This window comes from Trichosurus vulpecula, chromosome 6 (assembly GCF_011100635.1).
Source record: "Trichosurus vulpecula isolate mTriVul1 chromosome 6, mTriVul1.pri, whole genome shotgun sequence".
NCBI lineage: Eukaryota > Metazoa > Chordata > Mammalia > Diprotodontia > Phalangeridae > Trichosurus > Trichosurus vulpecula.
In genome coordinates, this window is record NC_050578.1 from 245,794,826 (window position 1) to 245,866,914 (window position 72,089).

General features: G+C 43.9%; 1 protein-coding gene across 2 annotated transcripts; it reads right to left on the reverse strand.

Annotated features, from left to right (window-relative positions):
- Window positions 1–4,505: 4,505 nt before the first annotated feature.
- ELF5 (E74 like ETS transcription factor 5) lies at window positions 4,506–47,970 on the reverse strand. Of its 2 annotated transcripts, XM_036762246.1 has the most exons (6): window positions 47,850–47,970; window positions 30,574–30,807; window positions 24,454–24,504; window positions 8,414–8,482; window positions 6,894–7,089; window positions 4,506–6,419 (listed from the first exon to the last, which is right to left on the reverse strand). In XM_036762246.1, the coding sequence occupies exons 1-6, from the start codon at window positions 47,968–47,970 to the stop codon at window positions 6,323–6,325; spliced, it is 768 nt and encodes a 255-aa protein (XP_036618141.1). In that variant the 3' UTR covers window positions 4,506–6,322. The 2 variants fall into 2 exon arrangements, with proteins under 2 accessions (XP_036618141.1, XP_036618142.1); XM_036762247.1 differs by lacking the exons at window positions 24,454–24,504; window positions 30,574–30,807.
- Between the last annotated feature and the right edge of the window lie 24,119 nt (window positions 47,971–72,089).

Below are 72,089 nucleotides of genomic sequence, written 5' to 3' on the forward strand. Positions count from 1 at the left end.
CATTGTTCCTCAGTCTTAGAAGCATCAGCTCCTAAAAAAAGCCATGATAGAAGAAGAAACTTTCGTATGTCCCTGATTACAAAGTCCAGTTCTGCCCCTTGCCCTTCCCTGTGGTCACTGGTTCAATAAAGTTATCACGTTCTTACTCTGTGCTAGGCCCTGTGCTAAGCCCTGGGGAGATAAAGAAAGATGAAAGACAGTCCTTGCCCTTGAAGAGCTCATGATCCAGTGGGGGAGACAACGAGCAGCAATAAACAAGATATAGACAGGACAAATTAAAAATAAGGGGGAAGGCACTAGAATTAAGGGGTTGGAGAAGGCTTCCTGTAGAAGGTGCTAGTTTAGTTGGACTTGAAGGAAGCGGGAGAGGTCAGGAGGCAGAGATGAGGAGAGAGAGCCTTGCAGGCATGGGGAGACAGCTAAGGAAAATCCTGGAGTTTGGAAATAAGAATATTGTCTGACGAACAGCAAAAGAGGCCAGCCTCACTGGTTGGAAGAGTGTGTGAGAGGAGAAGGGATGTAAGAAGATAGGAAATGTGGGGTGGGGCAGTTGTTAGGGCCTTGAATATCAAACAGGATTTTGCATTTGATCCTGGAGGTGATAAAATTCTGATTTTTCTCTTGAATCATTTGGTTCATACTCTCTTGAGAGTCGACATTGTCCTCTATCTCATCAGATATTGGTTCAATTTCCTTTGTCTTGCAATATTTATTTAGTGACCTTCCTGTCTTTTGTTTTATTATCTTTCCTATTGACTTTTTCTGCTTGAGCTCTAGGTTCTTGACTGAATTTTCCTTCTCATGAGATCTTTAGTACTTTTTGACTCCTCCCCAGGGGCTGAGCTTCAAAGCTGTCTCATCTGCCCTTAGTGAATTTTTTTAATAAGCATTTACCAGGCCCATCCTGGTTGGATGCCACCCACATCCTAGGACAGAGGTCCTAGTTCAGGCTGTTGTCTAGTTGTCTGGCTGAATGTTGCTTCCTCAGGCAGAGTATGCTCCTACTTCCCTATACCTCCCCCTCTTCAGGTAACTGGACAGAATTGAGATCGGCAGCTTGTTGCCTCAAAACAGTGGGATGAGGGCAGGGGGCAGAGACTTTAGTAGCAGCAAGGAAATTGCTGGGTGAACGCCAGAACACAAACTTTTCAATTAGGTTGGGTTTGGTACCCCAGATTTGCTTTGGTGCCCAAATACTGACTCCTGTTGTGTCCCAAGTCAAGATATACAGGTCCAAATGGGGATTCTTGTGATATACCTGACCTAAGAGGTCAGTTCTTTTAAGGATTTTCAGCAATGGCTTGGCCTCAGGATTGGTAGTCATATGCTGAGGCTAGAATAGTGTCATCCAGTTCCATTTGTAGTTTCACCAAACACCAGCATACTCCTGGTCTGGCTTTCATCCACTTTGACAGGACCATTCTAACACATAATGACAGCAGATTGTGTCTCCTTGTATATTCACAAATAATGCCTCACAGAAGAAATGATTCAGGATCCTGTAGTTGGAGGCAACCTCAAAGGACATCTGTACATGAACAAGACTCCCCTCTCATGCATCCGTAATTAGCATCCATGGTTGTCTTGCCTTCGTTGAGGACAGTTAATAAAACTTCAGTGGAAGGCTTTATTCATACACAATATTTTTCATTATAATCTGCTTTAGCATTAGTTTTTTGGGTTGCCATATTACTCCACTCACTTGTTTTGATTTTAAAATTTACGAAGATTCCCAGATCCTTTCCACTGTTTTCCAGCCATACTTTGCCATCTCGTACTTCTGATACTGACCTGCTGTTGTCTTTATAATTCACTTTAACTTGCTTAAAGTGATGCTTGACATTTTTACCAATGGCTTAGATAAAGGTGTGAATGGCATACTTATCAAATTTATAGATAACAAAGCTAGGAAGGATGGCCAACACAGCGGATGATGTCTGGGATCCAAAGAGATCTTGAAAGGTGTATAGATTGTGCCATTTTGAATAAGCTGAAATGACAGATAAATGTAGTCTCATATTCAGATTTTAAAAATGAAGTGCATCAGAAGGGATTTAGTGGATATATCAATATTAGTCAATGTTGGGATTTGGCCTTTGAGAAAGGTGACGAAATTTTGAAAGATGGGTAGCATCCAGGACTAGGGACTCTGCCCTCCACAGACTACATAGGTACTGTGTTCATTTCTGACACCACCATTTTAGAGGGCCATTAGAGAGCTTCCACACATGGGCGTCCAGAATTGTAATGGGCCATAGGGTTATTCTACGGGAAGAATGTTTGAAGGAACTAAGAATATTTAGCCTGAGGAAGTCTCAGAGGGAAGAGGAAGGAAGGAAGGAAACAAGCCTACTATGTGCCAGGTACTATGCTAAATGCTTTTTCAAATATCTCATTTGATCCCCACAGCAACCGTGTGAAGTAGGTGCTCTTATGATCCCCATTTTACAGGTGAGGAAACTGAGGCAAAAAGAGATTAAGTGACTTGCCCAGGGTCACACAGCCAGTAAATGTCTGAGTCCAGATTTGAACTCAGGTGTTCCTGACTCTAAGCTTAGAGCTCCATTTACTGTAGCACCTAGGTAGTGGGTTCCCGGTCAATGGTAGGATGGGTCAATTGGGTATGAAATGCTATAGGGGGGCTTTTTGTTTAGAATTTTTGAACAAGATTATTAAGGGGTTTTTAACCATGGGCTCATGAACACATTTTAAAAAATATCTTAACTGCGTTTCAATATAATTGGTTTCCCTTATAATCCTCTATTTTTTATCTTATGAATTTAAAAACATTCTTCTGAGGAAGGGTCCATAGGCTTCTGTAGCCTGCCAGAGGGGTCCAGGACACAGTGAAGGTTAAGAACCAATGGACTAGACAGCCCTTGAAGCCCTTCCCCCCTCAGCTGCTGTCACTCTCCTAAATGTTCCGTTGGGTTAATTCACTCATTCATTCCACTGGTAGCAGGCACACACGAGAGCCTACAAATGCTGGGCATTTCTTCCTCTCCCCTTTCTCAACGCCCCTTGGAGAGGGGCCGAGCAGGAATGCAAGAGGGCACCCACAGTGTGCCAGTAGACATATATTGTTGGTACCCATAGGAGAGAATCTTACTCTTCAAAATGCCACAGTTGGCATTCTCTGGCACGCCAGAGAACACCGAGCAAAGGCCTCTGGGAAGGAGGAAGAAAGAAGGCAGGCCTTGCGCATGGAGGTTGTATTAGGTCCAGAGATCATGGTGCCAAGTGGGGTGGTGAAGGAGCTTCCGCAGGAGGTGGAGAGCTGAGTTAAGAGACAGAGGCTGCTGGGCAGACAAAGGGTGGGCACCTCGCAGGGCATCTGGGGGCTAACTTGCCTATTGGGCAGCATGAGCATGATATAATATATGAAATATATATTGCATATTACAGATGATAATCGTATTGTAATATTATATTACATAGTGCTGTTATAATATATATAGATGATATAACATGGGGTATGTATCCTATATCCTATAATATATAATTATGTGTGTGTATCTACTGCGACATGATTGCTTTCCCTTGTGATCCTGTGCATTTTATCCAATCCACCTGACAGCTTTGTTCCGAGAAGGGCTCCATAGTCTTTGGCAGACTGCCGACGGGGGTAGAGTAGGGTTCCTATAACACACAGAAGGCTCGGGACCCCGAGGCAGTCCCTTCATTTTTCAGATGAGGTCACTGAGCCCAGAGAGGTGACAGGAGCATGGACCCAGAGCTGGAAGGAACCTCAGAGGTCATCTAATCCAACCTCCTAATTTTACATTTGAGGAAACTGAGGCAAGCGTAAGGAGAGTAACATCCACCCGCCGTGTACCCAGAACTTCCCAAAAATTAGAGCTGTCTTCAGGTGGAGCAGGTTGCCTTGGGGTTTCTCCTCACTAAAGGTCTCCAAGCAAAGGCTGGAGGGTCATTGGGTGAATCCACTGAAGCAAGTCAGCCAGTGAACTAACATTGAGTAAATGCCTACCAGGCATGATGCCAGGTCTCCTGTGCTAAGTGTTGTAGAGGGCATCATAGTTTAAGTGTGGGTTGGATTAGCTAGATCTGAGCCTCTGGGGTCCTTCCCAAACCTGACGCACTATGATCCAATGATTCACCCATTCATTCCGTAAGGCCTGTTCTTTAGTATGAAAAGAATGTAGAGGTGGTCATAACAAATACTTCTGATGCCACTTTCCTCTCATCTCATGTTCTCTATGAAATATTTAATTCTCTAGGACTCTGAGCTAGGGAACAGTTAGATGAAGTTCTTCATTTGGCCCTTTGAATGTGGATGAAATCTCAGGTTAGAATCAAAGAAAAAGAAGAAAAATCCCTAACAACTGTTAGATTCAGTATTTCAACACAAAACGATAGCAAACTATAGTCCTTGAAAAGTTTTCAAAATCCATCATAACCTTGCCATGTTACTTTTGAGAGTAACTCGCAGAAACATTTTTTTCACATTAAATATTTTATTCACATTGTTTACAAACGGTATCCATCTGGAAAAAAAAACATGAATCCAAAAATAGATTATTTTACAGTTATTCACATTTTTCTTTTAGACATATTAGTTTTTGATGCTAACCTTTTGACCACTGTGGTTTTCGACATACATCACGGCTCTGAGACGCCTCCCTCCTTGGGCTCCATAACCAGAAGATGTAACAAACCACTGAATTGTGGGTCACTGATGATGAGTAAGAAACCGTCAGTGCAGACTTGATCTCACTGAAGTTTGTTGAGAGAGTATTCCTTCACTTTCACTATTTTTGATATAGCAATCTGGACTTTTAAGATGGTGGGGGAGGGGGCGAATCAGGTAGTTAAAAAGAATAAAACTAGTTCATCCTTTAATTGCCTATTAATTGATAGGATTTTTCCAGTTTTGTCAAGGTTTGGTGTTTTTGCCACAAAAACTTCCAAAGAGAGAGAATTTTCCCTTTTGGCACTTGAGATCTCCCAGTTTGATTGTTGCAGGAACAACAGTGATATTTGGCAGTGGGGAGGAAGGGAAAGAAGTGTTTTTCAGTTCATTAACCCCTTGCATACCCTAGTTCCACTCCTAGTCAAAATTGGGGAGGAGAAGGAGAAATCTCAGCAACCAATATTAATAAAACAAATTGTAAAGGTCTAATATGTTTAGAAAGATGCTTAAAAGTTTACTCGATGGCTGGAAGGATAGTTGAGAACCCTACTGACCATCCATGCTAAATTTAGTTTGTGTCCTGGATTCATAGCTAAAGCTGAATTTTTGTAAAATTTATTTTTCCAATAGGACAATTATCTGACAATAATAATAGCTGGTGTTCACATAGCCCTTTGAGGTGACAAAGTACTTTACACAAATGCACGGGGTCCTCACAACAACCCTGTGAGGTAGGCAGGCAAGGTCTGATAATCCACATTTTACAGATGAGGAAACTGAGGCTCAGAGAAGTAGGACAGGGCAGATGTCTCACAGATTAGAAGTGGTCAGGTCTTCTGACTTGTCTTTCCATCAAGTCATGCTGATTTAGAGCGATGCCTAACTGACTTCAATCATTGGGAATTTAAACTAAATCGTTCTCACCTGTGGCTCACCGTCACTGAACTAGACTGTCAGTACTTGGTTCTTTGGGATCTGCCCGGGTGCTGACAGTAAAAGCCTCCTGAAGAGGAACAGTAAGGGGCCAGGGGCTAACTCTAACTAGGAATTTTTATAACGGGGTGGGGTGGAGGAAAGAGCTCCCTTGGGGTACAACTGCCAGGAGGGAAGGAGTGTGCATCGCTAAAAGACTGGCCATTGCTAAGGAGATAAGGGTGATGAGGAAGATGGGAATGGGGTGTGGAAGCTCAGGGAGTAAACGTTTCAGGATGAGGCCACTATTGAGGCTGGGGGAGTGGGGAGGAGCCTGCCAGGGGTATGGCCAACTGGTGAGAGTGGTGAGGTTAGCACTAGAAATTTTAGCATCCTGGGTAAAAACCCTGGCTACCCCCACCCTAAATCATGGCTTTGAGCCAGAAATTCCGGTTGTCTTTGTTGCTCTCAAGTTTTGATGAGTTAAAAATGATGCTTGAGCCACAAGGAGCCAACTCTTGCAAAATAAAAGTATGCTCCTCCCAAATCATCCCTCCCCTTCAAATTAGATTTCAAATAGCCCAGTGGCTACAACTCAAAACAGTCAGTAACCCGTCGATCCAGATGGAAACTGTGATATGGAGAAATTTCACCAGAATGTATTCAGGAAAAAAAAGAGAGAGACTTTAAGATGTCTGTCATAAGATGATTTTTTAAAGGGGGGAAAATCCGTAAAGTGAGATGGATGAATGAAGCTGGTCATAGCTTGTCTTCCTGCCAACCGTGTGCATTTTTCCCAAATTTGTACACTAACCTTCTGTCTACCCGTTCCAAAATTCCTGTTTTGTAGTAGTATCTGAAAAAAAAAAACAGAAGGGTAACTGGGGAGAGAGTCACACCAGAGGGAAAAAACAACCCAGCTCATTACCTGTCTGGCAACATTCCCAAGGTCAGGGACTCTCTGATGGGGCAACTTTATTTAGATTTCATCAATGTTTTCTTACCCTGTACTTGGCTTACACAGAAAACTTTCCCAGATCCCTGTGGGATTGAACTGCCTTCTCCTTAGTCACAAATGTGTGTGTATGTATTTTCATTTGTGTGTTTGCAAGTCGGTCTCCATTCAAAGAGATCTCTTCCCTACAGGCTCCCAAAAATTAGAAGCCAGGAGTGTCCTTTTATAAGCACCTAATCTATGTGCCACCAAAAGAGCCAGAAGCTGGGTCTCATGACCTTTCTATTTCTGAGTGAAAATGCCAGGAAAACAAAGTTATTCCCAGCTTATATAACCGTGCCCAGAGGCGAGTGATGGGGCAGGATATTAACTTACCTCAGGGCTCTGCTCAGCTTTTCATAGGTCATCCTATCATTTTTCTTCCTTTGTCCCCACATCTTGGCCAGGGCTTCTGATTTCACCACTCGAAAAATACCCTGTTCTCGATCCTCCCATTCCAAAATGCCACAATTCTCTTCAGGAGACAAGAGGAGGTCTCTCACAAATTCCCACAGGTGAGAACTCTGGAGGCCTTCAGGAGAGGGGAAAGGCAAAAAAGTTAGATCTCAATACTCCAGGGGATATGTGAGCTTGTGGATTCGGGAGTTCCCTCCCAAGAGGCCCATCCACAGCCCGTCCATCCCTTCCCATCCTGCACCATGCTTGTCCACGGCTTCCCATAAATTCAACACCACGGGCCCCCCCAAGGCTACAGGCCTTCCTTGATGTCTCCCAACATTGCTTTTAATCTCTCCCTCCAGTCCATTGTCCAATCAGCTGCCAAAGTGATTTTCCCAAAGCTCAGGTCTGACCATGTCACCCCCTACTCAATAAATTCCAGTGGCTTCTTTTCTGTTTGTCATTTCAAGGCTGTCAGAAGTTGGCCCCTCATTACCTTCCTAACACTCTACTGCCCCACCCCCACCCCCTATATTCTATGATGCAGAAACGCTGACCTTCCTGCTGCTTCTCCAGCCCAGTGCTTCCTCCTCCAATGTGAGGCTTTTCCACTGGCTGTGACCCTCAATGGTCTCTCTCCTTACTTCCTGCCTCTAGGCTTTCCCAGCTTCCTTCAAGGTTCCATTCTAATCCTACCCATTCTAAGGAAGGCCTTTTTGGGTCCTTATCGCTATTAGTGTCTTCCTTCTGAGAGTACTTTCCACACATTTTGTGTGGTGTGTAGGTACGCGGTTATTTGTACGCTGTCTCCTCTTTAAGAATTCGAGCTGCTTGAGGGTAGGAACTGGCTCTTTGCCTTTCTTTGTATCTCAGGCTCTTAGCACAGGGCCTGGCATATACTAAGTGCCTAATAAATGCTTTAGTGGTGTGCTCTATCCGCCTTTCATCTCTCGCCCGTGATACCAGCCCATCTTTTCTTATCATACAATTCCCGGATGACCTATATGTGCCAAAGACATGGGTACTTGTACTGGAGAAAGAGGAGGGATGTGCTTTTAAATTTGATTGGGGAACTCCCCCGAGGAATCCCCTTTAGAAAGAGTTGACCTTCAGAGTTCTCTGTAACCGGCACTACTTTGGGGAGCCAGCACCTTGGACCATAAAGAGCACAGGCTAGATTATAGAAAGATGACTTGGTTTTGTATGCTGACCAATTGTGTGGCTGTGGATAAGTCATTCATCTCAGGAGCATGGATTTAGATCTGGAAGGGACCTTAGGGGGCACCTAGTCCAACCCCCTCACTTTTTCAAATGAGGAAACTGAGGCCCAGAAATTTGAAGTGACTTCCAATCATCTCTACCCAATGCCGGCCAACTGCCATGCAAAGGTCCAGAGGATTTGAGGATATTCACCTTCCTTAGGAAGCTGCTGTTCAGGGGGAATTTCTGACACTTACTTGATCTGCCGTGGTTATGGCTCTCTTGATTTTTTATGCTTCCTGCTTTCAAACACGATGAGTCAGCGGCTGAAACAAAAGCCAAGAGGTGAGAGTTAGGAAACATTATCGAGAGAAAGGCCCTACGGGATCATTTTCCCCATCCAAACTAAGGTTGCACCGAGGCAGCAGTGGATTGAGCAGGCCTGCACAGGTTTTAGCTCTTTTCCCCGATCTGCAATCTAGTTGTCTGTAGAAGGTTGGGACTAAGAACCAAGGGTGGGAGGAGCAGAAGAAAGAATGAAAAAGGAGGATATTGGGGGAGGTTTGTTTCTATTTCTTACAGTGTTGAAGAAGGACCTTTGGAAAACTTTTCTACTAAGGAGCTGGGGAATTTCTAAGGAATGGTAAAAATTTTTCTATAGTTCAGTGCTGGTCCTTGGTGGGGCCAAGTATTTTGCTAGGTTCTGTGGGGTGGGAGGGCTCAGAGGACTGCAAAGAAGACACAATCCCTTGCCCTCAAGAAGCTTAGGGCCTTTGAGGAGGTCTGACATAAAAGCATGAGATGCTTGATATCTCTTCTGAACAGTAATAATAGAGTGGGTCTCGAGGTGTGGAGTCCTCAATTCCTCACTATCTCTCACCCCCCATATCTAACCTGCAGTCAACGTCTATTGATTTCACCTTTGCAACATGTCTCCAATACACCCCCTTCCCTTCTCTGACACCACCATCACCTGGGTGCCTCATCACCTCAAGCCTGGATTACTGCAATACCCCCATGTGGGTCTGCCTGCCTCAAGTCTTTCCCCGCTCCAGTCCATCCTGTAACTGGCAGATCTGACCATGGCACCCCCTACTCAATAAACTACTGGCTCCCTATCACCTTCAGGATCAAATACGAAATCCTCTGTTTGGCATCCAGAGCCCTTTATAACCAGCCCCCTCCTACCTTTCCAGTCTTCTTTCACTATGCTTCCCCAAATGAGAACTCTTCAATCCAGTGACACTGGCCTCCTGGTTATTCCTTGAATGAGACACTCCATCTCTCATCTCTGGGCATTTTCTCTGGCTGACCCCAGGCCTGGAACCCTCTCCCTGCTCATTCTCCTCCTTTCTTCTCTGACTTCTTTCAAGGCCCAACTAAAATTCCACCTTCAACACGAAGCCTCTTAACTATTTCTTATTTCCCCCCTGTACATAGCTTGTTTGTACATATTTGCCTCCAGCCCCCCCTTACATCCTCATTGAGGGCAGGGACTGACTTTTGCCTTTCTCTGTAGCCACAGTTGTCTGTAGGCACTTAACAGATGTTTATTAACTGACTGACAGGAGATGATTCATTGCCAAATGATTGATAAAGAAAATAAGAGTTAGAACATGAACTAAGAGAGGGGGTGGGGATGGGACCTGATGTTTTACTGGTGTGGGAAATTCCAAGTGAGAAAATACTCTTTACCAATGCAGATCAGGGGAAAGGGCCCTACTATGTGCCAGGCACTGAGCTAAGCACTTTACAGATATCATCTCATCTGATCCCCCAACAGCCCTGGGAGGTAGGTGCTGTTGTTATCCACCTTTTACAGTTGAGGAGACTGAGGCAATGATTAAATCACTTGCTCAGGATCACAGAGATAGTAAGTGTCTGAAGCTGGATTTGAACTCAGGTCTTCCAGGCCCAGGGCTCTATTCATTAAGTGATTTTTTTTCCCCCAGAGTCATACAGCTATTGCATCAGCAGCAGAACTTGAACCCAGATTTCCCTGGGTTCCAGGCTGGCTCTCTGACCACTCACTATTCCACATTGTTCCCTAATGGGAATTTTAGGAAGCTCTACTCAAGTTTTTCGTACAACCGTGTTCTCTTCCCCCCCCCCCCACCCCTACCCCACACCCCCTGCAGGGTGTTACTGGAAGTAGACCATAGTGTGGGGGGACACAGGGAGAAAGCCATAGAGAACTAATGAACCCTCATGATACTACTTGGGTACTTAAAGGACCCCTGGTTCCCTAATAGGGAATAAATAAATGATATACAAATTATATAAAAATTAATAAAAAGATTTGTCCTGTGAAGTTTGGATTCAGTCAAAGGGCCGCACTTGAGGCCCTAGAGGGCCACTTATGGCCTTGAGGCCATAGGTTTCCCACCCCTGGAGTCCTTGCTCCAGTGACAAAGATCTTAACTTTTCTATGCTTAGGAGACAGATGGTCATTAAGAGTTATGGTGGATGATAAAGTCCTCACCCTAGAACCCCAACTGCCTCCCTTAAATCCAATTCAGGCACAAGTCAAGGCATCACCCTGTGATTCCATCGATCTTCTTTGGAAAAACAAAAGACAAACAGCAACAACCTTAGAGCCAAGTAACCTGGTGATAAGATAAGAGGAGCTTGACCTTTTGTCTTGGTCAACCCAGTGATCAACACAGCGCTTGGCACAGAGTGGCTGCAGAATAATTACTTGCTGAATTGTCTAGTCTTCAGAAAACAGGCATACAGACTACTGGTTAGGTTAGTTATAGACTGAAACAACAGTAAAAACTCACATTTATATATGGCTTTATAGTCACAAGCCTGAAATTACGAGGGGGAAATGGAATAAAAGATATTATGATATGTGTATATATGTATGTGTATTATATATTAATATATATAAAAAAGATGGGTTGGTTGTAAGGCAAGAACCAGGGATGACTGATGGGTACTCCATCAGATGTGTGTGTGTGTGTGTGTGTGTGTGTACACACATATATAAAAGAAGATGGGTTGGTTGTAAGGCAAGAGCCAGGGATGATTGATGGGTACTCCATCAGATATGTGTGTGTGTGTGTGTGTGTGTGTGTGTGTGTGTGTGTGTACACACACATATATATAAAAGAAGATGGGTTGGTTGTAAGGCAAGAGCCAGGGATGACCGATGGGTACTCCATCAGATTTGTGTGTGTGTGTGTGTGTGTGTGTGTGTGTGTGTGTGTGTGTGTACACACACATATATATAAAAGAAGATGGGTTGGTTGTAAGGCAAGAGCCAGGGATGACCGATGGGCACTCCATGCCCATGCACTCCATTGGTATTTTCATGGAAGCTAGGTGGTGCAGTAGGTAGAGTACCGTACCTGGAGTTCAAATCTAGTCTTAGGCTTGTCCTAATTGTGTGAGCCTGGGTCATAAGTCACTTAACTTGTTTGCCTCAGTTTCCTCAACTGAAATGAGGACAGAAACAACACCTACCTCCCAGGGTTGTGACGATCAAACGTAAAGCCCTCAGCACAGTGCCTGGCACATAGTAAGTCTATGCGAATGTTTGCTATTACCAATACTGCCACTGTTATGATGATTTCAAGAGAGAGCAGGAAAGGCCTCCAGCCCCTTCTCTGTGGTCTGACCTGTAAGGAAGATCAGAGCTCCTTGAGAATAACCTCTCCCCGCCTTCTACAGATGAAGAAAGAAGACCCTCTGCAATAACCTCTAATTTACCCTGTATGTAGCATGTCTGTACATAACAAGCCGCATTAGACGGTAAGCTCCTTGAAGACCAGGACTGTTTCCTTCCTTCTTCCTCCTCCCAATCACTTAGTACATATAGTAAGATGACTGCACATATATAATCGATAGCAAATTGCTTGCCTTCTCAAGTGAGGGAGGGAGAGAGAATTTAGAACTCTCAAAGAATATTAAAAGAATTAATAGCACATATAGTAAGTACTTGATATATGCTTGTTGGCTGACCAACAGACCCAGGGAAGTTGGACATGCTGAGGGTCATAGAGGTAGGATGCATCAGGGGTGGGTGCTCTTTCCCCTGTTCTGAGGTGCTCCCTAAAATGGCCCACAGGATGAGCCAGTAGGGAAGGGCTGCGATCTGCATCGCTGCAGGGAGCTCTCACTCCCCATTAGAAAGTAGAAGGTATTAGAAATATAGAGAGTGGTCATCAAACCCCTGGGAGTGGATAAAATTGTCAGAGGAATAAAGTGTAGACAGAGAAGAGAAGAGAAGAGGAGGGCCCAGGACAGAGCTTTGGCTATATGGGTTTAGGGGAAATCAGGCGATGGAAGGGAGGGAACTGGGGACTCAAAGTTTTAAAAATGAATATTTAAAATTGGTTTTACATATAAATAGGGAAAAATAAAATAGCAAATAAAAGCTAAAAAAAAAGCAGGTGGTGGGCACAGAGGGCAAGTGCCCAAAGGCTGGCAGTCCTCGGATCCAAAGTCCTGCCCCTTTGCCTGATCCAAAGTCACATGTCATCAGACCAGAGCCAAGCTGACCTATCTGTTGTTTGATCCTTTAATAAGAGAGAAAAATAGCTCATCCATAAAGATAAACAAAGGTGAATGATTAACCTGTTGTGCTGAATTGCCAGAAGGGCAACATGCTTTGAAAAACTTCAAACACTTCCATTATTTTCTCAAAGATGAATATATATATATATATATGTATGTACACGTATATATACATATATCCATACATGTATACACACATAGGCGAGTATGTATATACATATATAAAATATATAAATGCGGCAATGACCATTTATTAAATACCTACTATGTATCAGGGGCTGTGCTAAGTGCTTTAAAAATATTATTTCATGTGATACTCACAAAAACTCTGGGAGGTTGGTGCTATTATGATCCCCATTTCAGATGAGGAAACTGAGGCAAACAAGGTTAAGTGACTTGCCCAGGGTCACACAGCCAGTAAGTATCTGAGCCTAGATTTGAACTCAGGAAGATGAGTCTTCCTGGCTCCAGGCCCAGCACTATACCTACTGTGTCACCTCTGTATGCATATATACACTCATATATACAATGCATCCCTAAAGCACGGACCTAAAGACAACTTTTATCATCACTGCAACTGTTTTTTGGTTGGAAAAGTGCTTTCTTCACAACAACCTCTGGGGAGGTCATGTTAATTGGGAGCATTTTCACAGCACTTTAAAGGGCTTTACATGTATTATCTCATTCTACCCCTTACAAAGCCCCTAAGCTATTACGATTCCTATTTTTTTATCCTGTCTATATCTTGCTTGTCCTTAGCTGCCTTCAAGTTGTCTCTCCCATTAGACTGTAAGTTCCTTGAGGGCAGAGACCATCTTTTGTCTTTCTTTGTATCCCCAGCACTTAGCACAGTGTCTGGCACATAAGTAGGTGCTTAATAAATGCTTATTCCTTCATATATATTTATCTATGTACACTTATCTACAGACATACATATAGCACATATATATGCTTATGGACTATTGACTATTTTAGAAAGGAGGACACTGAGGCACAGAGGTTAAGTAGTTTGACTAACGTCCCATAGCTAGTAGGCATTGAAGGTAGGATTTGAAGTCAGATCTTCCTGACTTCAAATCCACTATTTGGTACTCAATCCATCTGCTTATTTTTAGACAATGAAAGAATTCTCATCCCAATTTGATAGATGAGGAACCTGAGGCTTTTAGAGAGGGGGTGTTTTGTTTAAATTCCCACAGCTAAGGAAGTGTTGGAGCGGGGAGGTGAACCCAGTCCAGTCCCTTTTCTTTCCACTAGACCACAGTGGCTCCATCACCTGGGCTGGTGTTTTCCTCTTGTGGTCCTAGCTTAAGCTAATCTACTATGAATTCTAGAGTGGTGGTTTGGGGGAAAATGTGGGGTCTGTTTTAGAACCACTGCCTCACTTGGTGATAGAAAGATGTCTGCATTGGCCTGAGACTGTTTGAAAGCAGTCAAGGTGACCCAAATCCAATCTAGCGCTTAACACAGTGCCTGACACATAGTAGGTGCTTAGTAAATATTTGTTGATTGATCTTGTGCTCTCCTGGTTAGAGCCTTCCCCAGTCCCAGCATGCTACCCATCCCTGCCACTCCAGGCCAATCTAGAGCCTAGTCTAGACACGCCATTCTCCAACCTGTGATGTGATGGGCTTTCCTATTTGGAAAGGCCCTCAGAGGTCATCTAGCACAACCCATGCCCAGGCAAGGCTCCTCTCTACAACATTCCACTAATTGGCATCCAGCCTCTGCTTGAAGACTTCCATGACCTCTGGCCCATTCCATTTTGGACAGCTCCAATGGTTAGCAAGTTTATCTTTCTTACTCTGAGCCAATATCAACCTCTCTATAACTTCAAACAGAACACATCTGACCTCTCTTCCATAGAATGGCCTTTCCGATATAAGAAGACAGGTATTGCTTTTTCTCTGAATCTTCCTTCTCTAGGCTTAAAAACTCCCCAGCTGCTTCAACCAATCCAAAGTCTCTGGTCCCCTGACTCCCCCAGCTGCCCTCTCCTGGGCACAATCCATTTTTGTCAGTATCCTTCCTAAATTTACTGCTGAGCATTAAGCACAACACTCCAGAAGTGGTCAGACCAGTATAGAGCACAGTCACATGATCACCTCCCTCATTCTGGACCTACTTTCCTCTCTTAATGTAGCCCGAGACCAGGCTTGCTGTTCCGGCTTTCATGGCCCACTGTACACACATATTGAGCGTGAAGCCCACTAAGACCTCCAGATCTTTATCGTTTGAGCTGAGCTCTAGCCATCTTGCCCCGCCTCCATTTCCATTCTGCCCCCAAGCAATATCTTCAACTGGATCCACTGGTGAAGCTAAACTGTAACTAGAATATGGAGTTATATGGCTAGGGGTTTGTGTGTGTGTGTGTGTGTGTGTGTGAGAGAGAGAGAGAGAGAGAGAGAGAGAGAGAGAGAGAGAGACAGATAGAGACAGAGGAGAGAGAGACAGAGAGACAGAGACAGAGAGAGACAAATAGGAAAGGGAAAGAGGGGGGAGATTTGGGGAGGGGGTTTGGGGGAGAAGAAGAGAGAGAGGGTTCATACAAGGTTGGTGAGAAATTTCCCTTACAAGCATCTTACAATATCCCTACCTCTATGAGGAATAAATAGATGTATAAGATACTGCCATGGGTTCTAAAACAGGTTTGTTCAGCATCGCTTTATATGCTGTGCTCAAAGCCCCCAGAAGCAGGGAGAAGAGAGGGCAGTTCTTTCATTGCTAAACAGACAGGTTCTGCTTACTTGGCCACCTGAGGACAGAAACAGTCATCGGAGACTGTCTGGCTGCAGCCTCATGTCTTAGCTCTTTGCTGACATCCCCTTCTTTTCTGTATGTGGTTTGGAATGGATATAATACACAACCCCCGCCTCCTACCCTACAGGTTGAGGTAACCTCCCTCAGATGCTCCTCTGAGACCCTTTTGGTCCCAAGGCAGACTCTTGCAGGGCCTGCTTAAGGAGGTCTCAAGTATGTTCAGTTTGATGGCAGTGTAGATGGGCTTGATGTTGACCACAGACCACACCAGTTCAGGTGTGGGGCTAGAGGAAGCTGCTGCTGATACTGACACAGTCTCTGCCCTATGCTCTGCCCCTGGCTTTCTAAGGACTCTAAGGCTGTTTGAAGTCAGGTGGCCACAAGCTACCAGCTAGGAAACAGCAGTGTTGGGGGACCTAGGAGACAGCCGGATGATACCTCACACTAGGAAGTATCACTCATCTGATGGCTCAGTCCCAAAGGTTTTTGACCCGCCACATCCTGGGCACTGAGATCAAGCCCATTGTGTTAAAAACTGAATTTAAAGGCATGAAGTTGACCCATGGCCTGCTCAATGGGTGGAGTGCTCCCAGGGTTCCCAGAGACCTTTGGCTGCTGTCAGAGTGAGGATGGAAGTTGGAGAATATAGATCTGATTTGTTGTCATCACTGTTCATCCTTCCTTCTCGACGGGGACCAATGACATCACAAGGCTGATGTCCTGACTCGTGTGAATTGGATTTTAGTGAGGCAGAGCTATGCATCATCATCCTCACTCTCTCCTCCAGAGTTGTCCAAGTGCAGTGGCAAGACAAAAGTCCATGACTGGCGAAGGCCTGGGATGCAGTGAGTGACTTGGTCTTTCCAAGGTCTCAGTTTATCTGAGGCAACACCCATTCAATGACTAAGGGTTAGGTAAGAATTTTGACAAAAGATAGTCTAATTTACCATCACAAAAATATTAATCTAGAAGGGGAAGGCCCTGAGAGTTTCTGGCCAGAACAGAAAATGATAGCTATTTACACACATTCTGAGCCATCAAAGTGGAAACAATGAGCTTTGAGATTGGGGCTATTATTCAACGAAAGCTAGAGTGATTTGGGTTTGAAGGCTAGTCAAGTAGCTCCATTTGAAACACGATGGGCTTTTTAAAAGCCTGTTTTTTCAGAGCTGTTTTTCAAGAAATAATTTTTAAACACTAGGCAAGAAAATCACCAGGAGCCTTAGGATAATGTCAATCCTCAGTCGAAGGAATCAGTCTTTGACATTCAGCTATCCTATGTGGATAATGAACTCAGGTACCTTGGGGAATGTCTCCTTTGGGACATCCCATTGGCTGTCTCAAACTTAATAGTGCAACTAGCATCTGCCAGCAATAAAGTTTGCCCCAGGCTTATTCATCAGAGTGTACTGTTCAATTCAACTCCATTTCACTTAATACATTTATTGAGTGCCTACCCTCTGCTAGGCCGTCAGTGTAGGAAACTGTGGCTGAAAAACTTCACTCTATTGGTAAATATTCCTAGAGCATATGAGCCCTTTCTTGATTCTTTCAGAACGAGGGCCTTCTTGTGAAATTACTCTGTGTGTGTGTGTGTGTGTGTGTGTGTGTGTGTGTATGTATGTATGTGTGTGTGGGGGGGTGCAGGGTATATAATGATAGCACTTACCTCCCGGGGATATTGTGAGGACCAAATGAGATAATTTTTGTAAAACGTTTAGCGCAGTGCCTGGCAAAAAGTAGGCACTATATAAATGCTGCTTCTTCTTTTTCAGGCATGTCTGACTCTTGGTGATCCTGTATGGGGTTTTCTTGGCAAAGGTACTGGAGAGGTTTGCCAGTTCCTTCTCCAGTAGATTAAGACAAACAGAGGGTGAGGGACTTGTCCAGGGTCACACAGCTAGTGAGCGTCTGAGGCCGAATTTTAACTCAGGCCTTCCTGATTACAGGCCCAGAGCTCTATCCACTGAGCCAAGTATCTGCCTCCAAATATAAACGCTACTATTCTTAACTTTTATATAGTTTGTAAATGTATATATCTGTGTATATGTGTGTGTGTCCGTGCTATTTCCTTCCATCAAATGGAAACTCCTTGAGGCCAAGCATAGTTCCATTTTTTCATCTTTGTACTCCAAGCCTGGGAAAGACTTTAGTTTTAAAAAGCCGAGGTCTCCCATCACATCCTGGGCCATCTCCAGTTCTTCTGATCTATGTCTGGCCACTGGACCCAGATGGCTCTGAAGGAGAGAGTGAGGCTGGTGACTCTTCACAACCCTCCCTCACTTCAATCCAATTCACTCGCATGTCATGGTATCACCTTCCCAATGTCACGGTCCTCTTGGAGAATGAAGGACAAACCACAACAACATCTGCAAGCACCTGCACAATGCCTGGCACCTACGATGGAAGGTACTTAATAAATACTTGGTGACAGATGGCCCTCTGCTTGGCTGCCACTGCTGCCGACCTTGTCTTGTACTTTGGTGTGTGCGTGTTGGATCTCCCTGAGGAGAAGGGAACCTCTTTGAGGGTGTTTCTTATTTTTGTGTCCCCAGTAACTTGCACAGAGCCTTCCACGTTCCAAGGGCTTAATAAATACTTGTTGAATTGAAAGACAGCATTTCTAGGTCAGGGATGATCTTAAGGACTGATGTCAGATGGTGGGATGCCTGGAAGCCACAAGCTACCGTGCAGAAAGCAACTGTATCAGGGTCCCATCATCTGTTTGGGAAATATGCCCAAGACTGTACTATTGGGTCAAATAGGTGGACAGAGTGTTGAACTCGGAGTCTAGAAGACTTGAGTTCAAATCACTTACTAGCCATGTGACCCTGGGCAAGTCACTTTAACCTCTGTTTGCCTCAGTTTCCTCATCTGTATAATGAGGTTAATAACCTACTTTCCAGGTTTATAGTGAGGATCAAATGAAATAATAAATGTAAAATGCTTTGCAAACATTAAAAAGTGCTATATAAATCCTGTTATTGTTACTATTAGTACTGCAGATGAGAAGCCATCTCTCTCTCCTCTGAGATCCTTTCATGCTTTGGGCCCAAGTTCTGGCCCTTCCTGTCCTGCCTGGTCCAGTGCTCATTTATTTACATTTCTTGTCTTGTCCAGAACCAAATCTCCCTCTCCTCCTCAGACATGTACTGCTTCCATTCCAGCCAGAGTTCTTTTTCCCGAGCTTACCTAATCTTGTCACTTCCTGGCTGTCTACACTCCCCTCTCTCTATGTGTTTCCCTCCTCCTTTTCCAACTCCTCTTTATGCTTTGTCTTACTCATTTAGAATATAAGATCCTTGAGGGCAGGTACTGTCTTGCTTACTTGTATTTGTATCCCTATCCTTAGCACTTAATTCCTGTGTTTAATATATAGTAAAGGGCTTAATAAGTGCGCTCTCTCTCTCTCTCTCTCTCTCACACACACACACACACACACATACACACACACTTATACCTATCTATCCATCCATACATCCATGTATCTATCATCTATCTATATCTATCAGTCTATTGATTGATCACGTAACTACCTAATCTCCCCTCCTCGTGGCCATCTGTGTGAGGACCAAACCTGTGGTCTCTCTCTCCCCTTGCTCCCCACAGCCTGACATCTCACTCAGAAGAGGTGGCCAATGAATGAACAGGTGACTGAAGGGAAGGAGGAAGGAGAAGAGCAATAATGAGGCAGCACAGTGCAGTGTGAAGAGTAAGGCTGTGTCATGGAGCTGGGCACCGCGGGCTCAGGCACCATGGGGGGTCTAGAACCTGACCTTGTTGGCCAGTCACTGGCTATTTCAGTTTGAGCAAAATACATTACCTCTCTGAACTTCAGTATCTTCATCTGTGAAATAAGGAGCTTGGACTAGGTGGTCGCTAAGGTCCCTTCCAGTTCTAACATTCTGCGAGTCTGTGGGGACATGCAAACGTTGACCTTGATATGCGGCATCTAGGTATGTGAATAGCGTGTGCTTCCAGAGTGCTTGAGAGAGAGAGCGCCTGACTGGTTACCAGCCCATTCCTAGAGGAAGGTGGGGCGGACACTGATACGACCATTTTACAGGTGAGAAAACCAAGACCTATAAAAAGGGTAAGCTCAGGCTTCTCAGTGGGTTGAGGATAAAGCTTCATTCTCCTGGCCCAGGGTCCCGGGGCTCTCAACACCAAGGTAGGTCTAGCAGCCCAGTCTAGGCTGAGAGGAGTCTGGGTCCAGGGGCCCTGCTAACTCCTTAACTTCCCGAGGGGCTCAGCTTAAGGGCTGCCTTCCTCAGGAGGCCTCTCCTTTGTTTCCTCTGATACATCCTACCACCCCCCTTTCCCTTCTCATTAGAATTCAAGTTCATATATATGTATATATATATGTATGTATGTATATGTATGTGTGTGTGTGTGTGTGTGTGTGTGTGTGTGTGTTGGTCTGGGCCTGTGATTTCATCAGTGTAGGGAGCTTCCCTGCAAGGAAAATCCCTCTCAAGATACAGATTGGCAACTCTTTGTGTCTTATAGTCTCAGAATGATTCTGCAGGCACAAAGTAAATGACTTGGCCAAGGTCACACAACCAGTCTGTGTCAGAGGTGGGATCTGACACCCAATAGGCTGTGAGCTCATTCAGGGTAGGAATTTTTTGTTTGTCTTTTTCTGGCAGGGAGGAGTGGGGAGATCTCTAGCACTCAGCACAGTCCCTGACACATAGAAGCCCAATCCAATAGTAAGTATTTAATAGATAAATGCATGATGAATTGACTTGTTTCTCCTAGGCTATGCTTCCTCCTACCTGGCACATAGTGGGCACCTAATAAATGCCGGATCGATCGACCAATCAGCATTTCTTCAGCACCTCCTAAGAGCCAAGCACCATGCTATTGATTGATCGATGTAGTTGTGTATATGGATGACAGAGTTACAGTGTGAAGCCAGGACTAGCCCAGCTTTCAGGCTCCCCTTGCCTCCTCCTTCATTAGAAGGCTCTCACCTCAGTCTTGGCTGCAGTAAGGAGCTTGCCTCCTGACCCGAGCCTATGGTATGGGCAATGCTGGGAGGACATAGAGTCACTTTTCCAAAGGGAAACGGGTATATATGGGATGTAGCTCTTTTGGAAATCATTTGGGAAGCACCATTCCAGGGTTTTGATGGTACTGTGTTACATCTGAGGATAGTAAAACCCTACTTAACCAGAACTTGATAGTGATAACTAGAACCTTCAATTATTTTTTTAAAAAGGCATTCTATTAATGGAATCTGTTTTATAAGATAAATGTTTAAATTAGCTCCTCTTCCTCCTCCTCCTTCACATGGAGTCAGGGTTCAAGTCCCACCTCTGACACCTTTTGGCTCTATGACCCTGAGCCAATCACTTGACCTCTTCATACCTAGAGCACCTATAGTCTTAGAGAATTATAGGCTGCGTGGGTAATAGATGTTTCCTTGAGTTACAGATGCACCGCTGATCTCATCCATGTTGGGAGTTCCCATACAAAGGAATTTCCTACGCTGGTGAAATCACAGGACTGGCCCAAAAGAGAGAGATTATTACTATTATCCGATTTCTAATATTTCTGCTGCAGCTATCATTATCTGATACCATATCATCACATGGGGGTCTTGAAAACTACTCCAGCAGAGCCCAATCTACAGCAGGTCTTGCCAAGCTGGAAAGACTTTGAATCTACCTGTCACTGGAGACCCAGCTAAATTAAGAGAAGGAAGCTGACCACCAGAGGACTGGCCATGAGGTGACTTTTTTTTAAGAGGGGAGGACACAGCAATTCCTTCCTTCCTCCCTTCTTCCCTCCTTCCCCCCTCCCTTCTTCTTTCCCTTATTCTTTCCTTCTTTTCTTCCTCATTTTCTTCCTTCCTCCCTTCCTTATTTCCTTCCTTCCTCCCTTCCTCCATTCCCCCTTCCTCCCTTCCTCCCTTCTTCCTTCCTTCTTTCCTTCCTTCCTTCTTTCCTCCTTTTTTCCCTCCTTCCCTCCTTTTCTTCTTTCCTTCCTCCCGTCTTCCATCCTTCCCTCTTTCTTCCTTCCTTCCTCCCTCTCTCCTTCCCTCCTTCCTTCCTTCTTTCCTTCCTTCCTCCCTCCTTTCCTCCTTCCTTCCTTCCTCTCTCCTTCCCCCTTCCTCTTTCCTTCCTTCCCTCCTCCCTCCCTCCCTTCCTCCCTTTCCTCCCTCCCTTCCTTCTTTTCTTCCTCCCTCCCTCCTTCCTTCCCCCTTCATTCTTTCTTTCTTTCCTTCCTTCTTTCCTCCCTCCCTCCTTCCCTCCTTCCTTCCTTCCTTCCTCCCTCCCTCCTTCCCTCCTTCCTCCCTCCTCCCTCCCTTCCTTTTTCTTTCCTTCCTTCCTTTCCTCCTTTTTCCTTCCTTCCCTCCTTTTCTTCCTTCCTCCCTTCTTCCATCCTTCCCTCTTCCTTCCTTTCTTCCTTCCTTCCTCCCTCCTTCCTTCTTCTCTCCTTCCTCCCTTCCTCTCTCCTTCCTTCCTTCTTTCCTTTCTTCCTCCCTCCTTCCCCTTCATTCTTTCTTTCTTTCCTTCCTTCTTTCTTCCCTCCCTCCTTCCTCTCTCCTCCCTCCTCCCTCCCTCCCTCCCTCCCTCCCTTCCTTCCTTCCTTTTGTCCCATCTATTTAGGCACAGAGGAGGTTGCATCAGAGGAGATCCATACAGATGAGCCCACTGAGTTTGTGGAACTGGAACAATGGTCCCTGATGTTCATCGAGGTATCAGGTCATAGGAAAGAACAGTGGCCTTGAATTCCAAAGACCCTTTTCTACCACTTACTACTATGTGACTTAGGACAAGTCCCTTTACTTCTCAGACCTTCAGTTTCCTAATGGGTAAAATGGGGCTGACAATATTCCCTACCTCACACCATTGTTGTGAAAGAAGGGCTTTGTCAGCCCTAAAGCACTATGCAAATGTGAGTTATTATAGAATCAGAGAATCTCTGAGTTGGATGGGACCTCAGGGACCACCTAGTCCAACCTGATGCCGAGTAAGAATCCACTCTGGGATATACCCAATGAATGGTCATCCGGCCTCTGTTTGAAGACCTCCGGTAAAGGCAAACCTACTCCCTTCCAAGTAAGTCTGCTGACTACACTTCAGGAAAGCTTTACTTGTTAGGAACCTTCCTCTTGATATCAGGTCTAAAGTGATAACTTTTACTCATCGTCTGCTCTCTGGGACCAAGTTTAAGTCTGATCCATCTTTCACATGATGTCCTTTAAAATGGTTGTAGACAGCTATCCCATCATACTCTGGGGCTTCTCTGAGCCAACCATCCCATTTCCTTCCATACATCCTCAGACGGCACGAGCCCAATATTCTTTACCATCCTGGTTGCCTTCTAGCTTGCTGATTTCTAGCTTACCAGTGTTCCTTCTTGAAATGAGTTACTTGGAATTGAACTAAATATTCTGGGAATATTCTATTAAAAATTAATCCCCTCCCCCATCTAAAAATACATCACTTCTCTTAATGCTTCCCTAACACCACTAATGCTTTCCTGGGTGCCGTATTTTAATGTTGTTGCTGTTATCGCTGGCATCATGGGAGTGCTGTTTGGATAGAATGTGGCCAACTTCTAAGTAGGCTGAGGGAAAAGAGACCCACCAAAGCAATTCAGAATGATGCCCTAAAAGTCATTAAACTGTCTATGTCCTCTGACCTAACTATGGCAATGAGGCCTAGCTCCCAAAGAGACCAAAGAAAGAGGGAAAAGGACCTATGTATGTATAAACATATTTACAGCAGCTCTTTTCATAGTAACCCCCCACACTAAGGGGGTTTCCCTCTCTTGGGGAATGGCTGAATGAACTGTTGTGTGTGGATGTAATATAATATTACCGGGCCACAAGAAATAATGAAACTGATGATTTTAGAGGAGGCCGAGATTACCTCTGTGAACTGATACAGAGTGAAGAGAGCAGAACCAGGAGAACAAGTCATACAGTGACAACAGCATTATAGAGAAAAATAACTTTGGAATGCTGAAGAACTCTGATCATTGCAACGATAAGACAAAACTGCGAAAGACTGGAGATGAAACACGCCTCTGATCTCCTGCCTGAGAGGTGACAGACTTAAAATACAGACAGGGACATATATTTCTGGACATGGCCAATGTGGGAATTCATTTAACTCAACTATACAGGTTTAGGATAAGAATTTTCCCTTCCTTCCTTCCTTCTTTCTCTTTTCTTCCCTCCTCCCTTCCTTTCTCTCCTTTCTTCCTTCCTTTCCTCCTTTCCTCCCTCTTTCTTTCCCTCCTTCCTTCTTTTCCTTCTTCCTTCCTTCCCTTCTTCCTTCCTTTCCCTCCTTACTTCCTTCCTTTCTCTCTTCCTTCCTTCCTTCTCTCTTTCCTTCCTTCTTTCTTTCCCTTCTCCCTCCTTCCTTCCTTCCTTCTCTCTTTCCTTCCTTCTTTCTTTCCCTTCTCCCTCCTTCCTTCTTTCCCTCCTTACTTCCTTCCTTTCCTTCTTCCTTCCTTCCTTCCTTCCTTCCTTCCTTCCTTCCTTCCTTCCTTCCTTCCTTCCTTCCTTCCTTCCTTCCTGTCATCCCAGGCTCTTAGGGTTGGAAGAGGCATCTAGTTTAACCCCTTCCTGGATAAGCCTAACATACCCTCTATAACAACCGTCCCAAATGGTCCTCTGCTGACTTAACTGATGATCTTTAGAGAGATTCTCTCTCTCTCTCCAACTCCCAAGGTGGCCTGTTCTATTTTGGTGTGAGCTCTAATTCCTAGATAGTATTTAGGATATGGGTTCTGAAGTCCTGAATGACCTTTGGGCATTATACACATATTAAATTAAGCAGCCTTCATTTATTAAGGCAAGGAAATAAACTTCAGCATTGTTTAGATTTTCAGCAAACAGGGTTGAAAAAACAAAAGGGAATTTTTGTTCAAGCTTTAGTTAACTAGAGAATGAATCTTTTCTTCCCCTCCTCACCCCCGCCCCCAGCCCTTCTTGCACACATATATTACAATCCACTTAGCCTAGATCTAGGCAGTTTAGAACATGTTTACTTACAGTCTTTGATTGAGGCCTTGGTTTCATCAGCATCATTGAAAAAGGAATAGCCTAGGGAACAAAAAACAAACAACACAAAACCACAAGAAACAACAAAAAAATTCAGGCTTATTTGGCAAGGACTCTAGGGCTATGAAGGACTAGGCATTATTGTAGGGGGAGAGGAGAGAGAGAGACAGGATCAAGATAGACATCTCCATTGATGACACTTTATATAAGCTAGAGGAGGTCACTCGGTCCTAATAGGTCTATTTTTAAACCATCCTATACACGTGACAATAAGTCAAATGTCTGTGATTTTCTGGGTGGGAATTCCTTCCACCAAAGCAGACGGCAACCTCTCTATAGCTTGGTAGAGAGTTTCCTGAAACTCAGAGAATTTAAATGACTTGCCCGTGGCCACTCAGAAAATTTCAGTGTCAGGATAGTCTTCCTGGTTCCAGGTCCGGTACACTACTCACTATGCCATACTGCTTCTCTAGATAGATGACAATGTGCTCATTTTCAAAAACTGCTGGAACAAGGTTCCCTAAAAGCCATGGCTGCACAACAATCTAAGAACAGCCTCAGTGTGAGGTATTGGTGCTTAGTAATGTTGGTTCAATTAGTTTAGGCTGAATATATTGGCTCAGGAATCTGGAGACTGGACCCAGATCAACCATTAATTAACCATGGGTCACTTAAGCTTGCTGCATCTCAGTTTACACAAGATATCCAGGAAAGGGTTAAACTAGATGGCCCTTACAACTCTAAAAGTCTGGGATGAAAGGAAGGAAGGAAGGAAGGAAGGAAGGAAGGAAGGAAGGAAGGAAGGAAGGAAGGAGGGAGGGAAGGAAGGAAAGGAGTATACTTTAGCTATAAAATTATCTCTGCGTTTCCTTTGGCCCATAAAGCCACTTTTAAATAACTACAGCAGGTGGAAGGTGAGTGGCATAAACCTCAAATATTAGGGACAGCAAGGTATTGTGGAAAAGACACTCAACTGGGAAGTAGAAAACTTGGGTTCTCATTCCAGCCCTGCACTTACTATGTGTGAGATCTGAGAGCAAGTCCCTTCTCCTCTCTTGGCCTCAATTTTTCAATCTATAAAGTGAGGCACTTGGGCTAGAAAATCTCTTCATTCCCCTTTTGGCTCTAAACCCCATGACCTAGGAAAATGTGAGCTTACAAAATGGCAGGGAACATGTTTGTTCCAGATGTTACATAACTAGATTGCATCATCTGAACACTATGGTTTATTCCATCTAGACTTTGACTAACCAACCAGCAACATTTGCTTTTGTGCAATTCTGGGTTTCAAAGTACAAGGAAAATGTGATAGGCAGACATGATTACTTTCAAGTTATCTCTGTCAAAAAAATTGCCAATGGAGAGTCATTTACAGGGTGTCCCCAAAAACTTTTGGAACACCTTGTGTTAAAAAGAGATATGATCTGGTTGCATGACACAGTGGAAAGAACATGGATTTGGAATTAGAATACCTGAGTTCAAATCCTACCCCTTGTCATTTACTACCTCTGTGACTTTGGGCAAGTCACTTAACTGAGGCTTACTTTTCCTATCTGTAAAATAAGGAGGTTGAACTAGAAGCAGAGGTGTCAAACTGAGGGCCATGGGACTTTTGTGGCAAAACTCCTAAACTAGATTAAAGTGTAATTGGGAAATGTAACAAAATAAATAAAAATACAATAAAACATAGATAGTGTCAATCTGTGGTTTTCTGAGTCAATATGTGTCGGCAGGAATCCAGTTTCTACTTAGGTTTGATGTCACTGGCTGGATGACTCCCAAGATTCCTTCCATCTCTATGATCCCAGAAAGATCTAGATTCCTTTCCTGAGCTGTGTGAGCCTGGACAGCACACACACAGCCTCCACGGGCCTCAGTTGCCTCGTCTGTCAAAGGTGGCTAATAAAACCAATTCCATCAGCTTAGATTCAAGGGACTCCTAGTGTGCGAAGTGCCTCCACCAAAGTCGGTGACTTACCATGGAGAGTCCTAGGGAGTTGCCTGAATTACATATAGATTCAGTGACTTGGCCAAGGTCACACACCTAGTAAACGTCCTGTTTTTCTGACTCTAAACCCAGCCTTCTATCCATTATGCTGAACTGCCTGTGTGATTGTGCTTGAACTCAGTAGCTCCCAAAGATGTTGGGAAAGTGTGGGGAAATGAGAGATGAGATATGAGAGTGCTTTGGAAAGGGGAAAGCGATAATTAGATGACAAAAATAAGGTTGGTTGTTCACTGAACAAACACTTCCCATTTGTACAAATCTTATAATATTTCTGATCTGGTAGAATATAAGCTCTTTGAGGGCAGGGGCTAGTTTTCATTTTATTTTTGTAACCCCAGCACCCAGTACTGTGCTTTGCACATAGTGGTACTTAATAAGTGATGGCAGAATTGAATGGAATGCAACATTGACAAAAAGGACCCTACAATGTAACTTCTGAGTGGCAGCTAGTTGGCCTAGTGGATAGAGTACTGGACGTGGAATCAGGAAGACCTGAGTCTGAATCCCATGTAACCCTGGGCAAATCTCTCTGTGTTTCAGTTTCCTATCTGTAAAATGAGGTTAATATAGCCCCTTCCTCCAAAGGTCATTGAGAAGATTGAGTAAGATAATAGATGTAAAATGCATCGCAAACCTTAAAGCTCTATACAAATCCTATTACTATTTTAAAAATAATTTGAGATAGCTTTAGCTTTTCATTCATTTATTTATTTCTAAGTCTTAAGACTCAGAACCTAGGGCTTACTTTCCTGGTTCTTAAAGACACAGGGTTGAGGACCTTTCTCAGACTTCAAGGTGATATTAGCCACATTCCTTTCCTTCTGACATTGAGGAGGGGAGATCTGTTACTTGACACATTTCTCATCAATTTGGACTTGGAAGCCTTGGGTCTGAGTCCTAACTTGGTGTAACTGTCAGCTATGTGACCTTGGACAAATAATTTCCTTCTCTGTTTCTGTGTTTCCCCAGCTGTAAAATGAAGCTGTTTTAATAGAGAGAGGAGGTCAGGCACTTGATGGTCTTAAACGTCCTTTCTAGCTCTGATTCTATAACTTCTCCCTCTCCAATGATCTGCCTCACCTGGGAGATGGCCACCAGGTGATGGATTTTGGCGGCCATAGTAACCAAGGGCTTCATCCCTCATACCAATCACTTACTCAGATCAGTATCTTTTGTAGGAAGGAGGTCCCTGGTGAGAAAAGGTCTTTAAGCCTTTGTTGGTACCTTCAGGCCACAGGAAGCTAAACTGACTGCAGGTGAATCTTGCACTTTTGGACTTAGGGCTATGAGGGCCCAGAGAGATCCTTTAGTCCCTTCCAGAAATATGACCCTAGGATCTAGTCCAGTTATGAAGAATGTTGGCATCTCCCGTCCTGACCAGACCACACCTACAATATCATGTTCAGTTTCAGATGCTCCATTTTAAGAAGGCCACTTGACAAATTGGACAGTATCTGGTAGAGGGCAATCAGAGAGGATGGAGGGAAGGTGGAGGACTTTGGGGTCATGCCATGTTGGGATCAGCATTCAAAGGAATAGTTGTGGTTAGCCTAGGGAAGAGAAGTCGTGAGTGCCAGGGTGAGGAATGACTGTCACCTGGAAAAGGGATTAGACTTTCCCTGTTTGGACTCAGAGGATGGAAATAAGGTTGCAATGGGGCAAAATCCCTAACAATCTGAGCTCTCTAACACCGGTCCTATAAAGGAGTCAGGTTCCCTCTCATTGGAAGCCTTCAAGCAAAAGTTGGATGGCCATTTGTCCACAGCGCCAGAGGGAATATTTTTTCAGGCACTCATTGGATTAGATGGCTGCTGAGGTCCCATTCAGTTTTGAGTCCATCTTCATTATGAATACTACTGTCAATGACTTTCTTTTTTCTCATATTGTATTTTTATTTATTTTGTTAAGCATTTCCCAGTTGGTTCAGGCTATGCGCTGAGAGTTTGATACCTCTGACCTAAATCCTTAGGTAAACAGAGGCAGGATTGTAATTTCCTTTCAATCAACTTGGCATAAAGTAAACGATCATAAAATCATGGGAGGCAAGTCAGGGACCATCTGTCAAGTCTCTCACCCAGGACAGGAATCTCTTTTGCAGCATTCTTGATAGATGGCCATAGAGTGTGTGCTAATTCTATCTGGGCAGGTCCCATGGTCTCTCAACCTCAGGGTCCTCATCTATAAAATGGGGGTCATCATTTTTACTCTCTCTGCCCCACAGGGTTGATGTAGGGAAGGACTCTATAAATAATCAAATACTATATAAATGGGAATTATTACACAGAGGAAAGAATGCTGGTTTTGGTATCAGAGGGTCTGGGTATAATTCTTAACTCTTTCCATTAGTAATTGTGCGAAAGTTCACTTCATCTCTCTATGACTCAGTTCTTTATCTGTAAAAATGAGGGGGGGGGGGGTTGGGCTACATGGCCTCTGAGGTTCTTTCTAGGCCAAACCTATCTGCCTGTGATCACCATTATCTCCACTTACTGCCAGCCAGGAAGACTCAGGTTCACTCCCATCTTTGAGACTCCATGAGCTATCTACAGAGTGGAGGGTTTGGACTTAATGATGTCCAAGGTCCCTTACGGCTCTAAATCTATGATCCACTGAGCACTTAGTCTAGTGTTTGGGCACGGTAAGTAGATGCTTCATAGATGTTTATTGATCGATTTATCTAAGAAACAATTCATTCCCCTAAAGGTCAAGAGCTGCTGGGGTAGTTGAGATTTAGTCATGCTCTTGGCGCCACCTTCTGGCAGTTTGGTATATGACCGCATTGGAAGGGCTCTACCATGAAACCTCATTGATCGGAATACTAGGGCATAAGAACAGGGTCCGGGTTTATTGAATGCTTTGGTTAACGAAGATAGGAGAAACCCGTTTTGTTCTGGCTTTGTTGTTGTGAATTTCTATCAAATATCTATTGTGGGGAGCAGAATCTTTCTTTGGTATTTGCCCATCTCCAAAGCCCTGGAGTGATTATTCTAAACATGAATTCTCCTTGCCCAGTCCTATCACTAAAGATGAAGAAAACGATTTGGCTGCATCCGGTCTGGTTCCAGGAAAGCCCCTGGAAGAATTATTTTCTTTTCATGCTAAATCTGAAAAATATGCTTATTTTGTCACGATTTGCCCACTTCTCTGAGAAGCCGAGTACTGCCAAAAGATTTCTGAGATTTGAGTTTTTTCTGCATTGGAATCCTGATGGGCTAGAATTTCAGGAGGCTATCTAGCCCATTCCCCTGTTTCTGGATAGGGAGGGAAAGCATTCAAGACTCAGGATGATACAATAATAACTCGCATTTATACAATGCTTTAAAGTAGGCAAAACACTTTACAAATATCTCACTTTATCCACGTAGCAACCCTGGAAAGTCCGTAAAGTCCCCATATGGAGGTTAAGTGACTTACCCAAAGTCATACAGCTAAGAAGTGTCTGAGATCACTTTTGAACTTGTCTTCCCGATTCTAGGTTTAGCTACCACCCAGCTGCCCCTGGAGTTACCTGCCTTAGGAAAACTAGGGTTAGGGTTGATCTGAAGTCAAGATTCCCTGAGTTGAAATCCTGCCTCAGATACTCACTAGTTTTTACCCTGAGTAACCTCTCTCAGGCTCAGTTTCTTCATCTGGAAAATGGGGATAAAAATCACGCCTATCTTTCAAGGTTATGGTGAGGATCAAATGAGTTAATATTTATAATTGCTTTGCAGACCTTAAAGTGTGATATAAATGCTAATTATTATTATTATTATTATTATTAGGTGTAGAAGCATAGACCTTCATCATCGTCCTTTGCAATTGAAGAAGACCAAAGTGACATGATGTCAAGGTCAGTGTATGGTGTGTCCGACCATGGCTGATTAAACCAATGCAAGCTTGGAAGGTTTTAGCACAGGTTGGGTACAACTAGTCCTTATAAACATTTGGGAAGGAATATTATCATTTTTAAGCAAAGGACCATGGTCCTAGAGGTAGGAGGGTCTCCGAGCCCATCTGGCCCAACCCCTTCATTTTATGAACAAGGAAACTGAGACTGAAACCCAAGTGACTTGCCCAAGGTCACGCAGCGAGGTGGTGGCCTCACGCCCCTCAACACTGACCTTGTGCACGGATGTTTTGTAGGATGAAGTACAGGTATTCCCCGCAGATCCCAGCTGCATCCACAAACTCCTCCTGGGTCATGCTGCACAGCTGAAGTCCGCTGATGTTGAAATGGCAGAAAGAGATGGAATTGGCGTCCAACTTGTACTGGTCACAGCAGAACTGGAGCCACTCCCAGACGTGGCGCTTTGTCCAGTACTCTGGGGGGACAGACGTCCAGTAGGAGTCACAGGCTAGAGGACAGAAAAGGGAGATTCAGAGGACAGCTCTTCCTGAAGGTCGTCTGGAAAGGGCTGTCCTCTACTAGCTTGTCCCACTAGCGGGATAAGCTAAAAGTCCTATCTCCCTCTTACCATTCCCACCTCCTGCCTTCCCAGACCCCTCACCGCAATAAGTTGCTCAGTTATGCAGCTAGGTCCAAAACAGCCCTTCAAAGGAAGGCGGAAAACAAGAGAGGACTGGGAGATATGAAGAGAAAATCCAAACTTTGGGGAGTCGCCATCATATCAAAGAAATACTTCCTAAGGATTGTGTCCTGGGTACAACTGTAAACACTCTCTCACACCCCAAAATATTTTTTCACCTAATAAAATGTGCCCATTAGGGACAAGTGCCAAGAAAAAGTCCTTCAAATCAACTGTTTAAGGATAATTCAGTTAAGCTAGGTAAAAGGATGGGATGGACAAAGGCTCTCTCCTGGGTGGAGAGAGCTCACCTGGAGGAAGGAAGCATGTGTCCTCTGGTATCTGCCTATTTTAATTCATTATTCTAGCTAACTAGGTGCTAGGCTCCATAGTTACTGCTCTAAGATTCATTTCTTCTCTAAATTTCAGTGCTTTGGGTCAATACACAGACTGCCCTGTCCTAGTTATAACTCTCAGAATGGAAGTGAAGTCAGGGGAATGGATTTGTGGGCAATGGAATCCTGCCATGGGCTCAGAATCCTGAGGCCCATCTCTAGTGTAAAGTACAGAGTGAATACTTTAGGAGGAAAAAAATAAAAGGAAGAAAAAAAGGTACTTTATTTTGCTTTAGATGTTCTCAGGGTCTATTCTGGGAGATTACTTAATATTGGCAAGCTCTTCTTGGGCCTCTCCTGCCAATTTCTGCCTTCCCTTACCACAGAGTCATTCTCTGCTGTGCTGGATTTTTCCTGGATCCCTAACAGTCCCTATCTCACCCACAGCAGATGTCTCTTAGAGAGGAGAGATGGGAATATCTCGGGGAACGGGGTAGAGGGGTCAAGAGGAGACCTTTGTCTGTTTCAGTGGACTTTTCCCACTTGACCCAATCCCTCTTTATTTGGAACTCTATGCACTGACAGAGGCTCAATCTGGGATAGGGAGGCTGGGAGCTGTCAGGGTTTGATCAAAGGTAGAAGCCAAGTTGCCAACACACCCATAATGGCCCAGGGAAGGACGAAGCCAGGAAAATCAGCCAGGACGGGAGGCCTGGTGCCGCAGAGGGATGCAGGAGAAAGAAGCAAATAGCTGTAGGAAGAGTCCAATGTATCTCAGTAGTTCAGGCTGCCTAGAGTCTATCTCTGTTAATCACCAAAGTATTTAGTCTGTGTGGGTCTTTCAGGCAGCAGGTAATTGGCGCTGTAGTGGATAGAGCACTGGGCTTGGAATCAGGAAGACTCATCTTCATGAGTTCCAATCTGGCTTTAGACATTTACTGGCTGTGTGACCCTGGGCAAGTCATTTCACTCTTTGCCTCAGTTTCCTCATCTGTAAAATGAGCTGGAGAAGGAAATGGCGAACATTCTAGTAAGAAAACCCCAAATGGGGTCATGGAGAGTTGAACATGACTTGCTGCTGTGGCTGTTATTATCCTACTCCTGGGACAAAATGGAAGAAGGAGTAACTGAATGAAAAAAAAATACTATTAAGCTCTAACTTTGTACTTAAAAGCACTATGCTGAGTCTTGGGCATGGAAATAAAACATTAAGATAGTTCTCAAGGAGTTCACATACTAATAGGGGAGATAACACATTTGGGAGGTTTTAGCTGTAAGGCAAATGGAGAGGTCCCATGGTCCTTGGGATGCGGCAGCAAAGTAGATGATCAGGTCTCTTCTTTACCGTGATTTTCATTGATAAAATTGTACTCTTTCTGACACTGAATCATTTGATATTGCCAAGGACTTTGGTGGGGAGAACCCTCTGGAGGGTCTTTGCAGTTGTGGCTGCTGAGGAGGTGGGGCCGCAGCCCCTGCAGAGGTAAGTGCTGGGTCAGGTCTTTATGGGTGTTGCTTTTCTGAGTGATGGCTGCAGTGCCTGGGCTGGAAGCAGGACCAGTGATCTTGGAGGTATTTCTATCTCCAGGAGTCTGGGTTCATCAGTTCTTGGCTATTTCCACTGGGGAGTCAGTGATCAGGATGATAATGCTGGTTTGACTTGCTAGGGCTCTCCACTAGGGTGCCTTGATTCTTCACCTATGCTGGCTCTCCTGACCATAGGTGGCATCTGGTGGGGATGGTCAGCCTTTCCTCCGTGGTGATCACTTGCCTAGATGATGGCTTCAAGGGCTGAGCTAGAAGCAGAGCTGGTGGTCTAGTGGGTAGGGAGTAGGGCATTGGTATTTTCACAGCTCTGGACTGTATCCATTGGTCACTGAGGGGGAGGGAGTGGTTGAAGTGGTTTAACCAGCCTGCCCTATACCATTTCCTGCCTCTTCTTCCTTCTTCCATATGACAGATGTTCCAGAATTTAAAGATAGACATTATGTTGATGCCTCTCCTCTTTTAGTCTTCTCTTCTCCAGAATAAAAAACCCTAGCTTCTTCAACCAGTTCCCATATGGCATGAACTCAACATCTTCCACCATTTTGAATGCCCTCCTCTGCACAATATCTCATTTATTAATATCCTTCTCAAACTTTGGTTCCCACAACTGAGTACAACTGGTATGAACTTCCTGTGGTACCTGTGTGCTCTTCTATCCTATAATTGATGGCCTTCATGAGTTTCTCAGTCCCCAAAATTCATCACATGGTAGCCAACTTTCTGGAGGCGCTAGGTGGCTCACTGGATAGAGCTCTGGGGCCTGGAGTCAGGAGGACCTGAGTTCAAATTTGACCACAGACACTTACTGTGTGACTTTGGGCAAGTCACTTCACCCTGTTTGCCTCAGTTTCCTCATCTGTTAAATGAACTGGAGAAGGAAGTAGCAAACCACTCTAGGATCTTTGCCAAAGAAAACCCCAAATGGGGTCACGGAGAGTCAGACACAACTAAAAACAAGTGAACAAGGCGACAGAGCCTTTACGAACTTAGGGTGGTCATCAGACAGCAGACATAGCTATGGTGGCTAGGTGACCCAGTGGATATAATGTTGGATTTTGTTGTCAGGAAAACCTGAGTTTAAATCCTACATCAGACACTGAGGTTCGTAACTTGAACAGCAAATCACTTAACTTCTCTCTACCTCCCTTTCTTCATCTGTAAAATGAATAGCACCTGGGCTTTGCCAACCTTAAAGTGCCATGGAAATTCTAGTTAACATGGTTGTTATGGTGGTCATTCCTCATACTCATAGCCTGCCCATTTTGGTAGAACCTGCTCAAGCTTTCACTGTTAGAATTGCCTTTGAGAATCCAGCACTCCTACATACCACAATAAGACACTGAGAAAGACTTTAATGGAGTAGATGGGCTTACCATGTATTTGTCGAATGAATGAATAAATATGTAAAATATAAATAATAATTAGTGGTAAATAGCAAATTGATTTTAATCTGATTAACGCTCAAAGCATCTTTCTTTCCCCACTTAGTATGTGCCATCTGCGCACAGAAAACAAGCATAGCCAGTCCTGGATCGACTAGGTGCTCAGTTTCCTCACCTGTAAAATGAGAGAGTTGGCTGGCTTGATTTTTGAGGTGCCTCCCCACTCCAGATTTTACAATCCCATTAACAAAGGCAGCTCATATCCCAAAGTGCAGGAAGCTAGGAGCTTGAGGATCTAATCTCTAGTCTTACCTTTGCCCCCAATTAGATCTTAGGTAAATCACTTCCCAGCTCTGGGCTTCCGTTTGCTCTTAAGTCAAATGGAAGCACTGAGTTTGGGGTGAGGAATTTGGGGGAGGAGATACAGAGAGACTCATGTAGAGCATCAGTTAAGGAGGGGGAGGGGTGGCAAACCGCATTGGGTCTGGGATTTGAGTCCAGCTCGGCTGTTAGTGTGAACAGAGGCAAGACACTAACCTTGTTAGGCACCTCTTCAAAATGAGGGAGTTGGGCAAGACTAGAGGTTTGGAACACAAGGCACAAGCCAAGCCAGATCAAAATGCAACTGGGAACTATTTAACAGAATAAAATGTAGTAAATGTAAATGTAGTAAAATGTAGATAAAATTACATTTGAAAACCGGGTCAATACATATGTGGCCTTAGGTGTGGATGAATGGTTCTGGTTTCTATCTGAGTTTGATACCATTGGACTAGAGGATTGTTGACGTCCCTAAATCTATGTACCTGCGACCACTAAGGTCCTTTATGGTGCTACTGTCCAAAGCAGCTAATGCCGTCTTCTCCCTTCAAGTTACCTTTACATGCTTTGTGTGTATTTTGAATAAGCAGCTAGGTGGTGCCATAGAACATAGAGCGCTGGGCCTGGAGTCAGGAAGACTTACCTTCCTGAGTTCAAATCTAACTTCAAATACTTACTAGCTGTGTGACCCTGGGAAAGTCACTTAACCCTGTTTGCCTCAGTTTCCCCATCTATAAAATGAGCTGGAGAGGGAAATGACAAACCACTGCAGTATCTTTGCTAAGAAAACTCCGAAAGGTAGGTCACAAAGAATTGAATATGACTGAAATAAATGAACAACAACATACAAGCATATGCATTTATCTATATATCTTATATTTACATGTTGTCTTCTTCATTAGAATGTGAGAGTAGGGACTATGCAGTTTTTCAAAATTTAGTTTTGCTTTGCTTAGAATCTCTAGCTCTTAGCGGAGTGCCTGATGTATAGTGAACATTTATTGACTGCAGTTCATATATCAAATATATGTCATAATTAAATCAGTAATGTCATTGCTCCTGGAAAGGTGTTTTAATCAACTCCCTTATGGTCCTACTTACCATCCCTGAAACATTCAGAACCAAAACACCTCTCTCAGGGCGCCACTAGAATGTAAACTGCTTGAGGGCAGGCCTTACTGTTTTGTTTTGTTTTGTTTTGGTTTTTTATCCCCACTGCTGTGCACAATGTTTGGAATGCCCAATAAATGCTTTTTTTATCCGTGCATCCAGATTTTGGTGGCACCCCCATGGAGAGACCCAAGAGTAGGCATTATAACTTGACTTCATCGAAGAAAACAATGAGGAAGAATTGGTGAAGTCAGGGCAGGGTACCACCCATGGAGGCTCAGCAGGGAGGTCCCCAGGACTCTGGAGTTTGTGCACCAGGCTCCTCAGGCTTTGTTCTCCTCGGAGGGTTCCTCTTAAGACAACAGCTCCCCAGAGCCAAGGATTTGCTGTTTCTTCTCCTCATTTCTACCTGAAGGTAACTTAAGGGGCCCTCTGGCTTTCCTGGTGTCCTGGCAAAGCCATGTTTATTAACCTTGAAATTTTTCTGTAGTTGGTTCTGAGACTTTGCCCTGGCTATGATAAACATCAATGCTGTTGGCCATCGGAGAGCCACGGTTCCTTCTTTTTCATAGAACAATTCCTGCTGAGTCTCCCTTACTCCCTCTGGCCTGTTTGCTTTGGCTTTTTGAGAGGATCATATTATTTCTGGAAGCCAGGAGGCCTTCACGGATTCAGAGAAACGCCTGGGTGGGGAGCGGCTGCTGACACCAACCGTGAAGGTGTTGCTGGCACCAGGGAGCCTTCTTCCACAGCTCAAGCCTTTGAACCTTTACCCACAGAGCCTGCCTTGTATATAATCTCACTTGCCTTGGAAGGAGTCAGAAAGCCAAATCATGACATGCTTTTGGGAGCAGGAGGGGAAAAAAAACAGACCCCAAAACTGAGGCCAGTAACTAAAAAAAAAATAATAACCCAGCCAACCAGAAGAGAAAATTGTAATACAACTGACAGCTTTTTATTTCGGAGATTCTTAACCTGGGATCTGTGAACTTTTGATAACTATATTTTAATATGACTGGATTCTTTGTAATGCTACACACTTTGTCTTATGCATTTAAAAGCATTTTTCTGAGAAGGGGTCCATAGCCTTTGCCATATTGCCCAAGATGTCATGACACAAACCTGAGGTTAAAACCCCGGGTCTATTTCTGCTTATGTGGGGAAAGCAATCACTGACCCTCCCTAAGTGGGGGAGATGGAGAGAGACCAGCACCACAGACTAGCAAAAATTAGGACTCTGGGAAATAATAATAAACATTTCTATAGCATTTTAAGGATTACAAGTTACTTTGCAAAATCATCTTCTTTGATCCTCTCAACAACACTAAGGAGGTAGGTGTCATTTATTGTCCCCATTTTCCAGGTGAGGAAACTGAGATAGAGGTTAAGTGACTTGCCCAGGGTCACACAGTTAGTAAATCTCTGAGGCCAGACTTGAACTGAGGCTGAAGGAGGTTAAATAAATTGCTCAGGGGCATTACAGGCTGTAAGTGTCTGGGGCAGGATTTGAGCTCCGGTCTTCCAGATTTCAGGTCCAACTGTGCCACTGAGTTGCCCCTAAGATACCTTAGAACCATAGTGTCTGATTCAGAGCTAGAATGGACCTCAGAGGCCAACTGGTCCAGTCCCCTTGTTTTATAGTTTTAGAAACTAAGGCCCATAATATAGGTTAAGTGACTTGCCCAAGTCATACAGATATTAAGTGTCAGAGATGGAATTTGGACTGGAGTCCTTTGGCTCCAAAGATACACATTGAGCAGAAGGGCCATCAGAACATAGAACATCAGATCCCGGAGGGAACTTATATGATATGAGGATTGGAAAAGGTCTTGATTCTGACACTTTGTGACCTTGGGTGGGTCAATTCACCTCCAGAGGCTTCACTTTCCTCATTTATAAAAGGATTAGGTCATTTCTGAAAATACTTTTCCCTCTTGATTTATGGTTCAATGATCTGAAGAACACAGAATGTCAGAACTGAGAGGAACCTTAGAACCTAGAGTGTTACAGACAGGAGGCCTTTTAGGAATTGTCCAATCCAGGCCCATCATTTCTACAAGTGAGCCAAGGAGGCCCCGACGAGGGCAATGACTTAGCCATGGTCACAAAGTTAGCAACCAAACAAGAAACCTCAGTTCAGTCCAGCCACCTTTCCAGGATGCCCCAGTGGGGTTCCCTTTGAAGCACTGACAAGTTGGAGACAAATCAAAAGAAGTCCTTCTTTAGTTATCTTAAAATAAGTAGCGGTACAGACCAAGTATGTGCATAGCTTCCTAAAAAAAATCAGATAAATTCACAAGTGGCAGATTCCAAAGGTATTGTTAATGGAAACCTGGCTGTTTGGGACCCATCCCCATCAAAGGCCAGTGTCAGGGGGGACAACCATGTCTCTTCTCTGCCCTTGATGGACCATGGAGTTGGCTCAGGGCTTGTTCTGCTACTTATCAGTTGTGTGATCTTGTGCATTATCCATGAGACTTTACTTTCCTTTTCTATAAAATGGGAGAGTTGGATTAGGGGATGGGACCTGGGATCATGAGAGATAGATCCTAGGTCCCTTTGATCTCTAGAGCTTACAGGCCTATATTACATTCATGATATTCTTAATTCTGTTGTTAGTCATCAAAGAAACATGTTCCAGATGTTCAGGGTCTGAGGAGGGGGAAGGGAACAAGCATTTATTAAGTGCTTACTATGTGCCAGGCACTGTTGTAAGCTCTTGGTCCTCACAACAATCCTCCACTTTACAGAGTGACTTGCCCAGGGTCACAGAGCTAGGAAGCGTCTGAGGCTGGATTTGAGCTTCCTGAGTCCAGGCCCAGCGATCTATCTACTGCATGACCCAGAGACGAATAAGACATGATTGTATATAGTGGTCGTGCCCAGGAAAGTTCTAAGAGAAGCCCTTTTGCTCTCTTGCCTTTCCTTGGCAAAGTACGATGTCCCTAAGGTACTAATCAACTGATGAGGTCTTTAATGAGGCTGCTCTTGGGCCATGTGGTTCCCTACCAGGGTCACATGGTTGTACCAGCCTCTTTGGAAGGAAGAGAGTCCATGTCTGTCTACACATCGCTGCCTCCTTTTCTTCCTGACCTCTCCAATACATTTGCTAAGAAAACCCCAAATGGGGTCACAATCCACTGTTGAATCCAGTTGAATCCAAATCACAATCCATTGTCAGAATCGGACAGGATTGAAAACAACAGAGCAAAAACATGTGCATGTGTGTTGTGTGTACATATGTGTATATATGTATATATGTGTGTTATGTGTGTAACTATGTATATGTATAAATATGGGCATACTACCTTAAGAGGTGGTAAATTAGACAGACCAATTAAAAATTGTGTGGCTTTTTGGTAGGGAAGGAAAAGGAATAAATGTATAAATAAAATAAATTTATATCCCATCAACTATGTGCCAGCTACCATGCTAAGTGCTTTATAAATATTGTCTCATTTAGTAGTTCAGGAAAGGTGTGAAGCTCTGGAGCCTACCCCTTTGGGGCCTGCTTTCCTATGATCTCCATACAGGTGCCTGCCATATGAAGGTGAAGTGGATCAGAAGGTCAGAGGGGTGATGTGAGCTCCTTAGGGTCATGGAAGGAATCTAAGCGTGCGTAACTGGACACTGGCTCATGAAAATCTTGCTGAAATGCACTCCCAATAAAAGTGATTTTTTTTTCCCCAATGAGAGTGGAAATGTGATTTCTCTTTCCTTCAGGTGGTTGTGAACAGTCCTGAGAGTGAAAACTATATGACTGGTGGTGGTGCAAGATCTCGTCCAAATCAGGATTCAGGGAAGGGGGCCTTCCCCATAAGTTACTTAGCCTTGAGGAGAGAAATGACCAGAACAAAATAATTTAAAGGTAGCGGCTAGGTGGCACAGTGGATAAAATACCAGCTCCAGAGTCAGGAGGACCTGAATTCAAATCTGGCCTCAGACATCTGATACTTACTAGTTGTGTGACCCTGAGCAAGTCACTTAATCCCCATTGCCTCAAAAAAAAAACCACGAAGTAATTTAAAGAACTAGAAATCAGGAGGCAGACTGTCTGGGTCAGGGGAAGACCTAGTTTGGACACCTTTGCACCTGTAATTAAAATTATTTATTAGCATAAAGAATTGGGAAAGAATTCTGCCTGGGGCAGTGCTTAAGACTGGTAAGTGGTAAGAGGATAATACGATGTATGGTCCAATGAATTAAAGCTTTGTCAGTGAAAGGAATAGTTTTATGAGGAGGGAAAAAAACCCAACAAAATGATAAATTGCTTCCAGGTTTCCTCATAGAACTGGTCTGACCCCATCCACAAGACCGTTCTCCCCTTTCCTTCCAAATTTGTGGAATGATTTAGCTTGAGTGGAAAAAAAGAACCCTGGAGAAATGGAAGAAACCTAAGTGGAAAGAAGGGAGAGGTTGGCTGGCTCGTTGGAAAAGGATTTGGCCTCAACAGTGTATAAAGAATGTGTCTGATGAAGACCAAGAAGCCATTTTCCATGGACAGTCCTATAGTCCGGCACAGCCCAGAATACCTCAGATCTGACCAAAAGATGCCAAGGAATTCCTCGCCAAATTACATCAAGGGCAAGAGAGTTCACGGCTGCAAGTCACAGGGGCCGCACCCAACTTTGCAGACATGCCACGAGCCAGGATGGCTTCCAAAGCCTTCCGTCATCTCTTCCTCGTCTTTCAAAGGCAATACGTGTGTGTTGAATAAGATATACCTGGGTGGTAACCTGTGTGCTAATCAGAGTCAGAGACTAATGTGGCAGACAATGCAAAAGGAAGAAATGAATCATCGGACATCAGTTTCCTAGACTTAGTCAAATGAGCAAAAGTTTGGAAATATGGAGGTAGAGCTTGGGTGCTCATTAAGAGGCCGTGTGGTTACTCTGCTCTCAAGATTGGGGGTGAGAAAGGAATATTTGAAGAACATGAGATGAAGTTGATGCTATATACATCCCAGCATCCAATCAGACCTCTCCATTTTGTAATTGTGTGGGATGGTGGTGGAGGGCAGAGATGGGGAGGAGTTTCACAATTAATGAAATCAGAATATTTCTTAATGAAATAGTTTCATGACTTTAGAGTACATATGATTGAACAAACTGTTCTCGAGGTCCTTGAGAGTAGGTACTTGTTCTTGTCTTTTTATCCCAAGCCCCCAACAAAGAACTTTGTATACAGCAGGTACTTAATAAAGGCATGTTAATTTTCGCCTGCTTTGATCATAGGCTCATAGAGTTAGGGCTGACAAGGTGGGGGCTTTGAAGGCATCAAGTCCACCTCCATTTGATAATATGAGGAAACTGAGGCACCGAGTGGTTAAGTGACTTGTCCAGGATCCCATAGTGTCTTAAGCAGGATTTGAACATAGGTCTTCCTGACTTCAAACGCAACGCTCTATTTGCTATTATGTGATTAGCTGATATGATGAAGGTAAAAACAGCCAAACAGTGCATTCGAATTCTTAATTAGAACGATGAGCTGGAATCAGTTTGGTAAATATCCTTTGAGCACCTGAGGATGGCTGCATATGTTCATGAGTACTCTGTGAGGCAAGTAACTAAGCCCTGTGATTTCCACTTTAGCGATGAAGAAACAATACTGGAAGGGCTAAATGACTTACTTGAGGTTAGACAGAGAGTGTCAAAGGGGTAGAATTTGAACTCAGGTCCTCTAACTGGGGAGGCAGTGCTCTCACCATTCTGCCATCCTTTCCTTCTCCTATCTTACTTTCCTTTGGATAAGAGTAGGACTCAGTGGGCTCATGTGTAATTGTCTTCTATACTAGGCAGCTAGGTAGCACAGTGGATAGAGTGTTGGTTGGACCTGGAGTCAGGAAGCCCTGAATTCAAATCTTGACTCAGGATGTCCCTTGAGCCTGGAATGCTCTCCTTCATCTCTACCTACTGGCTTCTCTGGTTTCCTTTAAGTATCAATAAAATCCCACCTTCTACAGGAAGCCTTTCCCAGCCTCTCTTAACTCTAGTGCCTTCTCCCTTTTAATACTTTGCTATTTATCCTGCATGTAGCTTCTTTGTACAGTACATATTTGTTGGCTTATTGTCTTCCCATAAGATCAAGAGTACCTTGAGGACAGGAACTACCTTTTGCCTCTTTTTAAATCTCCAGTGCTTGCCACTGTGCCTGGTACATAGAAGCTGATAATAATATAATAAATTATTGACTGACTGTTACTAGTTGTGTGACCCTAGGCAAGTTACTTAGCCTCTGTTTGCTTCAGATTTCTCAACTATAAAATGCGGATAATAATAGCCCCTACCTCCCAGGGTTAAGGTAAGGTAAGGTATGTAAAAAGCTCTTTGCAAACCTGAAATCCCTAAAGACCTCTATCAAGGTGAAGTGGAAGGAAAGTAAACCCCCACGGGAAACTCTTCAACATCCGGCTAACCTCTGAGAACTCAAGCTAAGGTGAGATGCTGGACAGCTCAGGAGCTAAGAGGCTGGCTTTTTCCCCCACATCTTAAATATGTCTCCCAGCCAATTTCTACCCCTGTGAAATGAGAGAGTCATGGAGGTTAGGAGGAGTTAGCAAAATGTAATTTTATAGATTGGGGCATTTTACAGATGGGGAAAGTGGAGTATATATTAACTGCAGACATATCTGCAGTAAAGGACCAAAGGTGCTTACTCAACGCCAAGAGGAACCTTCCAGAGCCAGCACTCACCAAGAATCACCTCCCTGCCTCACCCAGGTAGATCCCCCTGAAGGCTCTCCATCAAAATCCAAAGGACCCAGATAGAAAGTCAAGGGCAGTCCTTCCCTAAGGAGCAGTAGTTAGCCAGCGGCTAGTGTAGAGAGAGACAAGCAAGGAAGCTTTTCTTTTTGATTGGTTGGTGACTTTTTTGGTGAGATAGGCTACTCTGAGGGCTTCCTGATGGGTCTGGGTAAATGAATTAAGCCTCTCCCATCATCATGAGATCCTGGATTTAGACTACTCCCTTATTTTACAGATGAGGAAACCAAGGGGCAGGGGGATTAAAAAGACTTGCCCAAGGCTGCGCAGGCAGTGATCATTAGAAGTGGCATTTCAACTCAGAACCTTTGACTCTATCTACTATACCTCGAGCCACCATAGAATTTTAGAACTGGGTCTAAAGAGATCATTTAGTCCTAACTTGCTGAATTGAATGTTTAGTTGTACCGAGGGAGATAATAGTCTCACTGCAGCCCTAGTCAATGCCATTTAATTATTTCTATTCAGAAAACATTTATCAAGCATTTGATTTGCTCGACTAGGAGCAAGTTACAGCGCTAGGAGTAAGGAATAGAAAGTAAGAAAAAAATCATACACAGTCCTTTCCCTCATGGAGCTTACATTCTACTGAATAAGACCGATCTGGAATATTATGTCCGATTGTTGCTGCTGCATTTTAGCAAGGTCATCAATAAGCTAAATTTGTCCGGAGAAGGGTGACTGAGAGGGTAGAGGTGACTGCTAGGTGGCGCAGTGGATAGAGTGTTGGATCTGGAGTCACGAAGACCTGAGTTTAAATCCTGCTTCAGATACTAGCTGTATGACCCTGGGCAAGTGACTTATCTGCTTTCTGCTTCGGTTTCTGCATCTGCAAAATGGGGATGATAGCATCTGCCTCCCAGGGTCTTTGTCAGGATCAAATGAGATCGTGTTTGTAAAGTTCTGCATAACTACTAGCTATTATTTGCTTGCTCTCTCTCTTTTTTGTTTCTTTTTTCTTGTAGTTTCTCCCATTGGTTCTAATTCTTCTTTACAATGTGACTAATGTGAAAATGTTTAATATGAATGCAAATGTAGAGCCTATGTCAGATTGCATGCCTGCTTGGGGAGGGGGGAGGGAAAGAAAGGTAGAAAATTTAGAACTCAAAATCTTATAGAAGTGAATGTTGAAAACTAAAAATAAATAAATAAATAAAAATAAACCCTAGCTTCGAAGGGGCGTGGGAGCTGCCAAAGAGCTGCTGTGTGGAAAAAGGCTTAGGTTTATCCTGTCTGGTCCTGGCAGAATTAGGAGCAACAGGTAGGATTTGCTAAAAAAAAAAAAAAAAAAAAAAAAAAAAAAGCAGATTTAGGCTCAATTTCAAGACCAGCTTGTTAATGAAGAGAACTGTTTAATAGAAGAATGGGCTGCCTTGGGAGGTGCCAGTTTCTCTCTCCCTGGAGGTCTTCAAGATGGGGCTGGATGTATGATCTGTTACCGAATCGGTTAAAGGGGATGCCTGCTCCAGTATGGTTTGGCCAGTTTGGACACTGCGCTCCCTTTGGAGCCCTGAAATTCTGTGGAATCATGGCATGGGGGAAGTGTGGTTAGTTCAGATTCTGCCAACTCTTGAGTGGCAGGGATGCATGGACTAGGGTAGGAGCCCATGAAAAGATGGTCATGGGGTGAACAAAAGATTGGAATTAGGTTCAATGGCACCTCCAACTAGCTTGAGTTTCGGGTTATGGATATGAATCTGCCTCTGAATTCCAACTCGCCAGCATGAGCTCTCACAGACAAGCTCACTTACCGGATCTCAGCCATTCATAACCTTCCATCCATAACTAATCCCTACCTTGCCACCATACCCAGAAAATAGATTACACTGCAGTATTTCCCTCCTTCCCTCTCTCCTCCCCTTGCCAATCTAGGCACAGACGCAAGTGAGGTCATGGCTCTAAATAGCCCATGAATTCCAATGACCTTTTAGGTCCCTTTCAAATGTGAGATTCTGTGATTCCATGAACCTTCTCATTTTACAGTTGGGAAAACTGGGGCATATAGCAACTTCAGACACATCTTTACTTTCTTCCCTCTGGAAATGACACTACTTTCTTTTTTATCTTTATGGACTTTATTTTATTTTTAGTTTGAGGAATAAAACGAGCATTTTTATAACATAGTATAATAAAAAAGACGACTGCACACAAAACTGCTAATCAGTTATACGCAACTTGCTATTTCTTTTATATATATATAAATTGCCGTATATATTATATATATAGCAAAATTAGCATGTAAATTTTTTTTCCTTTTTTCTTCCCTCCCCTCTCATCTCATATACTAAAAAAGCAACTCACATGACTTCATACACTTGCTAGATATGCACTTAAACCATTGCTTGTCTCTGCAGATGTCACAACTTTCCTTACTTAATTCACGCATTAGTAAAGTTTTGTTCAATTGACTGGACAAATGTTATATCCATTCACATAACTACAACTTGTCCCAGACTCTGGGCTGCGTTGCTGAAAGGATAGCCCCTTTCTATATTATCTCCCTTAGTGATCTCATCAGTTCCTAAGTGTTTTTCCATCTCTGTGTAGATGATACATTCAGCCTTCCTCTCTTCAGTGAGCTAGAGTTCATCACCAACCACCTTTTGGACATCTTGAACTGGATGTACTGCAGGCATCTCAAAATCACCATATTTAATACTGAACTAATTTCCCCACTCCCATCACCACTCTTCTTCTGAACTTCCCCCTTTCTGTTGAGGGAACCACCCTCCTTCCAGTCCCCCAGGACTGCAATGTTGGTATCATTCTTGACTCCTCACTCTCACTTACCTCCTGTATCCAAGCCATTGTCAAATCTTGTGGTTTCTACCTTCACGTCACCTCTGGTATTTGTCTCCTCTCCACTCACACAGCCACCACTCTCCCGTAGACCCTAATCTCTCACACCTGTTCTATTGCTAATTAGCACAATTGCTTGCTAATTGGTCTTCCTAACACATCTTCCACTCAGCTGAATTTCAGGGGGTCCCTACTTCCTCCAGGATTAAGCTTCAAGTCCCTGGCATTTAGAACACTTTACAACCTAACCCGGCCCTACTTTTCCAGTTATCCTACATTACATTATTCACTCTACAATCGATCTACTGTGGCCTACTTTCCTTTCTTCCCATCTTCGTCATACAGCCTTTGCACTGATTGTCCATGTCTGGAATGCTCTCCCAGGCTCCTGGTTTTTCTCGATTCCTCCAAGATTCAGTTCAAATCCCACCTTCAAGAGGCCTTCCCTAGGCCCCCCCAGCTCTTAACACCTTTGTTTCTGAGATTATCTTTTATCTACTCTCTGTATATCTTGTATATTCCTAGTTATTTACCTGTCTGCCTGATTAGAAGGTGAGCTCCTTGAGAGTGCAGACCATGTTTTTGCCTTTCTTTGTATCCCTAGTACTTAGCATGGCATACAGTAGGTGCTTAATAAATACTTGCTGACTAATTGATTCAGCCTAACATCCTTTCCCAGCATTTTAAGGCAAAGTAACATGATGAAATTTTCCTGCTGTCCTTGTGCAAAGACCCAGAATAATAACCCATAAAGTTTATTTGAAGAGGAGATGTGGGTACACTGGAAAGAGCCTTAGATTTGGAATCAGAGGTGCTGGGTTCAAACCTCTGCTTTCTTCCTTACTTTTTGTATGGTTTTGAGTAAGTCATATTACCCTTCATAGACCTTGGTTTCTTCAGCTATAAAATGAGGAGGTTGGACTGCAAGCCTTGGAGGTTTCTTCTACCTTTGAACCTATCTTTAGGTTTAGATCTGGTTTCAGATATTTTGAAAAGAGCACTTACCAGAAGGTGCCTGGGTCCCTTATGTTTAATACATGCTAACTGGCTTCTTTTCCCTGAGAATCTGGTTCTCCTGCTGATTTGCCAAATGCTTATCTGGCTGTACTGATTCCATGTTAGCAGAGCATGGGGAGCAGGCTGGCTCTCAACTGCCTTCTTGCCCTGTTGGCTCTGCATGTACAGGGGTTTGGGGGTTATGGTTCTGATGGTCCTAGGACCAGTTTAGTTTTTGCGTCATCACCCACTGCAGCTACTGAAAACCCTGTCAGCTTGGTAGGGCAAATTAAAATCATGTGTACTCACCCGGGACTTTAAAAAAAATGTAACACTCAGAAGACTTAGTCCTAGAAAGCTGGTGAGAGTTTTTATGCTCACATCACAGTGGCATAAAACAAATGACATGCTCTAAACCTTTTAACAGCTAGGTGACACCATAGATAGAGCACTGGGCCTTCAGTCAGGAAGAGCTGAGTTCAAATCCTGCTTCTGATACTCAGCAGCTGTGTGATCCTAATCAAGTCACTTAACTTCTGGCTGCCTCAGTTTCCTCAACTGTGGGTAATAATAGCACCTACCTCCCAGCATTGCTGTGAGGATCAAATGAGATAGTATTATTCAAGGCACTCAGTACAGTGCCTGGCATATAGTAGGAGTTCAGTAAATGCTTCTTCCTTTGCCTCTTAGCCAATCACCAGTACTAAGCATTATAACTTGAGCTCTCTCTGTCTCTGTCTCTCTCTCTCTGTCTCACTGTCTCTCTCTCACTCTCTCTCTCTCTCTCTCTCTATATATATATATATATATATATATATATATATATATGTATGTGTGTGTATGTATGTATATGTATATGCACATATATAATATGTATATGAAAGTGTGTTGGACTTGGAGAGGACCTGAGTCCAATCTCCAGCAAATCATTTAACCTTTTTGAGCTTCTCTTTCCTTAATTTGTAAAAGGATGGGATTGAGTAAAACTGTCATTTTTATTATATTGGACCTGCCTACCCATGAACAAGTATTCCAAATATTCAAAGTATTCAAATCTGATTTTATTTGTATAAAAGTTTTTTTTATAATTTTATTTTTATGGTTCCTGGGTTTGTTTTGGCAGGTGTACTCTCAGGTATTTTTAGGAGATCTTGAGAGTGAAAAATAAAGACCACAATCATTTTGGAACATCTTGAGGGTTCATCTATATAGAAATTCCCTGACCACCTAGTGGCCTAGTGGTGGCAAGTAAGGAATAATAAAAATAAATAAATAGCAAAACATGCTAGAGTATAGAAAAGCAGATGGCCTCAACCATTGCTAGAACTACTTGCTGATAAGAGATGCTACAGTTTTATTTACAGTTTCACAAATCAAAAATATTTTGTCCCTTAAAAATGGTGGGATTGGACTAGATGGCCTTTATGATCTCTCCTAATTCAACATCTATGATCCTCTGATTTCCCCTGGTTCTTTGCCCTGATCATGTGGAGACATTCCTTCCTGTTGATGGGAGGGCAGAAGCCTCCCAGTGACATTGATCAGCAAAGAAAATAATTGAGGTTAATTTCAAGTCCACTGAACCCCAGGTTTGACATGGATTCCCCACCTTAACCTACCTGTTTGATGTTCAAAGCCAGGGTAGTACTCTTCAGTCCCAAACAAGTCTGTCCATGACATTAGGGGGTCACAGAAGGACGTGTTGGGCAGGAAGGTGCTGTGGGTTACTGAGTCCAACATCACTCTGAAAGAGGAACACATGCATATGAGCTGGGGTGAAGCATGACCAGGGAAGCAAGCCATCTGGAAACTGCTCACTGCACATAATCCCACTAATAGGATAATCCTTGACATTTTACCTTGTGCCTTCTTGGGTTGTTATGCTTTTTAAAATTTTGGAGTCCTGATCTGCGATTTCATCAGCATAGGAACTCCTATTAACGGAAGGTCTCCATCAACGCAGATTGGAAACTCCCTTGGAATTTATAGCTTTAGAGAGCTGCTTGGGAGCACTGAGAGGTTTCAAGGCTTTCCCAGGATCATACAGCCAGTATTTGTCAGAGGCAGGACTTGAACCCAGGTCTTCTGGATTTCAAGGCTAACCCTCTACCTGATATATATCACAAGGCTTCTTGTTATACTGTTAGTCCTCATAATATCTCTCCCCCCATTTACCACTCCCTCCCTTCTGCACCACTCAATCCCCAATTGAGACCTCTAGAAATACTCATATCTTGGGTAATCTCAGACTGAAGTGTAGGGATGATTTTTGGCCCAAGACTATTGAGACAAGAGTTGGCAGAAGACTGGCCCTCAGGCCCTTTAGTTTCCAATCTGATGCTCTAGTCTTTCAATCAATCAACAAGTATTTATTTACCTAATGACTACTATGTGCCAGGCATTGCGAATACTAAGACAAAAATGTAGCAATCCTTACCCTCAAGAAGCTTACATTCTAACACAACAGCCAACATACGTCATGTGAATAATGTGTGCCAAGCACTGTAGGGGATACAGAGATGAATAACACACAGCCCTGTCCTCAAGAACCTTATATTCTAATACCTAAATAACTCTAATACAAAATAGAAGGGCAGAAGAGAGGTAGAAAGAATTACGTCAGCACTGAAATAGAAAACCTTTCCAGCTGGAGGATGAAAGAAAGCTCCTAGGAAGAGGAAGCTTTTTGAGCTGGTCCTTGAAGGATGGGTAGGATTTTAACAGGGGAAAATGAGGAGCAGGACACTCAATAGCAAACATTAGGTGCCTACTGTGTGCAAAAGGATATACCAAGGGCAGGGGAAGCAAGTATGTGTACAACACAGACCTTATTCTCAAGACAATCACAATCTAGTAGAAAGGCAGTGTGGTATTACTGATGGGACCCTGATCTTAAGAGCCAGAGGGACCTGGGTTCAAATCCTGTTTCAGACACCTGTGACCCTGGGCCTCAGTTTCCTCATCTGTAAAGTGGGAAGGGGTTGAACTCAGCCTCTAAGGTCCTTTCCATCCCTAAATTCGTGATCCTAAGACACAGGTACAAATAATGATCACACAAAAGAGAACTGGGTAAGTGAGAAAGGGAGATCCATGAAGGTGCTATGAGAAACGTGAAGAGAGAGAGAATGCTCTGAGCTTCAGGGAGAGTCTGGGAAGACTTCATGGAGGAGACAGTACACTAATTAGGTCTCAGAGGAAGGGAGAGGCTTTAATAGAGGTGACATGGGAGTCCCTTCCAGGAACAGGGAATGCGGCTCACAGATGGGAGAGGGAAAGGGAAACACAGGATATAGAAAGAAAGAAGGAGCAAAGGTCCGGAGATGGGAGAAGGTGGGACAACCAAGGGATACAGAAAGGAGACAGGAACGCATTCACAGAGCCAGCAAAACCCTGAATGTACACAGGAGACAGGGAATCCTCCAGTTTGGATGGAGGAGAGAGGCAGAGGGAAGAAAATTAAGTAAGCCAGCAGAGGGAGGGTGGTGCCGGATTGCAGAGGGCCTTGAATACCTGCACAGGAGTTTGTACTCTATTCGGTCGGTAAAAAGAAAACATGACTCTATTAAAACCCTTTTCTATTACCTGGCTACCTGTGGTATGAAAGTGGCCTTGGCTGTTCTTTGCTTTTTTTCTTTTAAAATAAATAAATAATCAAAGTAATGAAAATAACATAAATAAATGAAAATAAAATTTAAAATAAGTTTTTATCGATTCCCTCTATTTTTATATTGTTGTCATTTCTGGAAATATCCATCTCTTACCCCCGACCTCCTCAAACTGAAACTTTCCTTGCAACAGAGAAAAACAGTTGAATTAAAACACTCAGTACAAGTGACTTCACGGGACGATGTATGTGACATTCTGCCCTAGCAGTTGTCCACCTCCTTGCCAAGTAGAACGAGCTATGCTTTGTTTCATCATATTTCCTCTGGAGCCATTAGTGGATTTTCAATTACTCAGAGCTCCACTTCCTCCTAGTGATGCTTTTCTCATTTCACAGTGCTGTAGTTATTGTGGATGCCTCCCTTCCCCTCCCCCCTTCTTTTGCAGATCTTCCCATATTTCTCTGAATTCCTGCTTTACATCTTTTTTTTTCCCAACCAGACCTGTGATTCTATTGGTGTAGGGAGCTCTGCACAAGGAACTCCCTCCCCCAAAGCAGCTGGGCACCTGTTCTACAAGTTAGAGCTTTAGAGACTTACCTGGAAGCATTGAGAGATTAAATCATTTACCCAGGATTACACAGCCTCTAGGTAGTGCAGTGGATAGAGCACCAGCCCTGGAATCAGGAAGACCTGATTTCAAATCCAGCCTCAGACTCTTACTAGCTGTGTGAGCCTGGGCAAGTCACTTAACCCTGTTTGCCTCAGTTCCTCTTTGGTGAAATGAGCTAGAGAGGGAAATGGCAAACCGCTCCAGTATCTTTGCCAAGAAAACCCCAAAATGGTGTCACAGAGAGTCACTTAGCCCAGTTTGCCTCAGTTTCCTCGTCTATAAAAATGAGCTGGAGAAGGAAATGGAAAATCACTCCAGTATCTTTGCCAAGAAACCCCTAACTGGGGTCATGAAGAGTCAGACAGGACTCAGCAACACCAACACCAATGCCAACACCAACACCAAAATATAGCCTCTAAGGTCTGAGCCAGTATGTATCAGAGATGAGACTTGAACACAGGTCTTCCTGACTCTGAGGTCAGCTTTCTTCACTACACCAGGGCTACCTCTTTCCAGTATTTCTTACTGTATGATATTACTCCGTCACATTTATGTCGTATGGCAATTCAGCTATTCCTGAACCGGTAGATCTTGGGTTTTCAAAGTTAAGTCAATTTAACAAGCATTTATTAAGTGCTTATTGTATGCTAGGCATTGAGTTCTGATAGCTCCTACCATGCTGGAAAAGTCTTGAATATGGGCTCTATCTAATGGATCTTCACCCCAGGACAGGCCTGGCTACGTTTGAAGAGGATCACCAGCTGGTTGACTACAGGATAATGGATATTTCAACCATACCAATTCTCCAATCCAGTGCCTTCCTGAGTCCTTCCCCTCCCCAGTATCTTCCTTCTAAGATTACCTTTGGCATATTTTTTCCACTTTATTTCTTTTACTTTTTTGGCAACATGGCTAATGTGGAAATATGTTTTGCATGACTTCATAGCTCTAATGGGTATCGTATTTCTTGCCTTCTCAATGGGTGGGGGAGGAGTGAAAGGAAGGGGAGAGTTTGGGACTGAAAAGTATAAAAAACAAGATCACCTCCCATTCTCACTTATTTTCCTTATATATCTATGGTTATTCGCACTATTATCTCCTTGATATGCATCTAAGTTCTTTGAGTGTAAGGGATGGTGGTTTTGCCTTTCTTTGTATCCCTGGTTGGATTCTTAGGAAATGCTTCATAAACACTTGTTGACTAACCATTTACCAAGACTTAGAAGGGTTTCAATCCAGATTGGGGAAAGGGGGCCCCTTGGGGAGGGATCAGAGATTCTTGAAATTTTGACAGATAAGGAACCATTAAGAGTTATGAGTACCCCCATAAATGTACATCTATACGTCTCATTCATACATACTACCCCCTTCGCCTTCCACCCATGGCCAATACCTACCCTGTCCCCCACACTCAGAAAATAGACAGAACTTAGTAGCCCTAATGACACAGAACTTCATGACTATCAAATAGAAAAGGGATAAAAAAATTAGTCATATACTTCTCTCAGACCTGATGGCTATTTAATAATAATAACTGCAATTTATATAGTGCTTTGAGGCTTGCAAAACACTTTACAAATATTAACTCATTTTATCTTCAAAACAATCATGAAAGGTAGGCTCTGTATTATGCCTATTTATAGATGAGAAAATTGAGGCAGACCGAGGCTCAGAGTCTTGCCCAGGGTCACACAGTTAGTAAATGTCTGAGGCTGGTCTCAGGTCTTCCTGACTCAAGGTCCAGGGTTCTAGCCACAGAACCATCTAGCTGCCTATTTCTTTCGGGCCTGGACATGGGGATCATGTGTTTATCCATGAGGTAGTTTGTAGACGTACCATGACCTTCACTATCACCAAGCCATACTGAATAATTGGCTCCACAAACTCAATATGTCTTTTCTTTTTTGCTGGTCTAGACTCATGATTTCATCAATATAGGTATCTCTTGGTACCAATTCTCCTTCCATTGATACAGATGGGCAACTCCTCTGTAACTCAGAGTCTTAAAGAACTAATTACTTGGGGGCATGGAGAGTTTAAGCAACCTGCCTGTGGTCACATAGCTAGGCTGCATCTGAGGTGGGACTTGAATCCAGTTCTTACTTAATCTAAGGCCAGCCCTCTAAGGTAGAAATAATCTGACTCTGGGGTTTATAGGTGTTCAAAGAACACCAGTCCCTCCGGTGTGAGGCTTGCAGCTCACACAAAAACCAAACCCTTTTTGCTTCCTGATATTTCAACTAGACACAACCAAAATCATGTGGGCGAACTTCCCCTCAGGGGCAGTGAAAGGGTTAACGCACCCAGAATGTTATCGTTGTCATGAATCTCTCTCTACAGATCATTGCAAAGAGGAGAATGGACCGGCTAAGGTCAGCCTGAGACTTTCCCATGGGATATTGGGGTTTCTACACATGGCTGGTGGCTGAGGTGGGGGAAAGTGCCTGGGGGCTAAAGCAAGGTCCCCCTCCACTAGACTGTAGAAAAAAAGCATATCTAAAGAGCTCTAGGGAAAACAGGCTTTTCTTCTCTCTGGGCCACTAGGTCCAAGGTCTCGTGGGACCGAAGAGGCAGAGAATTAGAAACACAGATGTTACCACAAAGGCAGAACTGGAAGGATGAGCTAGCAGCGAGATGTCACCTTTTTGGGGGGATCGCCGGATCTAGGATTTGGCGTTCCCAGGGCCAGTGGGGCTGTATGTTTCAATCCTCTCATTTTATAGGAGGGGCTCATTTCAGCAGACAGGTTCAGCTGTCCGAGGCACCACTGGAGTCAGTGCCTGGCCCACAGTGCCATACAGGAGCCTGTTGTTATAGAGGGGTTTTGTGTTCCAGGTAGGGGCTGGATTAGATGACCTTGGAGATGTCTTCCAGCCCTGTGCATTTGTCTCTATGATTCTAGAGCGGAGCAGGATCCTTGGATCAAATTCACTTAATATGAATCACTAGTAATAATAATGATATGGGGACAGAGGAGAGGGAGGAGCAACCATTTATTTAGCACCTACTATGCGCTTTTGTTGTTGTTTGTTGTTCAGTCATTTTCAATCATGTCCAACCAGAGTTTTCTTGGCAAAGATACTGGAGTGCTTTGCCATTTCCTTCTCTAGCTCATTTTACAGATGAGGAAACTCAGGCAAACAGGGTGAAGTGACTCGCCCAGGGTCACACAGCTACTAAGTGTCTGAGGTTAGATTTTAACTCATGAATTATGAGTCTTCCTGACCCCAAGGCTAGTGCTCTATTTGCTCTGCCACCTGGCTGACCCACTATGTGCTAGGCGCTGTGCTAAATGCTACAAATCTTATCTCATTTGAGCTTCACATCTACCCTGGGAGGTACATATGTTATTATCCCAATTTCATTTTACAGTTGAGGAAGCTGACACAGACAGGTAAAGTGACTTACCCAGGATCACACAGCTAGTAAGCGTTTGGGGCTAGATTCAAACTCAGGTCTTCCTGACTCCCGAATCCAGTATTCTTTCTGCCATACCGTGTTGCTGTCACATTCATTTGATCAGCAATTTTTCTGGGGTTTTTGATACTGCAATTAGATGCTCAGAATTCTGGCTTTTTAATTTTTTCTGAATTTTAAGACCTATCCCTAAAAACTAATTTTTTTTTTGGTTGAGCTCTGTGATTCCATCAATGTGGGAATTTGTCTTCCAATTTAGATTATTGACTAAGTATCTAGGAGTAGTGTCAAGTCAACAAACATTTATTAAACGCCACCTAGTGTCAGGCACTGTGCTAAGTTCTGCGGATACAAAAAAAGGCAAAAACAATCTGTTCTCCAGGAACTCACAGACTTGTGGAAAGGGACAACCTGCAAACATCCTAGTACAAAGGAGATGTATGGGATGAATTGGGGATCCTCTCAGGGGCACTAGCTTTAAGGAAGACACGGTTTCTTGCACAAGGTGGGATGTTAGCTGGGACTTGAGGGGAGCCAGGAGATGGAGTTGAGGAAGGAGATAATTGGGGGGACAGCCAGCAAAAATGCCTGGAGTCAGGAGACGGAGGGTCTTGTGGGAAGAACAGCAGGACGATCATAGAGTACAAGGTGTAAGGAGACTTGAAATGTAGAAAGGGGCCAGGGTGTGAAGGGCTTTAAAAGAAATGCAGAGGATTTTATATTTTGGATCCCAGAGATAATGGGGAGCCACCGGAGTTTATTGAGTAGGAGAGGTGGGTAACATGGTCAGACCTGAGCTTCAGGAAATGACCTTGGTGGCTGAATGAAGGGTGGATTGGAGTGGGGAGAGACTTGAGGCAGGCTGACCCTTCAGCAGCTAACACCATAGTCCAGGTGTGGCATGATGAGGGTGGTGACAGTGGCAGAGGAGGGAAAGGGGTGTATTTGAGAGATGTTTCAAAGGTGAAACAGACAGGCTTTGGCTAAAGCTTGGATATGAGGGGTGAGAGATAGTGAGGTGTCCAGGATGACTCCTAGGTTGTGAGCCTGAGGGGCTGGGAAGATAATGATAGCCTCAACAGTAATGGGGAGGTTCCAAAGAGGGGAGAGTTTTAGGGAAAGATAATGAATTCTGTTTCAGATATATTGAGTTTAAGATGTTTCCTTCCAATTAGGGAGTTGGAAATTCAAAACTGGAGGTCAGGGCTGGATGAATCTATCTGAGATTCCCTGAATCCCCTGAAAATCTCAAATCCCAGCTCCCTGTACTGACTATAGCTTTTCTATTCAGAAACCAGTGTGATATAGTGGGAAAGGCACTGGGCTAGGAGTCAGGAGTACCTGGTTCAAATCCTACTTCTACTGCTAATCATCTCACCTTGGGCGAGATACTAAACTATCTGAATCTTATGGGACATCCTGTATATTCTCAGTCCTTCATCTTCTGTTTGCATGTGGTCTCTTCCATTAGAATGTGAGCTCTTTGAGGGCAGGGTGGGGGATGTGTGTTTGCCTTTCTTCATGTCCTCAGTGTTTGGCACAGTGCCTGGCACATAGTAGGTACATAATAAATGTTGTTGGTAATGATAATGATATTGTCTTTTCTGAGACACTGTAAGCTCCCCTAGGGAAGGAACTATTTCTTCTTTTATGTCTTCATATTTCACCTTCCCACCCTCCATCTTCTGAACTTAGCCTGGCACATAGTAAGCACTTTTAATAAATGCTTATTAACTGATTGACTAGACGGCCTCTGAAGTCTCTTCCAAAGATCCTGTGATCTTAGGATGAGTCGTTTTTGGTTTTTGGACCTTAAAAATAATCTTGTTAAATCCCTTCATAGTATTAGTAAGGAAACTAAGTCAAATTTGAGTACTGATACTCTCCACATTCCTCCCTCCTCCTGCTCACTCCTTCCCTCACAAATACCCCTTCTTCTCCCTTTGTTGACAACTCAGTCAAGTTAGTATGAACAATCCTGTTAAAAGCCAGAGCCCTAATTAATACAGAATAAAATCTCAGCCAAGGAAGGGACATGGGATACCCTCCTTACCCTCTCTTCCTATCTCAGTTCATAGTGGGACTGAACCTAATAGCTGTTAGAAACCTAAATTTCTAATTCCATACTCCCTTAGTGGTAGGGAGAGAGAGAGAGAGAGTGTTACAGTCAGAAGTTTTCTCCATCTCCATCTCAGTCCAGCCAGACCCCACTGAGAACAGTCAGAAACACAAATAACTGTGCGTATATTCCTCTCCTCCTAGGCAGTATCAATTGACCAAACAGATCTTATGGAGTTAGCTACAGGGGCTCTATCGACAGGCATCCTAATCCTACAGAGAAGTCTTAGAATAACAGAATTATAGAATGTTAGAGTAGGAAGGGACCCAGAGGCAGTCCAGTCCAACCTATAACCCTTATAAGAGGTCACTCAGTCAGTCAACAAGTATTTATTAAAGCTCCTACTAGGTGCCAGGCATTGTGCTAGGCTAAAAATAAGGCAAAAAACAGACCTCTGTCTCAAGGACTAAAAATGGGGGAGACAACATGCAAACAACCATGTACAAACAAGCTATATTCAGAAAAATTTGGATATAATCAATAGAGGAAAGGCATTCATATTAAAGGGGGATGGAGAAAGGCTCTCTGTACAAGACAGGACTTTAATTGAGACTTGAAGGAATCCAGAGAAGGCAGGAGGAGTAGATGAGGTGGGAGAGAGTTCCAGGCATGGAGAAGAACCAGTGAAAATGCCTGACGATGGGAGACAGAGTGTGGGAGGAAGAGCAAAGAAGCTGATGTCACTGAGCACAGTGTGTATGGAGGAGAGTCAGGTGTAAGGTAATGGGGGCAGGTTAGGAGGGGCTTTCAAAGCCAAAAAGCAATCCCCATGAGCGGCCATCCAGTCTCTGCTTGAAGACCTCCAGTGGAGGAGAACTCACTGGCAATCCATTCCATTGCTAAAGACTCTAAATTCTTAAAAAAAAATGCCTCTTGAAGTCAAGCCTAAAGAGTCCTCTCCATGGCTTCCACCTGCTTCTTCCCTCTGGTGCCAAGCAGAACTTGGCTAGTCCCTCTTCTCCATGGACGGCCTTTTAAAACTAGAAGGTGGCCATCAGGTGTCCCCCTCAGTTTTCTCTTCCTCAAGTTAAACAACCTTAGGTCCTCCAATTGATGCTCAAATGGTATAAATAGAAAAGGCCTTCAGCATCTTGGATGCCTTCCTCTGGATGTTCTCCAGAGTCCTCCCCAAAATGGGAGGCCAGAAATGAACGCAAAAACACAATTCCTGCTACTAAGCAAGAAAGAGCCAGAAATGCTCAATGTGGGGGTGGATCTCTGTGTCCCTAGAAGCTAGAATGAACTCTAGAAGTCTTGTGGTCATTGGATTTATAGATATATATGTGTATATATATGTATATGTATATAGTCTCTCTTTCTATATATCTATATCTGTATCTTATATATAGGGTCTATAGGCTCATAGATTGAGAGTGAAAGGGACCTTGGAGGTCATCTGATTTAGCCCCATCACTTTATAGAATTGGAAACTAAGATTAAGAGAAGTTAATTATCTTGCCCAAGGTCACAAGGGCTGTAAGTGGCTGAGCCAGGATCGGAATCCAGGTCCCCTGACTCCAAATTCAACATTCTTCCCACCATGCCTCCCGATCAGAGAAGGGAGGGGCGCTCCCTACCATAGCCATTTTAACTAGGGAGCCGAGCCTTGTCCTATCCAGCAGCAGAGCCCAGGTGTGAACACCTGGTCAGATCCAGAAGGCTCCACCATGGGTCTCCCACATCCTTTAGGGCTCCTGAAGGACGCTTGCTTGCCAGGTGCCCTAGGGAAGGTCCAACTAGGCTAGAGAAACTTCTTTTTAGAACATGGTCCAGCCGCATTGAAGCCTCCCTCATACAAACCTGAGGCTGCAATGGTCTTAGCAAGTGAGAGATCTTGGGGGAGAGCACCCAAGGGAGGGAAGCAAGCAAACCACTGAGCCCCAGCTAGAGAAGGAATGTTTCTTCCTGATCCTACCAGGGCTCATCAACTTCACCCTGGGCAGGCGCTCAAAAATGCACCTGCCTAGCCTTGGCACATGGGCACATCCAGAAGTAGCACTGGTGAAGCGACCCCTAGGAAGCTAATGATGTGGGAAAGTGTGGTGGGGGTGGGGTGGGGGTGATGGTGGCATGGTGTAGGGGCTTTGGGAAAGAGCTGGGTTTGAATTCCTCCTCAGGCACTTAGTAGCTTTGTGACCCTGGACAAGTCACTTAACCCTTGTCCGTATCAGTTTCCTGATCTGTAATATGGAGATGATACTAGCACCAACTTCACAGGGTCATTTTGAAGGGTGTAAACAATTCCTGCATTTAGATGAACAAAAATTGGACAAGTATAAGTTGGGGGTGATTAGATAGTATTTCATTTGGTTAAACATTTTATTCATTTTTTTCAATGAACAAATTTCTATTTTCTTTCTCTCTTATTTTCACCACCCCATTGGGAGAGGAAAAAAAACATAGTCAAGCAAAACTAATTCCCTGACTGGCCATATCCAAAATACACAAACACACACACACACACAACATAGACACAAATATCTCTGTCTTTACAAGGTCCTTGTGAGGATAGAATGAAATAATATATGTGAAAGATTTTTATAAACATTAAAAAGCTATCGAAATATTAACTATTCCCAGGCACTAGTGGCAGAGCATGCTGGAATGCATGGTGGGAATATTAGCCATCCCAAGTCCTGGGCCTGCCCTCAGTGCTTTTGCCCAGGCTGATCCCTCCTCCAGGAGTGCCTTCCCTCAGTCTCATCACATACAAAATCCCTTCCTCCAGATGAAGAATTTGCAGGATGTTAGAGGGTATCTAGTTCAATGTCCTCATTTTACAGGTGAGGAGACTGAGACCTAGGCAGGTGGGGTAGGTTGCCAAGGTGACACAGGTAGAAATTGACAGAGCCGGGATTTGAATTTGGATCCTGGGACTCTTCTTTCCACTAGAAGAGCTAATATCCCAAAGGACTGCCACCTCCTCTGAGAACCTTCCCTGCCTGATTTCTCGCATTATGATCACGGAATCTCACAGGACCTCAGATACCACCTGCTCTAGTACCTGACCAAGAATCTCTCTGCAGCAAACCCGGCTGCTCATCCGACGTTGGCTTGAAGACCTACGATGAAGAGCAGCCCACCAGCTTCTGAAATAGCTCGTTCGGCTGGAGGATGGCTCTGTTAGCCGGGAGTCCCTGACACCAGCTCCAAATGATTGTCTTTGTGACTTCTACCCGCTGTTCCTGGCTCCGTCCTCTGGGACAATGGTGACCCACAGAACTCCTATAACCCCTTGCTTTGTGTCTCTTTATGCACTTACCAGTAATATTGAGTACAAAAGTCAACATCGAGTCATCTCTTTACGATTAGACGGTAAGCTCTGCGAGGGTAAAGACTATGTCCCTAGGACCAGGTCACATTAAGCAGGATTTTAGGAGTTGGAAGAAACCTCAGAGGCCAGCTAGTCCAACCCCACCCCCTCATTTTACAGATGGAGAAACTGAGGCACATGCAGGTAAATGCCTTGTCCAAGGTCACACCACACTGTTTCCATTCTCAATGTCAGGTTGGATCCCATTGCCCAAGTCTCCTGGCCCCAGCAGCGTCTTCCCTCTCCAAGAAACCAGAGAAAGAAGGCATTCTAAATGAATCCCACAACACTCTTTTTAAAAAGGATGGTTGTGGGTTCAATTTAACAAGCATTTGTCAAGCACCTCCTTTGAAGGCCCTATCCTAGGCACTGGGAATGCAAAGACAAAAACCTATTCCTTAGCCTCCAGGAGATTCTGTTCTAGTAGGGCAGCGGTTCTTGACCTGGGGCTCACAGGTTCGTAGAGGTTCATTGATGGATTTCAGGAGTACTGTGAACTTGGATTGGAAAAAAAAAAAGCACATTATTCTTTTCACTAGCTTCTGTTTTCCTTTGTAATCCTCCTTATTTTACTTAATGCATTTACCAATATGTTTCTAAGGAGCCTTCCCAAGAGGTCTGTTTCACAGAACAGGCAAAGGGGCCCCAAGAAGCCTGGGCTGGGGGAGACGACTGATCACTGGAGAGATCTGGAAAACCTTTCTCAAGCTCTTTTGTTTTCTTATGTTAGAAACAAAACCAGTGAGAACCTTCAAATAGAACCCTATTTCCTTACTTATTCACCTAAAGAGTCTGGCTTTAGCTGGCTTTCAGGGTAGGTGGTGAGTGCCTTTTCCATAGTGAATGTGGCTGACCAAGGGAGGAGCCTTTGACCGAATGTGGGCGTTAGGCCTAATGTGTAAATCAGCCAACAAAGGACCAGACCACGAGGCCAAGTTTTGAACACGGCATCCTGTTCTAGCAAATTCCAAGAAATGATGGCAACAGCAATCCCACCACGGGCTATACAGGCCAAGAAGAGTCAAAGGCAGAAACAAAGGTTCCACATATACCAAAAAAAAAGATTCATAGCAGCACCCTATGTGGTGGGGGACAAACACACCTAGAAACAAAGCTGGTAGCCATCAATCAAAGAGGAACACTGAGTTAACCGTGGCAGGCGAATATAACGAAATACTATTGTACCATGAGAGATGAGGACAACAAAGGATTCAGAGAAACACGGGAAGACTTGAATCGAGCGATGAAAATTGGAAATAGTAATACCAAGAGTACACTACAATACAAACAGTGACTTCAATAACGTAAATGGAAGGCGGCGAATGCGGATTAACTGTAACAGTCTTTGGAACAGAGAGTAAGGATGAAAACCACAGCTCCCTCTTCTCAGTCAAGAGGTGGGGGACTATGGAGGCAGAATGGGACATATACTGCCAAGCGATTTTTTGGCACAAATTTTTTTTCTACATAAGAAGGCTCAGTATGGCAGTATAGGAGGATGTGCCTCTGGTATAAAAAACAAACAAAAGGCATCACAAATTTTTAAAATTAAAATTCAGTTAATTAAATTTATTCATAATAAAATAAGATTAATTTAATTTATAATTAAATTGATCCTATTAAATTAAACTAAATTAATTGATAATTTAATTATTAAAATTAAAAATAATGGTCTCAGCTTCATCTGTAATATGAAGGGGCTAGAGTTAATGATGTTTAAAATGAGTAAGGTATAATAGAAAGAATAATGGTTCTGGACTCAGAAGTCAAATTCTGCCTCTGATGATTTCTACCTAGATGACTTTAGATAAGTCATTTACTGTGCCTGGTCCTCAGTTTACTCATCTGTAAAATGGAGTTGGATCAGATGGCCTTTGATGGTTCCTTCTAACTCTACATCTTTTGGCATAGTGTATAGTCATTGATTTAGAGCAGGAAGGGCCATCGGAGATGGCCTAATAAAGGGGTCTTGACCTTTCATGTGTCATGTACCTCTTTGGCCGTCTGGTGAGACCTAATGACCCTAAGAATAAGGTTTTCAAATAAAATCTAGGATTATAAAGGAAACCAATTCTATTAAAATAAAGATGTGATTTTTTTTTTCCTATCCAAGTTCATAGACCACTTACCCACCCCCAAATCTATCCAGAGATCCCTTGGGAGTCCATGGACTCAGATGAAGGAGACGAGGCCCAGGAGGACCCACAGAGCTTGGATTCAAACCCAGATCATCGGACTCCAGCTGTAGAGCTCTCTCCTCCCAGCTTTGAAAATTCAATGGTTACTTGTTTGGATCCTGCAGAGGCTTGGAGAGAAGCATGCACTATCCTCAATTGCCAGCAGAGGGCCAACCAACAGGCGTTTTGAAACCTCACACAATTCGCTGGGTCTTCGATACTTGGGAGTTCGTGGAAAAACCCAAGCCTGTGTGTACCTGGGAAGGTTTCCCTCTTAGGTAGGTTGAGGAGGCAGGAGAATTAAAAAATATATATATATATATATATTTTGGTGGACTGGATCTTTAAAAAAAATCCACAGAAACCAAAATACACTTTTTTTTAAGAGATGGATGTATGTAGGATGATAGAGTAAACTTGAAAGGTCATTTTGTCCACCCCCTCTTTCTACAGATGAGGAAACTGAGGCCCAGAGAGGGGTGGTAGCTCCCCTGATGTCACACAGGTGGTAAATAGCAGAGTTGGCATTCAAATCCAGATCCTTTTACTCCTGCTCCAGGTTATCTCCCCCTGTGCCAAGCTAGTTCCTTTGAGGATAAATAAATGGGACAGTGGGCAGTGGTTTGAGTATCCCACTCTTTTGTTGGGACCTTATTCTCTTTGGCCCAATGACCAAGGCCTATGGAGGTCATACTCTATGTCTAAAAAAAAGAAAGAAAGAAAGAAAAGCTTGGAAAAGAATAGAATTGAGCTTTGGGAGGGATTCCCAAACACTCCCCCTGTTTCAATCAAATGATCCTGGGTGTTTTTAGGAACCCACCACCCATCTAGGAGGTGGGCCTCCCTGGAGGACTGATTGGCTCACAGTCACTGGAGACAGCCTCTCCAGGGGGCAAACAAGAAGGAGCAGTGACAGATGCACAAAGGTGGCCTAAGGAAGCCCCCCCTCCCCAGCCCACCCCACCCGGACCCCTACTGAAAATCCTAAGCACAAAAGAGAATGGGGCTTACGTGAGGAGAGAGGCTAATGATCCCGGTGCTGACAGGGCTGAGCTCGGTCCCAAGGGAGGGCTCGGAGGGAAGCAGCTCTGAGCAGCGACGGCCAGTGGGGCTGGAGGCACCTGCAGCTTTGTGATATAAGTAACACCTACAGACAGGTCCGTTTGGTTTTTCAGGTTTCAGTGCACAGCCCCTTTGATGACGGTGACATACAGTCTGACCAGTATGACACGGAGGGGGAGCCACCGGGGCTTACCTGCACAAAGTTTACCTTTATCCTATTTTTGTGTGGCTGCCTCGCCACTCAGGCAGGGGGAGAAGGCTGGGGCCACTGGACCCTAACTCCCAGGCTGCCCGGCCTCCAGTGCCTTGGGGAGTACAGGGGGATCTGAACCATTCCTATGGAAGCCATAGGCATTTATTAAGTGCCTGCTGCTTGCAAGGCACTGAGGATACAGGGACCAAACAACAACCACCAACACCACCAATAACCAACCACCACAACAACAACCGCCCCTGCTTAGAGGATTTCCCATTGGACTTTAAGAGGCTGTCCCATCGATGCAATTCAACAAACACTTATATCAATTATACTTCAAGTACTATTAGGAGGCAACCAGGTGGCTCAAAGGAGTGGGGTCAGGAAGACCTGAGTTCAAATCCAGTCTCAGACACTCAGACACAGTCAGACACTAGCTGGGTGACCCTGGGCAAGTCACTTCACCCTGTTTGCCTCAGTTTCCTCATTTGTAAAATGAGCTGGAGAAGAAACAGCAAACCACTTCAGTATCTTTGCCAAGGAAACCCCAAATAGCATCACGAAGCCTCGGACACGACCTAACCACAGCCACAAAACCATATCACTCTCTAACTCAGTAAAGTCCAATGGTCACCTAGCATTTCCAGGAGCAAATATAAAATCTGCTGGTGTTCAAAGGCCTTTATGCTCTGCCCTCCCCCCCATGCTTCTTTCACCTTCCCCCCCTCCCCATGTAATCTGTGATCCACAGACAGCATTTTCACTGGCTGACGCCCGTGCCTGGAATGATCTCCCTCCTCATCTCTGCCTCAGTCTGGGTCAGGGGTGGGGAACCTGCAGCCTCGAGGATGCAAGTGGCCCTCTAGGTCCTCGAGTGCAGTCGCTTGAGGACCTGGAGGCCACACATTCCCCACCCCTGTGGGAGCTTCTAACAGTACAAACCTCTCCTCTTTTCTCTTCCTCTCCCTCCCCCTTCTCTCTCCTCTCTTTTCTCCCTCACATGCACACACAGAAAGAAGGCACTCGATGATGGCAACAGGAAGGCCTCAGGGAGGAGGTGAAGCTTGAGCCTCATGGTCCCGATATTTTATAGATCAGGAAACTGAGGACTGGCTAGTTTAATTGGCCTGCCCTGGGTCACACAAGCTGTAGATCACAATCATTCAATCAACAAACATTTATGGAGGACCTCCCATGTACCTGGCACTGTGCTGGTCATTCAAAGACAAAAATGAAATGCCTTCTGTTCTTAAGGAGTGTATTCTACTGGCGGAGTCAAGATTTGAACCAGGCTTCCCACTCCCAACCCAGTGGTTTGGTTTTTAAAAATTCTACCAAGGCGCCTCTTGAATAGATAGCTAAGAACAATAAAAGGTAATTTGGGGAGGGAGGCAGCATTAACAAATTGGGGTGGGGATATGTGGATCAAGGAAGGCTTCACAGAGGAGGTGGCATCTGATCTGGGCCTAAAAGGAACAAGAGGATTCTGAGGCAGAACAGAGAAGTGAGGGCACATCTAGTATAGGGAATAATGGGTAAATGCACAGATAGATTATTATTGAGTTTGGAGGAACGACTACTAGCCCAGTTTGGGTGGATTATAAAGTGTGTGAAGGGCTGCCAAGCAAAATAAGGCTGAAGAGAAGGCAGGCAGGGGCCAGATTGTCCCTTAATTCCAGGCTGAGAAATGTGTATTTCATTTTAGTGGGGATTGGGAGGCACTGAAGACTTTTGAGCGGGGGAGGAGATGATCAGAATTGTGCCTTAGGAAGATAATTCTTGTGTGAAGGGAATCTGGAGAGGGGACACACTGGAAGCAAGGAAACAAATTAGAAGGATGTTAGAGTAGTCTAGTTGAATGATGATGAGAAACTGGCCCCCTGAGTGGGGATAAGGGGACAGGGGAAGAGATGTCATGGAGGTCAGATAAATAAGACTTAGCAACCGGCGGTGTAGTATCATGGAGAAGGAAGAGTTAAGGGTGAGTGTAAGGTTATGTACTTGGAAGATGGCGGAATCCTTGAAACAAACAGGAAAGTTTCAAGGGGGAGGTGAATTTTTTAGGGGGACGATAATGAGTTCCATGTTGGATCCATCTCCAAGATTGAGATGCCAATGGGACATCCAATATGGGAATCCAGAAGTAAACTGGCAATGCAGGTCTGGAGTCACGCTGGATGTGTAGACCTGGGGGTCATCTGCATAGAGATACTTGAATCCATAAGACCAGAGGGATGTCAACATAGAGAGAAAGAAGAGAAGACCCTGGGGATGGATGATGGCCCAGCAAAGGAAATCGAGACAGGCAGAATCTTCCCTTCCTTTTGGAGATGAGATGGAAAACAGTTCTGGATGATCCGGGAAGGAAGGTCAGTCATCCCTATACTACTAGGCCAGTTGTGGTCTGGTCTCCCTCTCACTTATACCCTGGATAAAGTATGCTGATGGAAAGCAACCATTCTACCTATTTTCTCCCAGTCCTCCCTTTTCTGATTAGGCTAAAGGAATAATTACAGTTCAAAACTTTATTTTATGTCTTTTGGACCAAGGACTTCACATTCAAATGGCTTTGTAGGACCATACGTTCTCATGCATTTTTGAGCTAGAATGAAACTTAGAGACCAGTGAATCCAACCACTGGCTCATTTTGTAAAAAAGGAAACTGAAATACACAGAGGTCAATGACTTACCCAGGGTCACACAGCTAGTAAGAGTCTGAAGGAGGATTTGAACTCTGGTCTTCCAGCCACCAAGTTCAGTCCTCTATCTACCGCACCACCTAGCTGTCCCATATAGTTGATGTGGGCATTACCTCCATCCTACCCATCCATGCTTAGCCTGTGTATCTCTCTTGGCCATGAGCTCTGGTAAGTGTGCCACTGTGGGTCCACTCAAAATGCTGGCTGAAGGGGCTTCTTTGCCTCCTGTGCCACCTTGAGGATACTCAACAACATCAGAGAACTCTGGACTACCACGATCATTGTGCTCAAAGCTTTGTGGGTAAAATGTTTTCTTAAAAGGAGGAGAATGAAACAGAGTTCTTTGAAAACATACTAGTTGTGTGATTGTTGACAAGTCAATTAACCCCTTAGGGCAACTCTCTAGGACTCTGGTTCTCTTCCCTTGGAGACTATAAGCTCCTTGAGGGCAGACACTGTTTTGTTTTCGATTGTGTATCTCCAGCACCAAGGACGTTAAACTTTTGTGCCTGATTGGGGTAATTCTTTCCATTTAATGAATGGAGACATGATTCCAGACCGCATAGAATCCACCTGATCTTCCAGAAAAGAGTGGAATGTTGTTTGCATAGTGTCAGAATTAAATCATGTCCTTCTCCTTTTCCCTTCTTCCTTCCTTCATTCATTCTTTCTTTTTTTCGTTCATTTGTTCCTTCCTTCTTCCCACCAGATCTAATCATTCAGAGCTATTAGGCGGTTGTTGCTGTTCAGCTGTTTCAGTCATGTCTGACTCTTTATGGCCCCGTTTGGAGTTTGCTCGGCAAAGATATTGGAGCGGTTTGCCATTTCCTTCTCTAGCTCATTTTACAGATGAGGAAACTGAAGCAAGCAGGATGAAGTGACTTGCCCAGGATCATACAAGCTAGTAAGGGTCTGAGGCTGGATTTGAACTCGTGGAGATGAGTCTTCCTGACTCCAAGCCTGGTGCTCTGTGCACTATGGTGCCTCCTAGCTGCCCCTTCTATTAGGCCAGAGAGCTGCGCCATATTGAGCTCATCATCTTCCCCTCCATTATCTGCACCCCCTCTTAACTTCCCTGTTGCTGTTAAACAGTGCCACCAGTACTCAGGCCTGCCAGGCTGAAAACCTTGGAGGAATCTTTGACTCCACCCCCACCTCCAGGCCAATTAGTCACCTAGTGGCAGCCAGGTGGCTCAGGGGATAGAGCGCTGGGCTTGGAGTCAGAAGACCTGAGTTCAAAGCCAGTCGCAGACACTTACTAGCTTGGGCAAGTCATACAACCTGTGATTGCCTCATTTTTCTCATATTAGATCTATGTAAAGCGCTTCACAAACCTTAAAGGGCTATAGAAGTGCTGGCCATGATTGGTCCCTTCGCCTCCCCCCCAACCCCATAGCCACCCTCTTCACTCAGACCCCCTTCATCTGTCCCCTGAGCTATTGCAATGGCCTCCTAACTGGTCTTTCTGCCTTTAGCACCTTAATCATGCCCCACACTTTGGCCACATTAATCTGATTAAAATACAGTTCTGGCCACACCGCCCTCTTGATCGATCTATTATCTTGATGGTGGCATCTTCCCCTCCCACCCATCCACCCAGCCCCCCTTACCCTTACCCTCCTGTATTTTTGGTCCAGGCCTGTGTAGAGAAATCCCAGGGTGGAAATGTCCTCAATTAACAAACATTTATTAAGACCCCATTTTGAAAAGTGTACTTGCTGCTGGGTTTAAAGAGTCAAAAATAGAGCTTACATTCTACAGAGGGGAAGAGTTTCCCAGGGCACTGACTGGTTAAGTGACTTGGCTATAGACACACAACTAGTTTGTCTTTGAAGGCCTCTTTTATTTTCCTCCTTTTAAGAACATTTTCTTCTAAAACATTGTGAACTATGGGCTTTTAGATGGGAAGCCAGCTTTGGCATATTGGGATATACCACGCCTACCATTTTCTTGACTTCCTGGTGGAGCTGTAACTAAGGAGGGATGGCTGGGGCTTTATCCTGGGGTGCCAACATTGGAGGGGGAACGTCCCTGCAGTGAATCTTCAGTCTACTATTTCTATACCCTGTGATCCTCTGCTGGTCTTCTCACCCCTGGCCCCTTGGGCACTACTCCCAGAAGACTGTCATTGTGGTATCTCTCTCCCCTTTGTTCTCTCCTTCTCACTCTTCCTGGTGGCTCATAGGATCCTAGAGCTAGGAGGGACCTCAGAGGCCATCTAATCCAACCGCATTGTTTTACAGATAATAATTATAATAATGATAACGGTAGAGCATTTTTGTAGCACTCTGACATATGTAAAGTGTTTTACAAATACTGTATCATTTGATCCTCACATCAGTCCTGGGAGGTAGGTGCCATTGTTATCCTGACTTTACAGGAAATAGGCAGAAAGAGTGAAGTGACTTGCCCAGGGTCATAAGTATCTGAAGCTGGATTTGAACCCAGATCTTCCTGACCCCAGCTTGAGCCACTCTGTCACTGAGGCCCATAAAGGTAAAACGACTTGCTCAGGGTCACATAGATAGTAAATAGCAGATGGGAGATATGAAGCCCGGTCCTGGGGAGGGGTGGAGGTGGGCAGGGGCTGTCAGCTGCGCTTCCATTTTGTCTCTCTGAGAGAATGGACTATCCCTTCTTCCAATATGATGTCACCTAACCAGAGCAGACTATCCATTGTGAGGGGCAGGGGTAGAGATGAGACCTTTCACAAACACACTGAATCATCCCGAGGTAAATGCATCAGAGTTCCTCACTACAGTTTCTGGTCTTTTTCCAGGATAAGGACAAACAGAAGAGATGATACAAGTGAGGAAATCCTTCAAAGTGTATCTGGGGTCTCTGACAATAGGCACATGCTGGGATGTATGAATAAATGAATGAACAAATGAATGAACGAATGAATGAATGGAGGAACGAACAAATGAATGAATGAATGAATGAAATAGGAGCTAGGGCTGAATTTGCTTTCCGCATACACCATGTATATCTTGTATGTGAGCGGGTATTTATATATTGTCTCCACCATTAGAACATGAACTCCTACCCAGCAATACCACTGCTAGGAATGAAACCCAAGGAGATCAAAGAAAAGCGAAAAGGACCCATTTGTACAAAAAATATTTATAGCAGCTGTTTTTGCGGTGGCAAAGAATTGGAAACTGAGGGGACACCCATCAATTGGGGAATGGCTGAACAAGTTGTGGTATAAGATTGTGAGGGAACACTACTGTGCTATAAGAAATGATGAGCAGAATGATTTCAGAAAAACTTGGGAAGACTTACATGAACTGATGCAAATGGAAGTAAGCAGAACCAGGACAACATTATACACAGTAACAGCAATATTGTAAGGATGATCAACTGTGAAAGACTTAGCTACTCTGATCAAGACAATGATCCAGGATAATTCCAAAGGACCCATGATGAAAAATGCTTTGTACCTCAAGAGAGAGAACTAATGAACTCTGAGTGTAGATTGAAGTATACTTTAAAAAAAACTTTATTTTTATTATTTTTTTTGCAACATGGCTAATATGGAAATGCGTTTTGCATGACTTCACGTGTATAATCAATATCAAATTGCTTGCCTTCTCAAGGAGGGTGTAGAAGTGGGAGAGAAGAATAGAATTTGGAACTAAAAATTTAAAAAAATAATTATTAAAATTTTTTTACATGTTATTGGGAAATATTTAATGAAATACATAAAAATAATTAAAAAAAAAACAATGTGAGCTCCTTGAGGGTGGGGAATATATATATATGTATATGTATATATATATATATGTATATTTATATTTGTCTTTCTTTGTCTCCCCCAAGTTTAGCCTATGCCTGGTAAATAGTAAATGACTATAAATACTTGTGGAATGAGTAACTGACTGATTTGTGGGTACCCATCAGCTTTCTGATGCTGTCTTCTACATCTCTCCCTAAGTGATCATGTCGAACGCAGTGTCACTGACTTTACATGGGGCTACTAATAAAATCCTCTACGACACAGACAGTCTTTCTTGCTCCCGCCGGTAATATAACCAGAGTGCTAATCAAAAGTGGACTTTATGCTAAATATAAAAACAGGGTTAGCCCTTATTGGAAATACTAAGCATGAACCCCAACACCCACCCACACTTGCCCGCCTACACGCTTCAAAAACAAATGAATGACATTTTAGAGGTCGGATTACATCATTAGGCTGTCCACTGTGTTGTAAGGGACCAATCCTTCCTTTACGAAGCCACTGAAGATTCTTCTGAAAGGCCAGGTCTGACCACGACACTGTTCATTCATTCAAGAACCGTTTGTGGCTTCCTATTGCCTCTAGGATAACAAACAAGCCTCTCTACTTAGTCTTCAAAGCCCTTAACAATTTGACTCCATCATACTTTTCCAGAAAGTTCACTCAGTTGACATTCTAACCAAATTGGCTTACTAATTGTCCTCTAACCTTGGCATCCCATCTCCAGCTTCCATGCCTTTACACAGGATGTTCCCTGAGCCTGGCATGTTCTTTCTCCTTATCTCCACCCCTTGGAATCTCTAGCTTCCCTCAAGACTCAGCTTAGCCAACACCTCTTTTGCAAAGCCTTTTCCAATCTCTCTCCTCATTGTTACTGTTCTCTCTCTGCTAAGGTTATCTTATATTTATTTATTGCTGTACATGTTTACAGTTACACAATTGACTGAAAGGTGTAGAGAATTAAGAGATCCCCCCCCCACCCCATTCCATCACTATTGTTTGTTGAATATGTAGAAGCAATTGGTTTAGCAGGAGAAAATAACACATCAAAGCCTCTTCTGGCAAAGTGCTTCCCATGTATATGTTGAAACCACACAAGATTCCTTGAAAAATAGAACAACAGAGATAATTTTGTTCAGTGGCCCTCTCCTTACTAATATCAAGTGAGGCATCCAGTAAGGTGCACATTGATCACTGGGGACATTTGCTGCTGTCATGGAGGAAACTCAGCAAAGATCTCAAATCAAAAGATGCTTTGTAGAAGGTGAGATCCTCCAGAAAGATGCACCTATTTACGGATGCCATTTTGCTGGTTTCGTCAAGCCCTGGAATAGTGGATAGCACTCTACATGAGATCCATAATCATTCTAAAGAGTTTAGACTAACTATTCACATAGGACAAACCAACTGGATGAAGATTGATTCTTATCTAGATTATGATATGTAATTGTGCGATTAGTTTATAGGTTTCAACCATCAGCACGTGGCTCATGGACAGTGATGTGGGTCTGGAATTGAGCAACAGGAAGAGAGGTTGGATCGCCCCTGTCATCTTGTACAGTCCTTCAACCCCAAGCTTCAACTTGAAACAATTACAATAATAATAATCTTCTAGTGATGCCCCATGACTGCAAATCAGTTTGGTAGGAGCACTATCTGCCACTTAGGCTAGAATAATTCTCCTTCAAAAGGTATTGAAAGCATCCTTTAGACTTAATTGGCTAGGGGTCTAAGTCTGGGGCTACGGATATACCTTTGTCATGGTCCAAGCTCAAACGCTAGCCCAGGGGGAGTTAGGAGCAGAGGGGAGGAGTCAAGGGAGTATTCTTAGGCTTGACTGACACGTCAGCCTGGGGGACACAGAGGCGTAGGATCAATGCCATGTCCTTGCTAAGTATACTTTCCATGAAATAACTCACTTTTGTTAACTGTTCGAAGGTCTACAAGCGTGTCTCATTTCACTCCCATTCTGAATTAGAATCATCAGACTGGCCTGGGTCAGGCCTGGTGCACCATCCATGCAATACCAGAGCCTCTGAAAAATTAAAGTTGAGGGTTACTCACAGGACAGGGGAGAGGGATAGATTGGTGTGAGTAGGTTGCAGCCCATTTCTAATAAAGAATTCTGCAGGGTACTTGGCTTCCTTGTGTCCTTCAAACTCCAGCTTTAATCGCACCTTCTAGAGGAATCCTTTACTGTTTTCTCTTTCTTCTATTGATTATTCCTATATATCCTGTATTTTGCTGGCTGGTACATAGTTGTTTGCATGTGGTCTCCACTAGACCACGAGTTTCTTAAGGGCAGGGACTGTCTTTTGCCCTTCTTTGTATCCCTAGCACGTAGCACAGTGCCTGGCACATAGTAGGTGCTTAATACTTCTTTATTGACTAACAGAAAGGATGCCACCATCAGAGACATGCATGACCTTGAGAGAAGGTAGGCCAGTCATATAGACAAGGGCAGCGATAACTGTTGAACCGTTGTGTGTTTTACTATTTCTCTACAAATCTGGAGGAAGGCTTCCGGTGTGCTGGATGGAGCCACTACGGAGCGCTGATGAGAGGACATAGGCAAGAGAAGCAGAAGACAAGAAAGGATGGCTAACTTACCATCTGAACCAGATTGGAGGGGGAGGAGGGGGAGGGGAAGATGTAGAGACTGGAGAGAGGAAAACCTGTTAGGAGGGCATTGTCATGTAGTAATTCAGGTCTGCTACAATGCTGACTTACTCATTCCTAGAAATCACCACACTATACACAAGATCAAGCAATAAAAACCACAGGGCTTATAGAAAAGAAATGGAGCATGAGTCCCAACACCCAAAACTTCATCATTAAGAAAAAGATAGGAACCCAATAAAACAGCAGCACAGTTTTATTTATGTTAAATGGTTAAGAAATACATAAACACTATGATAAACA

Coding starts and splice junctions, on each gene's coding strand:
- ELF5 (XM_036762246.1), bottom strand. CDS start 47,970: ATGTTGGACTCAGTAACCCACAGCACCTTCCTGCCCAACACGTCCTTC. Junction 30,808..47,849: donor TGGCTTTGAACATCAAACAG/GTAGGTTAAGGT, acceptor TCTGTCCTCTAG/CCTGTGACTCCTACTGGACG. Junction 7,090..8,413: donor CCATAACCACGGCAGATCAA/GTAAGTGTCAGA, acceptor CCTCTCCTGAAG/GCCTCCAGAGTTCTCACCTG.